At 39.3% G+C, this 72,089-nt stretch overlaps 2 protein-coding genes across 2 annotated transcripts; one reads left to right on the top strand and one right to left on the bottom strand.

Annotated features, from left to right (window-relative positions):
* Positions 1–14,129: 14,129 nt before the first annotated feature.
* On the top strand, positions 14,130–33,440 carry LOC308358043 (uncharacterized protein). The gene is made up of 5 exons (XM_080828039.1): positions 14,130–14,923; positions 16,028–16,080; positions 24,799–24,922; positions 25,685–25,780; positions 29,864–33,440. The coding sequence occupies exons 2-5, from the start codon at positions 16,072–16,074 to the stop codon at positions 31,303–31,305; spliced, it is 1,671 nt and encodes a 556-aa protein (XP_080684165.1). The 5' UTR covers positions 14,130–14,923; positions 16,028–16,071; the 3' UTR covers positions 31,306–33,440.
* Positions 33,441–44,248: 10,808 nt separating this feature from the next.
* Positions 44,249–58,520, bottom strand: ZFP14 (ZFP14 zinc finger protein). The gene is made up of 2 exons (XM_080829514.1): positions 58,429–58,520; positions 44,249–49,757 (listed from the first exon to the last, which is right to left on the bottom strand). The coding sequence occupies exons 1-2, from the start codon at positions 58,463–58,465 to the stop codon at positions 48,391–48,393; spliced, it is 1,404 nt and encodes a 467-aa protein (XP_080685640.1). The 5' UTR covers positions 58,466–58,520; the 3' UTR covers positions 44,249–48,390.
* Between the last annotated feature and the right edge of the window lie 13,569 nt (positions 58,521–72,089).

Raw genomic sequence — 72,089 nt, 5'->3', positions numbered from 1 at the left:
GCCACCCAGGCATCCTGATTTTTTACTTTTTTAATGGTGTCTTTTAATGAGCAGAATTTCTTAGTGACGTCTAATTTATCAATATATTTTATTTTATGGTGAGTGCTTTTTGTGTCCAGTTTTAAAAATCTTTGCCTATAGTGGGGCACCTGGGTGGTTCAGTTGGTTAAGCATGTGTCTTCAATTCAGGTCATGATCCTGAAGTCCTGAGATGGAGTCCTGTATCCGGCTCCCTGCTGAGCAGGGACTCTGCTTCTCCCTTCTTTCTGCCCCTCTCTCCACTCATGCTCTCTCTTGCATTCATTCTTTCTCTCAAATAAATAAATAAAATCTTAAAAGAAAAAAGAAAGAAAGAAAAGACCATCCTTTAACCATTGAATTTTAGTGGCTTCTTTGTCATAAACCAGGTATCTAAATATGCTGTCTGTTTCTGGACTTTCTATTCTGTTCAGTTGATCTGCACCAAACCAGTCTTATTTACTGTGATGTTAGCACAGTCTTGATATCTGGTAATATAAATCCTTCAGCTTCTTCCTATTTCCTTAGTTTTATAGATCCTTTGCATTTCTGTACTAATTTTGGAATGAGCCTGCCAGTTTCCACAAAATCGTGCTGCAATTTTTATTGGGAGTACATTGAATTTATAGATCAATTTGAATGAAAATTGGCATTTTAATAACAATCTTAAAATCAATGAATGTGGGGAGTACCTGGGGGACTCAGTCGATTGGGCTTTAAACTCTTGATTTCAGCTCTGGTCATGATCTCAGGGTCTTGGGATCGGTCCTCCCTGTTGGGCTCCCTGCTTGGTGCAGAGTCTGCTTGAGATTCTATCTCCCTCTCCTTCTGCCTCTGCCCCTGTTCATATGTGCTAAATAAATAAATAAAATAGTTTTTAGAATTTTTTTAGAAATCAATGAATGTGGTATTTCTTGGCCACCATTCATTCCAGTACTGATGGAAGAAACCATATCAGGCTAGTGAGGAAAGAAGGAACAGTTGAATCAGTGGAGCAGGAAAATTTGGTATTTTATTTGCCAAACAATGAAATCTGACCTTCAACAATACACAGAAATAAAACCATAGATGAAGGGTTTTCATGTCAAAAGAAAACTTAAGAGCCTTCAGCTCAACTCATGATCCAATGTTGTGGGATCAAGCCCCACTTTGGGCTCCCTGCTCAGCAGGGAGCCTGCTTCTCCCTCTGCCTGCTGCTCCCCAGACGCAGTGGGGAGTCTGCTTCTCCCTCTCCCTCTGTTCCTCTCCCTGCTTGTGCTCTCTCTGTCTCTCTCTCTCAAATAAAAAAATAAAAAATCTTAAAAGAAAAAGCAATGCAAGGGATTAATGAACACAGGATTCAGGATGATATTTGATCCTTTGGGAGCAGAAGGGGGATGGGAAGGGGCTATATATGATTATATATAGATTATTATCAAGGTTATAGATATTATGCTGGGTGGTGGATTCATGAGTGCTTATAACATTATTTAAAATAAATAATTTCATCAATCAGTGTAGGATAAATTATGATATTGTGACAAATGTGTCCAAAGTCTTAATGACTTACAACAAGGAAATATTTCTCATATTCACATCCATTGTAAATTGGCAGCTGTTCTGCTCCATATCACCTTTATTGCAGGACCCAGGTTGAAGAAGCAGCACTTCATAGAACATGACGGTCTCATGGCAGAGGGAAAAGACAGATGGTAAAACCATTTAAAGCTCTTAAAGCTTCTGCTCTGAACTGGCATATTTCATTTTTACATAGTTCCATGTCTGGTATCAGTGGACAGGAAGCATAATACTGATATTATGTTTTAATATCGAAATCTACCACACTAACCAACTAAATAACCCAATGTAGGCCCTGAGTGGACTTGATGGCATTGTATGTGTATAACCCAAGGGTTTTTATTTATATATTTATATATTTATATTTTATATATTTATATATAAAATATATATTATATATAATAATTTATATAAAAATAAATATATATATTTGTTGTTTATATATAACAGCACAATTTATATGTGTGTGTATATATATGTGTGTGTGTGTGTATATATATATATATATGTATATATATATATATATATATGAAAATATAACTACGTGCACCTGAGGGGCGCCTGGCTGGCTCAGTCAGTGGAGCAACCTTGATCTCAGGGTTGTAAGTTTGAGCTCCACGTTGGGTGTAGAGATTATTTAAACTCTTTAAAAAAAAACTTTTTAAAAAATTTTGTGCATTCTCTATGTGCACCTGAAGTAAAAGTATCAAAACCCAGCAAAACAAAAGATAACATTAGGAGGCATGGATCTGGTATTTACATTTATTTTCAATTGAATTACATTCCTTATAATTCTCAAATCCAAACAATGTCCTAAAACTTGACGGAATGAGCTCTAAAAGAAGTAGTTCTGGGAGAGAAAAAAAATACATATATGTATATGTACATATACATATACATATATATATGACCACCTACTTCCCAAGCCTCTGATTAAGGTATAATATCTGTAAAGTCAAAATTTTCAGATGAAATTGTGATGCAGGAGTGCAGTTAGGTGTCCTATGATTTTCAAAAGGTGAGTTGGAAGTCTCCATTTCTATATCAACTGTGTCCCAAGAATTACTAGGAAGGGTTTGTAGGATTTTGCTCAAGTAAGAAGGATGAGTACTTGGTTTATTTAATCATGTTAACATTAGCCTTTCTTTTTGGATTTAATGTAATGGGTCTCAAAGTTTGCCAAAAGGCAACCTAGATTTTGGTTAGTTTTGTTTGTGAGAAAATTTGATTGTTTTGAGGTCCATATGGGGGGGAAATGGGCAAGATCTCCAACAGGACAGAATCCCATGACCTATTGATCTCTACCCAGCCTAGAGTAAGTCCTTTCACCAAATGAATGGGGACTGAGTATGCTGAAACACTCTAAAATGTGTAGGGCAGAGGCCAAGATCCTTCGGGTCTAGGGTTATTTCCAATTCAGAAGTGTGGGAATGAGGGCAAAGAGGAAATGAAAGGTCGGTGCTATTTTAAGATTGAAATAAACTTATAGGACTTATGAAGGCTTCAACACACTTAAAGTCAAATGTGGCAAAAAAAAAAAAAACACAGCCTACATCAAGATTATTTTTATATGTCTACATAAAACTGTGTTGAGAATTAAATCTGCAAATTGAATTTTAGAGACTTGAGATTATAAATGGCAATTTTTATATTGTAGTTCTCATACCTTAAAGCCTCTACATAGGTCCAAAATATTTGTAGGCCCTTGATTAGTCCACAGGTGTCAGGCTGTTTGCCCATCATTACTTTTTTCCTTTTCTCAACCCTGACTCATGTCTCTAAAACTTCCCCACCCATTTATTTAATGACTGAAGTTTTTCTTTTTTATTCTTTTTAAAATTGAGGTATAATTTACATACAGTAAAAATAGAAAAATCTTAAGTATGCATCGTATGTATAGAATTGTGTATTTACCACCCAGGTCAAGAAATAGAATATTTCCATTCCCTCAGAAAGTTCCCTTGGCTTCTTCCCGGACAATAACCATCCCCTTCTGAGATAATCATTCTTCCCACTTCCATTTCCATAGATTGGTTTTGCTTATTTTAGGACTTTATGTAAATGGAATCAGACAGTGGTTTTGGTATCAGGCTTCATTTGCTTAGACACTGTGAGATTCATCCATGTTTCTGTGGTGGCAGTGGGTTCTCTTTATTGTTGAGTAAGCATGCCATAATTTGTTTATCCAATCACCAGTTGATGAATAATTGGGTTTTTCCAGTTTGGGACTATTACAAATAAAGTTGCAATGAACACTTGTATGCAAGTCTTTTGTATAGATCTATGTTTTCATTTCTCTTAGATAAATACCTAGGAGTGGATTAGGTGGATCCTACAGAATGTATATGTTTATGAACGTTCTCAATTTTTGATACTGTTAGTTCAGTGTCAGTAGATTTATTTTTCTTAGCTTGGCAAGCCATGGAAACTTAGCCACTGATTTATACTGATATCTTTGTATACCAACAAATACAGATGAACATCAGCTGCAATGGCAGCTGCTTTGGTTAGAGTGGCAGGGCAAAATCCAAGGCAGAGCTTCAGCAGCTGTTCCTGGAGCATAATTAATGACTAGTCTAGTGTTCCCAGAGAACCAGCTGCTCTTTCTCCTCTACCTAAATTTAACAACTGAAAGCAACATGAGCAGCCATTTTATGTAATACTCCCAATATAGTTTCTGTTAAATGAGCTTGGTAGAGAGCTATGCTATGACTGGTACCCCATTCCAAAGTTGTTTCTTCCCATTGATAATACCTCTGCAAGTTTTAGAGAGGTTCAAGTCACAATCAAATTTATATTAGCTTCAGCCTTTCTGATTTTCCTTTCTTGTTGCGTGTTGGACAGTAACTTTCTAAGATCTGGTGTCTAAGATGCAAGTGTGATTTCTGCTATGTCTGGGAGTTGTTTGAAGGGACAAATACTGAGGGGAGAGAATAAGCCGTAAGTGTTACTTAAATGGGAGGCATCAAAACTGATCTGATCTTTAAATCAAAGTGATAAAGTGGACGTGGACACAAAGGTGGATGACTTTGCAGCAGAAGGCAATAAAGCATGTCCCATAGGATGACTAATGCCTTCATGATAGAGGTGCAAGAGGGGCACCTCTGAATAAAAGAATTTATCTCCTGCACTTTCTTAGACACTGGTCTAATCTTTAGTGTATGCCCCAGGGTGGGTCAAACACGTGCTACAAGAGGGAGATTATAGCCAGCCTTGAAATTTTCATTAAGGATGTAAATGTGATCTTATTTTCTTGGGAGTCTTAGGTCACATTAATTAGAATACAGAAGGCCACTTAGCTATTTCTTTAAAGACCAAGTGAATATCCAATCACATCATTTGTTTTTTCAAGTAGTGCTTCTAAAATTATCTGTGATGAAATACAAAGATTTTTTTTTCCTTTTTTAAAATCTGCAATCTGTTGTGAACCAAGAATTTTGGAAAATATAATAAATACAAATGCTTGAAAAAGAAAAAATAGACATACAGAACACAAGTTCCAATTTTTTTTAGTTTTAGCCTTAACAGACATAAAATTAGATTTCCATAAATATAACCAGAACAAACATAACACAGGGAAAAAAGGAATATAAATATCTGTTCACATTTTTCATTAACTTGTGCATAGGGATGAATGATATGCAGAATTCTTATTACACTCATAATTTTATAGATCCATAATCATAAGCAAATGAAATATGAAAAAAAAGCAATTCTCCATAAGGTGTCTATATGCACACATTGAACACAGTACATAACATTTTTCAGAGTTTCTGTGACAAATGAGCTGTTTAATTTGTGGAGTTGGAGCTTCTCTCTCCTGTGCCACCAAATCCCCAGCCACCTTTTACTCTCACATCTGTCCACAGGCCCCAGAGTCTACACTCTTTCTTCTACCCTAGTAAGAAATGCCTCTGCCACTTCCAACAGTCTCACCCACCTCACAAGTTTCACCTGGGGTTCTTCTCAAGAGTGATTTCTATTCCTGAAGAATTGTCCTCTAACTTCCTTCCAAAGAATCTGATTTGCAGGTATCTTTAGTTCTGTGATTTTTGCTGATGTTTAAAGCCAAAGACATTCTCTCTCTCTCTCTCTCTCTCTCTCTCTCTCTCTCTCTCTCTCTTTTTTAAGGATTTATTTTTTTGACAGAGAGACAACGAGAGAGGGAACAGAAGCAGGGGAATTGGGAGGAGAAGCAGGCTTCCCACTGAGCAGGGAGCCTGATGCGGGGCTCGATCCCAGGTCCCTGGGATCATGACCTGAGCCAAAGGCAGACGCCCAATGACTGAGCCACCCAGGTGCCCCAAGATATTGTCTCTTTACATGGAATCTTCACTCTGGGGCTCAAGTTCATATCTTTTCTACAGGAAGCCAATTCTCTGGTGGTGAGTGCTTGTGTTCAGCACAATAGACAGCTCCAGTCTATCTTTTTTCTGCTGATTTCCATCAGAGATGTTGGAAGAATTCAATATTTTTTCTTTTTTAAATTTTATTTTATTTTGTGAAATTTAATTTTTTCAGTGTTCCAAGATTGTTTATACACCACACCCAGTGCTCCATGCAATACATGCCCTCCTTAATACCCACCACCAGGCTCACCCATCCCCCCCACCTCCCTCCCCTCCAAAACCCTCAGTTTGTTTCTCAGAGTACACAGTCTCTCATGCTTCGTCTCCCCCTCCAATTTACCCCAATTCACTTTTCCTTTCCTTCTCCTAATCTCCTCCATGTTATCCCTTATGCTCCACAAGTAAGTGAAACCATATTATAATTGACTTTCTCTGCTTGACTTATTTCACTCAGCATAATCTCCTTCAGTCCCGTCCATGTTGATACAAAAGTTGGGTATTCATCCTTTCCGATGGCTGTGTAATATTCCATTTATATATGGACCATATCTTTTTTTTTTTTTTTTGGACCATATCTTCTTTATCCATTCATCTGTTGAAGGGCATCTTGGCCCTTTCCACACTTTGGCGAGCCTACCTGTGATTAAGGGCAGCCCATGTATCATGAATCTGGCCATTAGTTATAAGCAGAAATATTTGGGGGTAAGGGTGTTTGAAAACATTTTCTTTCATAATAAAAGGGACATAATCAGCTAGCACAGTACTTCCCCTTAATTTTTGCTAAACAGTAGTGACCAACCTTGAGTCCCTTATAAGGCATCATTCCCTGTGAGGAACAGACAACCACCTGGTAGAAGGTCAGTTATGTTAGATGTCTCTTTCCGTCATGGCCGGGATAGTCACCTCACAAGTATAGACACATATTATCTTAGATTTTCTTCCCCTGCCTATGATGTTTTTGCCAACATCACCAACCACAGATGCAGAATGCTTTATCCACCACTATGGCATCCTGCACAGCATTTTGTCTGAGCAATGCATTCATGCCTGGGGAATTAACCGGTCTTAAGACAAATTCCATCACCTAGAATCAGCTAGACCAACTGAAAGTGCCAGTAGGAGACATCATCCCAAAAGGCAGGAGTTCTGTATTATAGGACATAGAATATATTCTGAATTTGAGACCATTATGGCCTCCCCCCATACTCAAATACATGCTCCAGGAAGGGGTTAAGTGGGAGTGACTTCTCTCGCTATAACACCTAATGGCCTACTCATAGAATTTGAGCTTTGCTTATAGGGAGGTATTAGTCCCCTAAGGGCAATGCTTGCACCTGGAGATACACTTATAGCAATAGTGCTACTGAATTGGAAGATGAGACTTACATCTTGAACATTTTTAACTCCTTTAATTAACACTGAACAAGAAAAAAAAAAGTTGATCCACTCCCTGGAATGACTGATCCCAATTACCAAGAAGGAATCAGGTTAATGATATGCAATGGAGATAAATGGGCCTGTATTTGAAACCCAGGGGATTCTCTGGCATTCCTTTTAGACTGTCTATGTCCAATTATAAAGGTTAATGGGAAAATGACAGCAATAAAAAGAAAACAATGAATGATTGAGGAATCATTGAGGACTGATTGAGAATGATTGAGGACTCAGAATCTTCAGGAATGAGGGCTTGGGTCAGTCTACCAGATAACGAACCTAGAGCATTTGAGGTTCTCGCTGAAAGCAACAGAAATAGGGAATGTGTTGTCAAGGAAGTCATAAACATCAACTAACCTCATATTCAATTATAAATATGAGGACTGTAGTAGACTTGCATATTTTCTCTTTGATTGTTATATCTGTTTATTTGTATATACTAACTACCATGTTTTTCTCTCGCATTTTGATTTCATATTCTTTATAATTTACTCTTTAGACAACAGAATATTCAGTGGCACTACAAATGAATATGAGGCGTAATTAATGAAGCCAAAAATTAGTGAGTTAAAAATTAATATAACCAACTGTTAGAATCATACATTTTCTTATTTGGATAACTGTCTTGCTAGATAGAAATACAGAGTTGTTTTGTTGTTGTATGAGAGCTCATATGTGTGTAGAAGTGTAGAAACTGAGAGCCAGAGGTTTCCAGTGTGCCATTATCAATTTATTGCCTCTCAGCCTTCAATACCTGCCCTGTAAAAAGGGACTGGATTCTTTAAGCATTTCTTCTTTACAGTGAGTATGATGTGAGGCTATGTTAGTAGAGGGCACTGGAGAAGGAAAGGGGCTTCTCTTCCTGGCTTCTCTTCTGGTTGGTTGCTACATTTTGCTTTTTCTTGTTCTTGCTTCATGGTCTATGGGTTATGTGTATGTGAAAATATTCAGTGATGCTTAGCCTCAGCTGTGCCCCAGAGCATGCATGTCTTAGAGACCTCACAGACCTGACCTGGACCCAGTGACCACCTTGCTGAGACCATCCTGATGACACACTGTATGCTCCAAGTCACATGGGCACAGTGGCATCCCAGCTTTCTCTGTATGCCTGCCCATCAGCCTTGGCTTGTATTTGCCACAGAGGGGTCTCTCCTGCCGCCTTCCTGATGTGGGTACCATGCATCTTGGCTGTTGGGTTATAGTCCCGCTCCAGCTCTCTGAGCACTTGGCAATCCAGGAAATTTCTCTGCCATCCATTGGGATGCAATCGAATCTTCTCCAATGAGGTCTGAAACCCAGCCTCTGGGAAGGATCCAAGTTTGTCCTTCCTTAGGGACCCTCCTTCAGCCCTCAGGGGCCCTTCAGAATTCTTTGATGTCTTTATATTACTCATCATTGCTTAACAGTTCCTTATATTAAAACTCTGTCTAAATTCTGGTGGGATTTCTGTTTCCTGAATGAACCCAAGTTGATGCAAACTGACTATAGGGATTGGATGTTGGTACAAAAAGCTTCTCTCCATTTTTGGCAGAAGCCCACCATCATTCACCAAGATTTTCACACTTAGGTTCTCCATGATACCCAACTCCTAAAAGTCTCATAAGGCAGGACAGCTTGCCATCTGTTTCTGTGGCAGATGAGAATCTCCACATTAAAAACTCCCATCTTTCTCTCCAAGATATGTATTTCTGCCGGTCAGAGCTCTAACAGAACACAGGAGATGGAGAAGCTCAATAACTTGAAAGTGAAGATCTTTTAACAGTGTTGTTATATTTTTAAGGGGTTTAAGTTCTAAAGTCAGAAACAAAATAAAATTTGTTGTATTCTAAATTATTCTATAAAATATCTTAAATGGTTCACAGAACATATAACATAGCTTATCCAACACTAAAGAATAATATGTATATGTGTATGTCAAAAGTACACCATCACCATCAAAATGCATATATAATAGTATACAAAATATAATTTCATGATTCATATTTATATGAAAGAGTAACACATATATTAATTTATATGAAAGAGTAATATATACCTTATAGTAAATATGCATATGATTGTTGGGAAATGGGGGATTTGTATGGTCCTAAGTTATCAGTCTTCAGGTTACTTACCAATTACAAAGGAAAAAAATATTATAACTTTACAATGGAGATATCTGGCCATTACCACCTTAACCAAATGATCAGATTTATTTTTTTTAATATTTTATTTATTTATTTGACAGACAAAGACCACAAGTAGGCAGAGAGGCTGGCAGAGAGAGAGAGGGGGAAGCAGGCTCCCCGCAGAGCAGAGAAATGGATGTGGGGCTCTATCCCAGGATCCTGGGATCATGACCTGAGCCAAAGGCAGAGGCTTTAACCCACTGAGCCACCCAGGTGCCCCCAGATTTATTTTTTTAAGATGCATTTATTTATTTATTTATTTAACAGAGAGAGAGAGAGAGAGAGAGAGAGAGATCACAAGTAGGCAGAGAGGCAGGCGGTGGAGGGGGGGGAAGCAGACTCCCTGCTGAGCAGAGAGCCGGATGTGGGGCTCAATCCCAGGACCCTGAGATCATGACCCAAGCAGAAGGGAGAGGTTTAACCCACTGAGCCACCTAGGTGCCCCCAAATGATCAAATTTAGCATTGCTATTAGTGAAATGACACAACCTCATGTTTCCCCTAATGTGATACAGCAAGAGGACAAAGGTGTTTTATCTGGATTTTACCATAAGGAAATAACTAGACAGTCCAGAATATAAGGCATTTTGTACAACAAATAATCTAGATTCTTTAAAAAAAAAATCAATGGAGAAAACAAAAAGGTGAAGGGACTGTTCTAGATTAAGAGACTAGAGACATAACATTAAATGCAATGCTTGAACTTTGTGTCCTACTTAAAAGCCTATACAAGACATTCTGGGGACATTTGAGGGAAATTTGAATATAAGTGAATTATGGAATTAATCATTTCCTTGGATCCAATCATAGTATTGTAGTTAGAGGTACATGGAATGTACCTCTGTGTCTACTGATTTAAGTATGAAACTGTGTTTTGTGGAACATAGTGATATATATGTGAGACATGGTGTTTAGTGATGTGTGGTAAGAAAATGTCCTTGTTTTTAGGAGATATATGCTGACATATTTAGTAGTGAAGTATCGTGATGCTTTAATTTATTTTCAAATGGTAGAGATTTTCAAAAATGGTAAGTTGTTAACAATTGGTGAATCCAGGGATAAGCATGTATAAGAATCCTTTGTACTATTCTTTCAATGCTTTTGGAAACTTGAAAATTTTCAAAATAAATAGTTGAAGACAATGCGCCTACTAGGTGACTGCACTCTATCATATGGGAGAAATAAATGTGGGATGGCACTGAGCCGCTTGTGGATGTATCCATAGACCCCACTAGCCCAGGAGAACTAGGGAACCAGATCTTCAATCTGTTTCTATAAAAGAAGTTTCAGGAGAAGGAATGCAGAATATCCTGGTTGGGGCAGGAAGGAGTGTATCTTAGGAAGACAGATGGACTAGTTTATCAAGAACATGGTTTTCTTTTTTTTTTTTTTAAGATTTTATTTATTTATTTGACAGACAGAGATCACAAGTAGGCAGAGAGGCAGGCAGAGAGAGAGAGGAGGAAGCAGGCTCCCCGCAGAGCAGAGAGCCCGATGCGGGGCTCGATCCCAGGACCCTGGGATCATGACCTGAGCCGAAGGCAGAGGCTTAACCCACTGAGCCACCCAGGCGCCCCAAGAACATGGTTTTCTGATGACTGACACATTAGTCCATCCTCCTGTTCTGAAGGAAGATTTCCTCACTCAGAGATTGGGGTCAGAAGTCTGAAATGGATCCAATGGGCTAAAATCAAATTGTTGGCAGAGCTGCATTCCTTCTATAGGCTCTAGAGGAGAATCTTATTTCCTTGCCTTTTCGAGCTTCTAGAAGCTGCCTGTATTCCTTGGCTCATGGTCCTTTACTCCATCTTCACTGCATATCATCCCAAGTTGTTGTTCTGTCTTCACAATTCTTTTCTGGCTCTGATTGTTCCTGCCTTCCTCTCTAAGGAGCCTTGTGATTACATTGGATCTACTCAAATAATCCAGAATAATTTTCTCATTCAAAAAAATCCTTAATTTAAGTGTATCTGCAAAGTTTCTTTTGCCATGTAAGATAACATAGTCATTCACAGGTTCTTTCTGGGGATTAGGATTTGGACATCTTGAATGGGGACATTATCCTATCTACCACATTATCTTATTGCCATTGATTGATATGTATTTTTTCTCCTTTAATTTATTCATACATTTCATATGCTTTTAGTGTTCTTCAACATAGGAAATCTGTTGACATAATCCCTGTGCAAAATTTATAGTACATATTGATATCAGCCTTTTATTTGGAATTTTTGCACCTATAACCACAAATGTTAAAATAATTAAACAAGGATGCCATTAGACTGAAGTAGTTCTTATGCACTGCTAGCCTACGAAAGCACACCAAAACCTAAGTCAAAATCAATGCAACCCAGTCAGAGAAAATAAAACTTCGGAACAATTAATAACAAAAAGCCCAACTTAGCTTTGCCAAACAAGGCAACTGCTTAAGCTATAGCTAATCAAATAATTTCCTTGCTTTGCTTCAGGGTCTTCTCTGTAAAAACCTCTCCACTAGCTCCTGTTGGTGGGGCACTCCTAACACTTTCAGTCTGATGCTGCCTGATTCAAGTAGATGTATGTGCAAATAAATTCCTGAAACTTTTAGAGTGCCTCAGTTTATCTTTGAACCCAAATGAAACTAATCAATACTTTTCTTTCGGCCTGTCTTTATCAGATTTTTGCCAGTTAGACAAAATTAATTAGAAAGCATTCCATCTTGTGGCACCTGGGTGGCTCAGTTGGTTCAGCAACTGACTCTTGATTTCAGCTCAGGTCATGATCTCAGGGTCCTGGGATCAAGCCTGGCATTGGGCTCTGCACTCAGTGAGGAGCCTGCTTGGGATTCTCTTTCTTTCTCTCCCTCTGCCTCTCCTCCCACTCATAGTCTCCGGAGAGTTCTCTCTCGCTCTAAAACAAATAAATAAAATCTTAAAAAAAAAAAAAAAAAGGCACTTCATTTTTTTCCAGGATCTGAATAAACTGAAAGTAGCTAAAAATGAACTATAACTATCTGGTACCTTCCTACCAGTACAGTTTTAAAGAGATATTTAAATTTTTTTTGGCTATTCCGTTCAGGTTTTCTACTTCTTAGTAGAAAATAGTAATTTCAATTTTACTGGAAAATATACAATTACCTCTACCGTTGTTATGGAGTTGCTGATAACAGCCTCAAAATTCTTTTAGGGGCGTCTAGGTGGCTCAGTCGTTAAGCTGCTGCCTTCAGCTCAGGCTCAGGTCGTGATCCTGGGGTCCTGTCACAGAGCCCTGCATCAGGCTCCCTGCTCAGCGGGAAGCCTGCTTCTCCCTCTCCCACTCCCCCTGCTTGTGTTCCCTCTCTCACTGTGTCTCTGTCTGTCAAATAAATAAATAAGTAATTTTTTAAAGATTTTATTTATTTGCCAGAGAAAGAGAGAGAGAGAGTACACACAAGAAGGCCGAGAGGCAGGCAGAGGCAGCGAGAGAAGCAGGCTCCCTGACGAGCAAGGAGCCCGATGCGGGACTCGATCCCAGTGGGACCATGACTGAGCCCAAGGCAGCGGCTTAACCAACTGAGCCACTCAGGCGTCCCAAATAAAATCTTTTTTTTTAAAGATTTTATTTATTTATTTGACAGACAGAAATCACAAGTAGGCAGAGAGGCAGGCAGAGAGAGAGAGGAGGAATCAGGCTTCCCGCCGAGCAGAGAGCCTGATGCGAGGCTCGATCCGAGAACCCTGTGATCATGACCTGAGCTGAAGGCAGAGGCTTTAACCCACTGAGCCACCCAGGCGTCCCAAATAAAATCTTTTTAAAAAATTATTCTAAATTCCATGTTTATGGTTTAACCTTTCCTATTTACAATATTCGTATTTTAATTTTTGTTTTGTTATTGTTTATGAATATTGCGTTTCACTTAACTTTTTTTTAAAGATTTATTTATTTGACAGAGAGCGCGCTCACAAGCGGGGGCGGGGGGGGCAGCAGGTAGAGGGAGAGGGAGAAACAGGCTCCCGTTTGAGCAGGGATCCCAAGTGGGGGTGGATCCCAAGACCCTGGGATCATGACCTGAGCTGAAGGCAGACGTCCCTCAATTATCTTTTAGAACCAAACTGTGCATTTAAAAAAATCTGGCCCACTTTTTGTTTTCTAGTTCACCAATTTCAGAGTCTATACTTACTCATTTTATATCTAACAAAATTGAGTAATGTCTCATAAGGACATGATAATGGCCAAAATAATAAGGGAATACTATTAAAGTAAACAACAACAACAACAACAACAAAAACCAATTACACATCCTAGCAATTGTGCTCGCTTCGGTAGCACATATACACATCCTAGCAATTAACTACTGTTAACAAATGTTAGTGTAACTTTCTGTATTTATGTACTTAGAAAAAGTTTGGAAACATTAATACGTGGCATATAGAGCTCAGTATTGGTATTCTATGACTTCTCCTCGGGACCTCAGCTTATCCTCCTCTAATTCCCCGTGGCCTTCTCAGACCCCTGCATCTTCAGTTCAAGACTGCCACCCCTCATTCAGGTTCTCCTCCGCCGCATTCCCAGCCCGTTAGGCTGAGACTACATTTCCCAAACGCCTCCAGGATGGGCCCTTACCTGGAGTCCCTGCGGCCCCGCCCGAATTGGGTGGAAAGGTCGGGATGCCGGGCTGCTACCTTGCCGCAGTATCGACTAAGGGAGTACTGCACTTTCTGGTGGCGCCTGGGACTTGGGGATGAATTCTCAACCGAAACCTGAGCACCCAAACTCCACCAGGCAGGATCATGGGGCGGGCTGAATAACCCGGGTCCGGGGAGGACTCCTAGTTCATGGTGTAGCGGGGAGTCGTCCCCTCCTGATCCCGCTCTCAGAGCGCGGCTCCTGGCGGAGAGGACTCTGAACCGTCCGCTTCCCGGCCTTTAACTACGGTTGCCAGAAGCCTCTGTGCACCGCGCAGTTTGCAGCGAGGACTGTTGCACACGGGTTAACTTTGAGGACTCGGGTTGTACTGGTGTCCGACCAGCGCACCCTTTCCTCCGCTGTGGGCTACATTTCCCAGAAGCCTCCACGGTCCACAACTTTTTCTTTCTTTTTTTCTTTTTTTTACCCCTCAGCAGAAAACTCCTGCTGCTTGGACCTGTCGGTTCGCCCAGGTCCTCAGGTTGCACAGGCTAGCGTGGGCCGTCCGTACTGGCCTGAAGGCTAGGTGCACGACGCGCACTGGGCGGTGAAACCTTGTACCGGCCAGGCTCTGGCTGGATTTTTCCTCCCCCGGACTACATTTTCCTGAGGGCTCTGCGGCATTTGCCACTTCCGGCCGAAGTTGGCTGGCGGTTAGTGAGTTGGCGGGAGTTCGGGCGCGAGGGGTAGGGGCGTTGCGGTCGGCCTGCGGATTCGACCAGACTGGTGTGTGAGGACCCGGGAGAAGTGCAAGGTGAGGAGCTCCCGGGCGGGGCCGGGCTCTGTCCGGAGTCTTACTTAAGGGTGGCCGTGGGGCATTTCTAGGCTGCGTCCTCGCGCTCGAAAAGTAAGGGACGTCGGGAAAGTTGGGAATGTCGAGGCCGCTACTCTTCCCTCGGGGGAGGGAGGTATCAGCCGTGCACCTCCACGGGGTGGGCGAGTGGTTTCAGGCTGGCTCTGGAGCTGGCTGGCGGTGTCTGGAAGTCAGAGGTGTCGCTGCTGTGTGATCTCCTGCCTGCGCACAAAGTCCGTGCGATTCTCCCGGGACTGGATGGTGCGTCCGACCTCCAGTGCGCGGCGACCACTGCCGGCGAGGCCGTGGTTAGGACACTAGGAGACTCTCTGTGGCCCAGTGTGAGAGCCCCATGTGGCCGGCCGCGTCGCCGACTCTGCCTTTGGAGCTAGAACTGGAAAAGCGCCTCCCTTTGTACTTTCTTGGTCAACGTTGAGCCGGGTCAGAGAGTGGATGGGTTCTGGGTCAGTGTCATACCCCGCCTGCGTTTCGAGCCTTTTTAGTCCCAGTAGTACCTGTTGGGTTCTGGATTCCAGCCGAAACTGACGCAGAAACCGCCACTCGCTCTTCGGCGCGGTGAATGGCCTTCTCCCCGGGGCTATTTCTGGTATCCCGGGATTTTCCAGAGCTTGGCCCTGGGAGCACTCCCTTCCACTCCCTGTGCTTTTACTCTGAGGGCTCAGGGGATCCAGGCCCATAATGGTGCCCCAGTTTTAGAGGACAGGAGTGTGAGATTCTGACTGATGGATCCACGTAGGTTGTGTTTTAAGGCCACAGATGTGGGCTCAGTCTAAGATACAGGGCCTGGAAGAACCCAGACAGGCTCCTATGGAGAAAGGAGGCCACAGTCTGGAATTCTCTCCCAGGACTCCCATCTGGACAGCTAAGGTCGCCTGCTTTGTGTGATGATGATAGGAGTGGGGGTGGGGTTACAGGCTTCTTTGGCTTTGGGCTCACCCTCGGTGCCTGGAGTGGAGCCAGGGTTTGCTCTGATTTGGCCTTCTCTGAGCTCCTGGAAGGTCTGTTGTCTCATAGTTTAACCCTTTTCCATCTTTTTCATTCTAGAAGAATCCAGAAGAGGAGAGAAAAGCCGCTGTACATCAAAAGTCATGGCAGAGGTAGGTCATATTTGGAACTCTTTTCTTGGAAGAGGCTTCCTGGTTTTCAGAACAATGTCTTGTTTCAGGATTCTATCCAAAGGATTTATAGTAGTGACTTGGAAAAAGGGTAAGAGAGAAGGAAACCAAATTTATGGAGGAGTTTTCCTAAACCAGACAGAAGTCTAAACCAGGGCTGTCTGCTTTGCATACATTGTCTCATCAATCTAGAATTTCCATTTCCCTGGATTTTATTAATTCCCAGAACAGCTGTGACACATGTGCCTCACTGATTTGGCAGGGAAGTTAAAGAACAGAATGAGGTTACTCGCTTCAGCCTCACTAATTAATTTCTTCAGAGTCACATGAAGTAGCCTGTTTGCTTTGAAATTTCTAACAGCCTGGAAGGCCTGCCTGCCCCTATCAGCTCTACATACTTTTTTCCCCCAAGATAGAAATAACCTAATTGCTCTCTTTTTAATGACTAAAGTAGGGGTGCCTGGGTGGCTCAGTGGGTTAAAGCCTCTGCCTTCGGCTCAGGTCATGATCTCAGGGTCCTGGGATCGAGCCCCGCATCCAGATCTCTGCTCAGTGGGGAGTCTGCTTCCCCCTCTCTCTCTGCCTGCCTCTGCCTACTTGTGATCTCAATCTCTCTGTCAAATAAATAAATAAATAAATAAAATCTTAAAAAAAAAAAGAAAAGAAAATATAATTTAAAAAATGACTAAAGTAATACAGGATTCTTGCAAAAATTTCAAAACTTGAGATAGTTGATTAAGGAAGTTTGTCACCCATGGTCCCACCATCTGGAGATAGTCATGATTAATATTTTCAAATTTTGTCTATACATATGTGTAGGAATGTAATTTTGTTTTCAGAATGGGATCATGCTACTGATAGAAGCAACCAGCTTGTAGTTTCAAGTTCTTTACATGTGTTATCTTGTTGAATCCACATTAATAACCCTTTGAGACAGGTATAACTGTGTTTCTTCAATTCTGTTAAAATTCTTTGAAATCAGGACTGGTTTTACAATTCTTGGCAAGTCATAGTTTCATCAATGGTATTTTTTCTTTAGTGGTGTAAGTAATGGTGGCTTTACAATCAGTGGTACCCCAGAATTGATGAAATATGGTATTATTTTAAGTTGACAGATAAGGAAATAAATTCTACTAAGTCACTCCAAAATTACACAGTTAACAAGTAGTACAACTAGGATCCCTTTACTTTTGCCCATTTCTCAGAGAGTGTTACCTTTTTTGGTTTAAGTTGAACAAGTTTATATGTTAAACATATTCTCTGTCGTAAGTTTTGAAAATATTTTTTCACATTTAATCTATTTTGCATGTGTTTTAGAGTCAGAGTTTTCAAAAAATGTTTTCTTCCTTTATGCCATGGCCTTCTCTACTGTAAATATAGAAAAGTCATTCAGGGGTCCCTGGGTGGCTCAGTCGGTTAAGCGTCTGAAATCAAGAGTCAGATGCTCAGGTCATGATGATCTCAGGGTTGCGGGGTTGAGCCTGTGTTGGGCTCCATGCTGAGCATGGAGTCTACTTGAGGTTCTCTCTCTCTCCCCCTTTCTCTCTGCTCCCCTCCCCATTTGCATTCTCTAAATGAATAAATAAATAAATAAATAAAATATTTTTTTTAAAAAGTCATTCACATTTTCCTAAAGTACTTTGTCCTTTGCCCAGATGATTCGATCTTTAAGCATCTGGCGTGAGACATGACCAGCAAATATTGGCTGTAAAATTCCTAATTAGGGGTGTTTATTTAGGTTTTTCTTTTCTGTGACTTTGGAGTTTTAAAGAATGGCATAATATTGGTAGTATGTTCAGGGTGTTTTCCTTGGATGTGTCTGAGTGTGGCTCTTCATTAATTCTGGTCAGTTAGTTCTCAAGCGTTCCTTTCTCTTGAAAGACTAATAAAATACTTTTTATATTCTAGATTAATCTGTTTCTTTTTTTTTAAATTTTTTTTTATTTTAATAAACATATAATGTATTTTTATCCCCAGGGGTAGATTAATCTGTTTCTTTTCTCTGCCTTTTCTTCTGAATTCTGTGAGAACTTGTTGAGTCTGCTTTCCCATTCCCATCCTGGCTAGAACCTTCCTCAGATTCCCAGAGGAAAAACTACACCCTCCCCATCCAGTCTTAGCACATTTTGGTAAGGAAGGAACTCCAGCTTCCCTTGCCCTAAACCCTGGACAACTGTCCATTTCCCTTTATTTCCTCTCCGCAAAGTGGTGGATTGTCCTTTCTTTCTTTTATTTAATTAATTTATTTATTTGTCAGAGAGAGAGAGAGCACAAGCAGGGGGAAAGGCAGGCAGAGGGAGAGGGAGAAGCAGACTCCCCATGGATCAGGGTGCCCAATGTGGGACTCAGGGTCCTGGGATCATGACCTGAGCTGAAGGCAGCCACTTAACCTACTGGGCCACCCAGGAGCCCCCCTTTCTGTGTCTTCATGAGAAGCTATGCACTGTTAAAAAAAAAAAAAAAAGGTAGAGTCTTACCTATTTTTCTATATGACCATGGACTTCCTCATAACTTCCTCTATATCATGTCATTATACAAGGTTTGGAGAATATGATAGTGATGGAAATTCACCTGAATGTGTTCTTTAACTGGCAACCTGGAGTTCCCCCAACTCTTACTTCTGGTCTCAATCCCATTGCTTCTGTCCCTTTCTGATTCCCTGATCTCTTGCCTTTAACCTCACTCCACTGTCTGCATGCCACATCAGACCTTTGTGTAGGGGTGGATAGTGTATTGTCCTCTAATGGAGCTCCCTGGCTCTACTTTTACTCCTTGCCTCTAAAATAGTCCAGTCATGTCACATCCTTTATTGAATGAATCCCTGTTACTTTTAGGACAAAGCTCCAACTCTTTCACATTTGTTATACATTTTCTGTAAAGCACATTGGAATAAAGCGGTAAGTGAGGATGCATTTAGTCCTGCCAGGGATGACCTGTCATCCAAGACCTTTCCATTCCATTTGTCACCCCTGTCCCCAGGCAATCCTATTAATGTGCATCTTTTTATTACTATGAGTTCATGCAAAATGATTGTCTTGTGTTAAGACCCAGTGTGATCAGTTTTCTGAATCCTCCAGATATGGCTGAGAAGAATGTGGTAGTGATGGAAATTCACCTGAATGTGTGCTTAACCTGGCACACATTTGAATTTGGTGCATTATTCTATATGTTACCATTAAATCAAGCTTGTTAATTTTGTTATTTTGTAATTTAAATAATTTCTGTTTTTACTGATTTTGTCTTGTGTCTGTCAATTATTTCAAGTGATGTGTTCTCTCATAATGATGACGATTTGTCATAATTTTATTCTTTTATTTGTGTGTATGTGTGTCTAAATATATTTATTTTTTATTAGGAGTGTATATTTTCATCTTTTACCTCCAGTCTTTTTGGATATTCATGTTTTGGTTGTATCTCTTATAAACACCATATATTTGGGCTTTGGTTTTTGACCTTTGTCTTTTAATGAGATCATTTAGCCCATTAATACTAATTGCTGATATAGGGGCACCTGGCTGTCTCAGTCAGTGGAGCATGTGACTCTTGATCTTGGGGTTGTAAGTTCAACCCCCATGTTGGATGCAGAAATTACTTATAAAATAAAGTCCTTTTTTAAAAAATTGCTGATATAATTGAAAGTATCATTATTGGCTTAGTTTGTGCTTTTTTTTTTTTTTAAAGATTTTATTTATTTATTTGACAGAGAGATCACAAGTAGGCAGAGAGGCAGGCAGAGAAAGGGGGAAAGCAGGCTCCCCGCCGAGCAAAGAACCCGATGCGGGGCTCGATCCCAGGACCCTGAGATCATGACCTGAGCCGAAGGCAGAGGCTTAACCTCCTGAGCCACCCAGGTGCCCCTAGTTTGTGCTTTTTAACCTACCTTTTCCATATTGTTTTAACCTCCTTTCACCCCTGTGTGAGTTTGAAAATTATAAACTAGTTTCAATTATTTAGTGGTTAACTTAGAAATTTTAATGTATTTTAACTTACAGTGTCCAAAACTAAAGAACATCTTTATGTTCTTGCTGAATAGTATAGGGAACTATGATAATCTAACTGATTAAACAATTTATATTGTTGTCAGATTTTTTTGTTGTTTTGTTTTAAAGATTTTATTTATTTGACTGAGAGAGAGAGATCACAAGTAGGCAGAGCGGCAGGCAGACAGAGAGAGAGTAAAGCAGGCTCCCCACTGAGCAGAGAGCCCGATGCGGGGCTCGATCCCAGGACATCAGGATCACGACCTGAGCTGAAGGCAGACGCTTAACCGACTGAGCTACCCAGGCGCCCCTATTGTCAGATGTTTTAATTCTACCCTTTTTTAAACCCATAAAACATTTTTTTATTTTATATATTTTGATGTTAGCTTATCTGTTCACATATTTACCACTTTCTTTGTTCATTATTCTTATATCTTAAACCCTCTACCTTGGGATCATTTTCCTTCAGATGGAAGTACATACTTTAATGAGTTTTGTGGGGGTTTTGATTTTGCGTTTTTTTTGAAAATGTCTTGATTTGCCCCCATTTGTGAAAGGTAATTTTCTCTCAGCTAACTGAAGTAGTTTGCTGTCTTCTGGTTTATATTGTTGCTATTGAATAATCATCTGTCAGTCAGACTGGTGTTTCTGTGTAGATAATCTGTCTTTAATCTCAAATTGCTTCTAACATATTCTCTTTTGTTTTTAGTGCTCTGCAGTTTTGGTATAATTGTCTAGGGTTTCTTTCTATTTATTCTTGAGACTCATTGGGCTTCTGAATAATGCTTTCTTTTTTTCTTTTCTTAAGGTAGTAAATTTTTTTAGATTATAGGAAGTTTTATAGTTCTGTTCTTTTTTTTTTTTTAAGATTTATTTATTTATTTGTCAGAGAAAGAGAAGAGAGCATAAGCAGGCAGAGTGGCAGGCAGAGGCAGAGAGAGAAGCAGGCTTCCTATTGAGCAAGAAGCTCGATGTGGGACTTGATCCCAGGACCCTGGGATCATGACCTGAGCGGAAGGCAGACGCATAACTGACTGAGCCACCCAGGCATCCTCTGAATAATGCTCTCCTTTGCTAGTTCTGAAAATTTCTTAGCCATTAGGACTTTATTTTTTTTTTAATAAGTAAGCTCTGTGCCCAGGGTGGGGCTTAAACTCACAACCCCAAGATCAAGAGTCATATGCTCTACCAACTGATCCGCTAGGTGCCCCCATTAGTTCTTCAGTTACTGCCCCTGCTATCAAAAAGGACAACATGGGAATGAAGAGAGCATTCTGCACAATCTCTTTTTGTATCTGTAGTCCGGTAATTTTTCTCTTTGGAGGTATTTATTCTAGCCTTTGTATGACTTAATTTTAAATATTAGGGTTTTTTGCTCTAGAAATAATTTTTCCTTTTTTTTTTTTAAGATTTTTTTCATTTATTTGTGAGAGTGAGCGAACACAATGCAGGAGCAGAGGGAGAAGGAGATTCCCCACCAAGTGGGAAGCCTGAGGTGGGGCTCAATCCCAGGACTCTGGGATCATGACCTGGGCTGAAGGCAGATGCTTAACTTATGAGCCACCCAGTTGCCACTATTTTTTCCTTTTAAATCTACCTGTCATTTGGAGTGCCTAGGAGGCTCAGTCAGTTAAGCATCTACCCAGCTGGACTGGGATCCAGTCCAGCTTTGGACTCCTTGCTCAGCGAGGAGCCTGCTTCTCCCTCTGCCTGCCGCTTCCCCTGCTTATGCTCACTCGTGCTCTCTCTCTCTGACAAATAAATAAATAAAATCTTTTTTTAAAAAATCTACCTGTCATTTTTGTGGTTTTGTTTCTCACCATCTTGCCCCTTTTTTGTAATATACCTGTTTTGTATGAATCTTTGGAGATGTGACATTTTTCTCCTTAACATTTTATTTTGTTGTGGAAAGTTTAAAATATAGTGGAAATTTGAAACAATTGCATGATTGATTTTCCTGACTCTCTGATCCTGGAATTATGCCTCTGTACATGTTTTATTTTTATTTAGGGGAAATTCCTGTAACATAAATTAACCATTTTATAGTGTACAATTTAGTGGCACTTAGGCATTTTCCTTGAAATTCTGTTTATGGATTCTTGAGGCCTGGTTGAAGGTTGTTCTTCTAGGCCAGGTCTGTGTTTTCTTCTGCCAAGAGCACTGCCAAACCAGAGCCACCTTAAAGTAGGTTTATAGATGGCAAGTTTTGTGGATTCACCTTAGTAGTGTGCATGTGAGCCACAGACCTGTGGGAGAGCTGACTTGTGATTATAATTCCTCAGGAGAGAATATTTTTCTTCTACCAACTGCCAGGATTCAAGTCAGGCTGTTTTCCTTGTAGTGTCCAAAAATGGGAGTGTTGCTTCTACTTTTTCTGTATTTTGTGGGGATGGTCTAGATGTCCCAGGTCTTTGCAATATAGAACCATTTAGACTCCCGTCCTGAACAGCTATCAGCTTGGTTTTCTCTCCACCCATTCACTGAATGTCAAAGCTCACTATCACATTGGCTCTGCACACTCCTATTGATTCCCAGTTTGACTCAATTTTAGCTTCTGAAGATTACTTTCCTTCTTTGCCAGATCATCATTGCATCCCAAAATGTTTTTAATATTCAGAACATTATTTTTCACTGGTGATTTGGTCATGGTAACCAGTCCCCGCAGAGCTTGATGTCCTGTGATTATCTCTACTTTTCTGTTTTTCCTTCCTGATTCTGACCTTTTTAAGGGCAGGTGCTGGATCTAAATCATCACAGCCCCAAGTCCCCACACAGAGCCAGAGTCATGGGGAATTTTGATATTGTCGGATAAAGGCATTTTGTGTACAGAACTGCTTCTTTCCTTCCTCTCCTTTCTACCTTTAATTTTCCCTCGAAGAGGGCTGTGCTCTGTAGTGACACACAGAGCAGACCAAGCATCTTCTGCTTGTTAAGTAGAGAGCCCAGTTCAGGATTTTCTTGAAGGCTCTTCAGAAATGGCTACATCTGTAAGAGCCAGGAGTAGAAGACTATCAGCTACAGAGTTGGAAAAATCCAGATTTCAGAAACCCAGCAGTGCCACTGCTAACTGCAAATTTGAGTAAATGACTTCACTTATTTGAGCTAAAGTTTCCTTTGAATTAGGATTTATGGGCTTCTCTTGAGGATTCAGACACATAAGTCACCAGAAACTTAAACTGCTTAATATGGAATAATTGTACTTGAGATGCAGTGAACACTGACTATCAGCAGTAGGGCTTAGGGGTAGCAGTGAGAGGGAATAATGTCAAGTAGGAAAGCCAAGTTTAGAGATCTTGTGATCTTGATTGGGAACAGAATATGTTGGCCACGAAGATTCTGAGAATTGTGGTTTCTTGTAAAGCCAATGTAACCTGTGTCCAGATGGTTGAGCTTTGCCAAGACTACTTAGGATCTGCTGGTGCTGCTGGGTTGTCTGGCTCAGTAGTGGTGATTCTGGACAGGGTCTTTGTGGAAAGAGATTTCATTTGGGGGTTTTAAGGGCCCCAGTTCTGGGATGTAGGAGCAAAGCTAAGGAGGTACCTGATAAACTGAGTCTGTTAGGCGAGGGAGAGGCTGGAGACCTCTGTTGCAGAAACTGTTGTCCCAGGCTGGGCCTGCCCAAATATTCTGTGCTCCTGGGCCTGGGGGCTCCACCATATCTTTGGGATGCCTGCATGGCTGAGGAGCTCAGTGTCTTTCAGGTTGTAGAACAAGGATCTGCCCGGGGCAGGTCAGAACAGGCCCTTCTGGGGCTCAGGTCAGTTGGGAGAGTTGTTTCCTCTAAATACATTATATATAGTTGGATTCTCAGGGGTTCGGGGCAGGCAAAGTTTTGTTACCCTCCCTCAAATCAAGAAAGATACTCATGGAGAGAGAGAGAGAGAAAGAGAGAGAGAGAGAGGAGAGACACACACACACTTCTGTAGTGTATGTTCATCCTGGGTCACATCATTGTGAGTCTGGATCTTCCTCCCATCAGTTCTGGCAGATCAGGAACATGGAGAGTATAGTGAGGGACAGTTTATAAGAACAGGAACATTATAGCCAGATATGTATAAATTGTTGAGGAGAGAAGACTTATATTGCAAAAGAACTTTAGAGAACTTGTGCAACCTAGTACCCCAAAATAAGAACACTGATGTCTATTTTAGAATTTTTGGTCACATGGAAAACTGATCAGGCTTTAATATTCTGGCATATTTATGGGCATATGTTTTTAAGAAGTTATTAAATCGTAAGTTACAAAGCATCATAGAAATCACCAAGTTATATTCAAATCCTATTTTCAGAAATAGAAATTTTATCAAATATTTTTTAAATGATTCAGAGTTTTAAGAACTTTTTCTTTATTGGGAGAATGGGAAGGAGATAGCCACAGGTGTTGTGCAGTGAACATAGAGTGCGCTATATGCTTGCGTGTATAGTTTTATTTAATTGGGAAACACCAGTTGTCTGAACTTTGGTTATTCCCAGACCGGGGGGGGGGGTTAATGGAAGAGGATAGAGCCCAAGAGGTTACTCCTGTAGTCCCAGGTATGCTTAAGCATGATGTGTGCACCAAGAATAGTGTCTCTCTTGTTTCTACACTGAAGGGCCCAGCATGGCCTGTTTTCTCAACGTTGTTACCTTACTAAATTGCCTTCTCCATTTTTTTTATTCCATTGTAAAGATTTTGCCTATCAATTTTACAAATAATAAATGTATCGATCTGTGGTTTCAGGGCTTCACGTTCAAAGATGTGGCCATTTACTTCTCTCAAAAGGAGTGGGAATCCTTGCACTCTGCCCAGAAGGGTTTGTACTGCGATGTAATGTTGGAGAATTATAACAACCTGATCTCACTGGGTAAGTTATGTCCCCACATCCCCCAAAATTCAGAATTGGTCTTCTGGAATTTTATGTTCTTTGTTATGAATTTCTCATGAGTGCTTCTCAAATGCCTGGCTGAATTAATGATTCTTGTTGCTTCCCAAAGAAGGGATTATCCCTTATGAAGTTAGAATTGGCTGCTCCAGGGGTGCCTGGTGGCTTAGTTGTTGAGGGTCTGCCTTCAGCTTAGGTCATGGTCCCTGGGTCCTGGGATTGAGCCCTGCATCAGGCTCCCTGTTCAGCGGGAAGCCTGCTTCTTCCTTTCCCACTCCCCCTGCTTGTGTTCCCTCTCTCGCTCTCTTTCTGTCAAATAAATAAATAAATAATCTCTGAAAAAAATAATAATAACTGACTGCTCCATTGGACAACTTTTCTTTTTTGTTTTGTTCCTCTGACCTTCACCCCTTCCGTTGATCTTTAACCTGCTTACTCTTTCTTGATAATCATGGATTGATTTTAGGGGCGTCTGGGTGGCTCAGTGGGTTAAAGCCTCTGCCTTCGGCTCTGGTCATGATCCCAGGGTCCTGGGATCGAGCCCCACATCAGGCTCTCTGCTCCGCTGGGATCCTGCTTCCTCCTCTCTCTCTGCCTGCCTCTCTGCCTACTTGTAATCTCTGTCTGTCAAATAAATAAATAAAATCGTCAATCAATCAATCAGTAATTTTAAAAAGGTAATCATGGATTGATTTTAATTCTGGTGCACATACAATAACATTGTCTTTTTTTTTTTTTGAGCAGGACTTTCTGATTCTAAGCCAGATGTGATCTCCTTATTGGAGCAGGGGAAGGAGCCCTGGATGGTTAAGAATCAGGAAAAAAAAGAATGGTGCCCAGGTGCGTGATGTTGACTCCTATTAGGACCACTGTGGCAGATGGTCACCCAGGGGGCCAGTGAGAAAGCAACATGGCTGAGCTGTTAGTAGGAAAGCTTGCTGAAAAGGTCCGAGATCTGGAGAAAAGAGGAAGGATATCTCAGCATGAGGGCTCAGATTTTCTCTCTACTTACCACTCTTGCTACGCTTCCTCATATTTGCTTCTGATTTCAGGAAGGAAGCACTTTCCTCCTTCCCATGAGACAACCATTTTCCCAGCACTTTGTGTCTAATTTTGTCCTCTTTAAAGCAGCTAGCTCTGTTAAGATAGAAATAACATATCCTAAAATTCACTTAAAGTGTCCTGTTTAGTGGTTTTTAATATAGTAACAGAGTTTTGCAACTGTGACAACAGTCTAATTTTAGAATCTTTTCATGACCCCAAAAAGAAACCCCATACCTATAAGCAGTCAGTCCCCACACCTAGCCCTAGCCCTTTATTTCTGTAAGGTTGGTAGTGTTATCCCTCCTTCATTCCTGATATCAGAATTTGTCTTCTTTTTTTTTCTCTTGGTCAGTATGGCTAAAGGTTTGACAGTTTTGTTGGTTTCCCTGTTCTCCTTTTTTAATTTTGTTTATCTGCCCTCTAATCTTTGTTATTTTCTTCCTTCTGGTATCTTTGGGTATACTTTGTCCTTTATCTAGTCCCATAATCTGATTTGAGATCTTTATTGGGTTTTGGGGGGGGGAGGTTTAATATAGGCATTTTAAGCTATAAATTTCCCTTTAGAATCTGTTTTAACTGTACCCCATAAGTTTTGGTGTGTTAAGTTTTCCCTTCATCCACCCGAAGCATTTTCTAATTTCTCTTCTGATTTCTTCCTTGACCCATCAGTTATTTAAGAACATGTTGTTTTCTGTTTCCTTGTTGATCTTCTGGCTAGTTGATCTAGCCATTTTTTTTTAATATTTTATTTATTTATTTGAAAGACAGAGATCACAAGTAGGCAGAGAGGCAGACAGAGAGAGGAAAGGAAGCAGGCTTTCGGCTGGGCAGAGAGCCCAATGTGGGGCTCGATCCCAGGACCCTGGGATCACAACTGGAGCCGAAGGCAGAGGCTTTAACCCACTGAGCCACCCAGGTGCCCCTGATCTAGCCATTATTGAAAGTAGAGCATTAAAGTCTTCAATTTGTTGAATTGTCTGTTTTTCTTCCATTCTGTTTTGCCTTATGTACTTTGGGGCTCTCTTATGAGGTACATACGTGCTTATAACTTTTACCGTTTCTTTTTTAGCTTTTTATTTTGAAATAATTTAAGATTCAAAGGAGTTACAAAAATAATACAGAGAGTTCCCTTGCACCCTTCACTCAGCTTTCCTAATGATAATATCTTACCTATTCCTAGTTCACTGTCAAAACCAGGAAATTGATGTTGACAGAATAGTAGTAGCGGAACTAACTATAAGTAGACCTTATTCAGATGTCACTGATTTTCACATACACTCATTTATTTTTATTTATTTATTTTTTTGGTATATATTACTATGAAATTTTATGGCATGTATAGATTTATATAACTATTACCACAATTGGGATACAGAACTTTCAGCATTTTAGATATTTTTTATAAAATATTTTTGAAACAGTGGTATAAGGCTTAGTTAAATAAAGCCAGATACATAACTTTTAGAGTCAACATTGTTTTGGTTGTATAAAAAGGATGCTACAAAATATTTGGAATAAATTAAAGGTAACAATGAATAACCTAGGAAGTAGCTAGGGTCAGGAAGGATGCTGATTTAAGGACTGATTTAAATCCCTAATCACTGATAACCCTGCAGATTTTCTGTTTTAGAAAACTGGCCTGTACAATGGCCAGAGAAATGAGGGTCTTTGAGGGAGATGGTTATAGGTCAGGGTCTGCTGTGAGAGAATATTAGGGGCTGAATATTACCAGTATTAGTAATATTACTAACATTACTAATAGAATATTACCAGACTGGTAAGTCTTTTCAGATCTTGGCAAATGATACAAAGCTGGAAGGAGCAGTAGTAGGGTCTAGGTGGTGTTGTGGGAATGCTGTAGAAGGTAGAGGAACCTATTCATTGAAGGCGCCGAGGAGAGAAGTAGGGAGTGGGTGTCCTGGTAGACCTGAATGGAGGTTCACATCATGCAGGGCCTTCTCAACCATGTCTAGGACTTTGGATTTTTTTCCTTAAGGACACTTGGCAGCCATTGAAGGTTTTAAACAAGATGAGAACATGATTGGATTGAATTTCTAAGACCTCTCTCTAGCTGTCCTGTACAGATTGAATCAAAGGATTCATGAGTGAAAATGGTGTAACTTGGTAGGAAGGAACCTGTTTGGGAAGTTCAGGTGATTACGCTTTGTGCTAGAATGAGACCACGGAGTAGGGAAGGCAGAGAGACTCAAGGTCGATTTAGGGGAATGATTCTGTACCTCTGAAGAGTGCGCAGGAGAGGAGCAGCGGGAGCATCCTTGATGAATGTTACTTTCTGATTTGAGCATTCCTTTACGGTCCAAATTTATGATTAGAATCCTTGCTTTTTATAGCTTTCCTTTTCTACCAGATTATTTTTCCAAAATATTTGAAATACCAGCATCTTCTGACATCTCTCTGGAACTTCCTGTACAGCATAAAATACCAACATCATTTTACCAATCATTATATAGACCTTGCTTCTCCCTCTCCTGTTCCCCCTGCTTGTGCTCACTCACTCACTCTTTCTCACTCTCTCGTGTGCCAAATAAATAAAATCTTTTTATTTATTTATTTAGATTTTATTTGTTTATTTGACAGAGACAGAGCAAGAGAGGGAACACAAGCAGGGGGAGTGGGAGAGGGAGAAGCAGGCTTCCCGCTGAGTAGGGAGCCCAATGTGGGGCTCGATCTCAGGACACCGGGATCATGATGCTTAACAACTGAGCCACCCAAGTGCCCAAAATAAATAAAATCTTTAAAAAATAATGTTGGAGAAATAGATAAAATGATACGTGATAAGCGCACTGCTAAAAAATACAGTAAGTAGAGTAATAAGGGGCCTGTTTTGTAAAGAGTGGCCTCATGTTTGAGTAGAGGTTAGAATGAAGTACTTAAGCCATATCGATATCTTAGGGAAGAGGCAGAGATTCTGAAGGAGAAATGTGCTTCACAAGTTTGAAGAACATCCAGTTGGTTAAGGAGCTGGAGCAGAGTCAGCTGAAGGGAGGAGACTGGCAGTAAGATCAGAAAGAGAGTAGTGTGGGACAAGTTCAGGGAGGGTTTTATAGACCACATAGGGACTTTGACTTTTACTCTGCAAAAGAGGGAAATCCAGTGGAGACTTTGAGGCAGACAAAAGGCTTAATCTAACTTAACAAGAACTCTCTTGCCACTGTGTTAGGTATGGGATATTAGGAGGGCAACAGGGAAAGTAGAGAGACCTGTTAAGAAAGTGTGTTAACGGGGCGCCTGGGTGGCTCAGTGGGTTAAGGCCTCTGCTTTCAGCTCAGGTCATGATCCCAGGGTCCTGGGATCGAGCCCCACAGCGGGCTCTCTGCTCAGCAGGGAGCCTGTTTCCCCCTCTCTCTCTGCCTGCCTCTCTGCCTACTCGTGATCTCTGTCAAATAAATAAATAAAATCTTAAAAAAAAAAAAGTGTATTAACCTTGGTGAGAGATGGCTTTGGACAAGGTGGTAGAGATACTGGTAGAGAGAAGTAGTCAAGATCTGGATATATTTTGAAGCTAGAGATGAGAAGACTTGCTGTTAGATGTAATTAATGTTTTCCTCCTTTAGATTCTCATTTCGTTGGTCTTAGGTGGTTCCTGGACATCGCATTTGTAATGTTCCTCAGCTGATTCTGATTTTCACCAGAGGTGAAGAACTACTTCCTTCACAAGTTCCCCTCATATTCTCTATTCTTTTCTCCCCTGACCCTTGACCCTGGGCTCCCCCCGCGGTGCCCCCCCCCCCGACAAAACTTCAGCGCTGTGTTAAGAGTTATTTAAATTATTCACTATTTTTAGTCATTTCTACCTTAGAACTTTCCTTCTCCTGCCACATGAAAATACCTCCTATTTTCTTTCTTGTTACCTTACAGATTGGGAGTCCAGAAGAGAAACCAAGAATTTATTTCCAAAGGAGCACAGTTATGAAATTAAATCATTGCACCTGGAGATAAAAAGACTCAAAAGCTCCGACTTTGAGTGCGCTAGGTTTGGAAATAACAGAGAAATCAAATGCCACTTGGAGAAACAACAGGAGGGACATTTCAGACAACCTGTTATAACCTCTGAGGAAAGGTCCACTTCCACTCAGAACACAGTTCAGAGAGTGCCTCAGACAGTTCATACCGGGGGGAAAACCCACGAATGCAAGGAACGTAAGGAAACTTCCAGGTGCCAGTCACACCATATTCAACATGAAAGAAATCATAATAAGGAAAAAGACTCTAAATGTGGAGAATGTGGGAAAGCCTTTAATAGTAAGTCAGACTTGATCAAACATCAGAGAATTCATGAAAGCAAAAAAAGTAAAGAAAATAAGAAATGTGCTGTTATCCATGGCTCTGAAACAACTAAACCTCAGAGCATTAATACTAGTGAGAAACCTTATAAATGTAAGGAATGTGGGAAAGCCTTTCATTCTAACTCACAACTTAGTAAACATCAAAAGATCCACATAGGTGAGAAACCCTATAAATGTAAGGAGTGTGGGAAGGCCTTTCCGTCTACCTCACAACTTAGTTTACATCAGAGAATTCATACTGATGAGAAATACTATGAATGTAAGGAATGTGGGAAAGCCTTTACCCGTCCCTCACATCTTCTTCGACATCAGAGAATCCATACTGGTGAGAAACCCCATAAATGTAAGGAATGTGGGAAAGCTTTCCGTTATGACACACAACTTAGTCTTCATCAGATAATTCATACTGGTGAAAGACGCTATGAATGTAAGGAGTGTGGAAAGGTATATAGTTGTGCCTCACAACTGAGTCTACATCAAAGAATTCATACTGGTGAGAAACCTCATAAATGTAAGGAATGTGGGAAAGCTTTTATCTCTGATTCTCATCTTATTCGACATCAGAGTGTTCATACTGGTGAGAAACCATATAAATGTAAAGAATGTGGGAAGGCCTTTCGTCGTGGCTCGGAACTTACTCGACATCAGAGAGCTCACACTGGTGAGAAACCCTATAAATGTAAGGAATGTAAAATGGCCTTTACTTGTAGCACAGAGCTTATTCGACATCAAAAAGTTCACACTGGTGAGAGACCCCATAAATGTAAGGAATGTGGGAAGGCTTTTATTCGAAAGTCAGAACTTACTCATCACGAGAGAAGTCATAGTGGTGAAAAGCCCTATAAGTGTAAGGAATGTGAAAAAGCCTTTGGTCGTGGCTCAGAACTTAATCGACACCTGAAAATTCATACTGGTGAGAAACCTTACAAATGTAAGCAATGTGGGAAGGCCTTTATTCGTGGTTCACACCTTAGTAAACATCAAAGAATTCATACAGGAAAGAGGAGTGAATGAAGTCATGTGGGAAGGCTCAAAATTTTATGGACATCTGCAAAGTCAAACTAGTAAAACGCAAAACCCCCTGTGATTTTAAGGAATGTGGGATAGCCTTTGAAGATAACTTAATATCAGAGCTTACACTGTGGATACAGGGCTTTTATTTGAGGGCCAGAATTTATTTAACATGTGTTAATGTTGAGATACTTTATAAATGTTAGGGATTGGGAGGGTTCTATTTATGTTTCAAAATTTATTAGATATCAAGGTTCAATTGATATAAAAGTGAAAAAACTCCTTCAGTGTAAGGAAAGTAGGAAGGCTTTGGAAGGCAGTTAATGTGTCAAGAGACTGTCATTCAAACAATTCGCAACATCAGGGTCATTTGGCCTGGGAGATATCAGGGGATTTATAATATAAATGTCATAAATATAGGAGACCAATTTGCTTTAGCTAACAAATTACTCATCTCACTTCATACGTGAGGAAGACTGCAGTAATGTTAAAGATGCAGCTGATTCTTCCATCCCGCTCAGATTTTAAATATTTGCAAGCTCGTCCTTTAAAATTAAACTGAGGCAGAGTGGTGAAGGATTTAAGCAATGCTCAATCTTTTGCTTGCCTTTTAGGTCAAATTACTTAACTAGATCTAAACTTTCTCAGTTATAAATTAGTAATGTTAGCACCATCTTGTTAGCATTGTAAGATTAAATAATTACATTATATCCCATAGAATACTGTATGGCTCTTACTGAAAGTGAGTTAAATAGCTGCTTCTATTTATTTTCATATTTGTGGATAGAGATCATATGAGAGGAAGGCTTTATGTGTACCATGACTATGGGAACATCTTACATCATCTTTTGAATGTCAGGTAATTCCTTCTGGAGAATAATTGAAAACTGAACTTTTTGTTCACCTTGCCCTCTTGCCTCACTAGGGGAAAGGAAATCAAGGCAAGTGACAATTCGGAGTGAATGACAACTCCATGTTGGAAGTTGTAGGATGCAGCAGAGCTATCCTTAGGAAAATTAACTTCATTTAATATGTGTAGAAAATATGGACAGTTAATGGCCACGATTCATTTTCAGTGCACTGTACTCGGTGCACAGGCTGTTCTAATAGGTTCCCTGGAAACACTTGTTGAAATCTGAGGAATGAGAGAGTGAATGAATAAGCATTCAGCTTTAGTGTGTAGAAAAGCTCTAACCAATTAAGAGCAAAGCCAAAAACAAAGCAACAACAACAACAAACTTTGAAAATTACTGAGATGGGAGGAAAAAACCCTCAAGCATCATGAATGAGAGGAAATGTAACTACAAAAAAGGAGTTTTAAAGAAAAAAGGCAATTTTGTTGTGGCAGACACTGTTGGTTGCCTCTCCGTTGGTGTTAGCCATTCTCCCTTTGCCAGGACTGCCTGCTGCTCATCTAAAGTCTAGGTCTGCTCTCCTAGTTTGCTTTGCATGTGGGCATAAATGTAACAGTCCTAGCCATACAAGATCTGAGCAAAATTCTGCAAGTAGGCTTCAGGTTAAATTTTCTTGCCCAACCAAATAGGAGGAAATAGTCCTCTTATATACAGGATGCATGTCTGTATGTCTGTGTGATATCGGAATTGTGGCCATTTTGCTACCAGAGGGGTGAAAGGCTGAGATTGATATGCGGGATAGATTGGAATTACCTGCATCCTTGACGTTGTTGAACTGAGGAAACAATGCAGAGCTGCCCTGCCCCTGAATTTTGAGTAAAATAACAAACTTCGTGCATATCTATTTTAAGTTTATACTCAATTTTTTAATGATAGACCTGAGTCCTGGGGGAAAAAGTATATATATATATACATATGTGTGTGTGTGTGTGTGTGTGTGTGTGTGTGTGTTTACACCTTTAATTTAGTAAGATGAGGAAATGTTTATATTCAGCTTTTTATACTATATCTGGAAATGTGGAAAAGCATTATTAAATATTTTTTAAACGGATACACATATATTCTACTTTGACTTAGTAAGACATGGGAAATGTTTTTTGTTTTCTTTTTACATTCAGCATTGTATTGTGTGTGTTTATATTCAGCTCTTTAAAGCATGGCTGGAATCTTAAAAGAGTATTTTCCTGAATAAAGTAAGAACCAATTAAAAAAAAAACTGATTAAAGAGGTATACGTGATTCCTCTAGTATCAGCATATCTAACAGATAAAATCTTCTAAGTTTCCAAGATAAAAAGAGTCACAGCTATGAGGCTAGCATAACCCTTTAAAGAGGGGGCGCCTGCGTGGCTCAGTGGGTTAAAGCGTCTGCCTTCGGCTCAGGTAATGATCTCAGGGTCCTGGGATCGAGCTCCACATTGGGCTCTCTGCTCAGTGGGGAGCCTGCTTCCTCCTCTCTCTCTGCCTGCCTCTCTGCCTACTTGTGATCTCTGTCTGTCAAATAAATAAATAAAATCTTAAAAAAAAAAAACCTTCAAAGAAACTTGGAAAAGGACAACATCAAATAAAATCAGCTATAAAAATAATTTACTATACTTATGGTATATGAATATTCCAATTAAAATAGCAATCAAATCTAGCAGCCTGATGAAAAAAGTAGGGTTTTTGTTTGTTTTGTTTGGAATAAAATGGTTCATGACCTGTCCGATTGTTTTTTAATGTAACGCATAAAGGTAGTGTTTACACAATGAAAACCAAACCCTAAAATGATGATTTCCCACAGAAAGTAGCAAATGAGAAACTATTACAGCATATATGTATTCAACTGCTGTGAAGTCACTGCAGTTATCCATTTAATCCTACCTCATGGGCTGCGGACTTATTTGGAATAATCACCATCCAGTGTATTCCATGTTAGCCTCACACTTCAGAAGATGATACATACTTCAAATAAGTTTAATGTAAACATGTATTATGTGGTACATTAAATCAGTCATAGAGGATGTCAGCCCATTGGAGGACAATTATAATAAAAATTCAAGAATTTTTTATTTTTATTTTTTTAAGTAGGCTCTATGCCCAATGTGGGGCTTGAACTCAAGATGCTGAGATTAGGAGTCGCATGCTCTACTGATGGAGCCAGGCAGATGCCCCTAAGCATTTTTTTAAAGGTGGGAAATGATTGCTAAATTTTATCTGCACTGCCATAATTATTTCATAAGTCTCTTCTTGAAAGTTTTGTATACTGTTCTAAGAGGACAAGTTATGCCCATAGAAGGTACTGAAGGATTATAAAGGTAGGCAAAATTAGGCATGATCATGGTACTGGTTTCATTATAATTTCTAACATTTTTTTTTCAGTCATAACAATGTTAGATGATTTTCTTTCAGTTTTTGCCCATGTATACATATTTCTGTTTTCAAGACTTAAAAGTTGTATTCGAACTTTAAAGAACATGTTTTACAAAAAAAAAAAAAAAAAACAGGGATATTTTGTAAAGGTTTTAAAAAACCTATCGGGGTGCTTGACTGGCTCAGTCTGAAGGTTATGCATCTTTTTTTTTTTTTCTATCTGAGAGCAAGAACAAGCAAGAGCCATGAGCAGGGGGGAGGTTCAGAGGGAGGAGAAGAAGCAGACTCCCTGCTGAGGACCCCAGGATCATGAACTGAGCCGAAGGCAGATACTTAACCAACTGAGCCACCCAGGCGGCCCAAAGAGCATGCAATTCTTGAGCTTGGGGTCATGAGTTTGAGCCCCACACTGGGTGTAGAGATCATAAATGAAATTAAAAAAAGAAAAAACGCTTATTCTCTGAATTGCCAATACCAATAGCCTTCCATGCTTTTTGCCATACTCAAGAAGCATGTCCATGTTTAGAAAGTTTGTTGGGGTGGTGATGGTGGTGGTGGTGTAGTATGTACGTGTGTTTAGCATGGTTGAAACGGGATTGTGCTTACATATTGAAGTGCAGTCACCTTCTCACTTGGTAACATACCATAACTGGACTTCCTTCCGGTCAGTACCTACAGGTGTAATGTTTTAGCTTTAGACTCATACATCATAAAGACAAAGCATAATATATGCACCCAATCTTCCACCAGTGAAAGTTCAGGTTTATTATTTTACAGATAATTATACAATTTTACTACTCGTGTACAGATTCATATTTCATGTTGTATTTTTGCTGAGTGGATAGATTCCCTCCAGTTGGATCCCTTGCATTACAGCATAGTATATTTCTTTTTTTTTTTTAATTTTATTTATTTATTTGACAGATAGAGATCACAAGTGGGCAGAGAGGCAGGCAGAGAGAGGAGGAAGCAGGCTCTCTGCTGAGCATAGAGCTTGATGTGGGGCTCGATCCCAGGACCGTGGGATCATGACCCGAGCAAAGGCAGAGGCTTTAACCCACTGAGCCACCCAGGCACCCCACAGCATAGTATATTTCAAACGCAGTGGTTAATGCCTTATTTTCTGAAATTTGACGTTAATCTAGCAATTATGTGCATTCCCAACAACTTCAACAAGGACTGTACCTTTTGTTAAATTGAGTGAAGAAAAGAGAGTGCCTTTAGTTTGCATTTTCTTAATTGTCAGGTTGAGTATGTATCATGCCTAAGAGTTATTTGAATTTTTTATTTCTGTGAATTGCTTGTTTTTTATGTATTCCCTTTGTTAAATTGGAGTAGCTTTAAAAGCAGTTTATAGAAATTTTGTTTTGTCATATACTTTGCAGTTGTTTTTCTTAGTCTAGCATGTATATTCTGCCTTTTCTAATGACAAAAGAAATCAACAGACTTTTTCTGTGAAGGGCCGGATAGTAAATATTTTAGGCTTTGTGGTCTTAGAGTCTCTACTCTGCCTTTGTAATGTGAAAACATACATAAACCAGTGGTCCTCAACCAGGGGTAATTTTGCCTTTCCTTCTTCTAACCCCAGGAGACATTGGGCAGTGACCAGAAACATTTTTGGTTGTCACTTTGAGGGAGAGGGCCGCTGGCATCTAGTAGATAAAGCCAGGGATGCTCTGAACACCCTGCAAAGCACAGTACAGCCCCTCCCAACAGAATTATCTGGCCCAAAATGTCATTAAGTGCTGACGTTGAGAAATCCTGAGTGTAAGAAAATGGGCATGGCTGTGTTCCAATAAAAAAACAATTTACATAGGGGCGCCTGGGTGGCTCAGTGGGTTAAAGCCTCTGCCTTCAGCTCAGGTCATGATCTCAGGGTCCTGGGATCGAGCCCCACATTGGACTCTCTGCTCAGCAAGGAGCCTGCTTCCCCCCCCCCCCCGCCTGCCTCTCTGCCTACTTGTGATCTCTCTGTCAAATAAATAAAATCTTTAAAAAAAAAAAAACAATTTACACAAACAAGCAACAGGCCATCCCTGTTTTAAATAATTCTTTCTTGCTGTTTGATATCTACTGTTTTGGTTTTGTTCCTGAATTGTCTCTTTCTCCAAATTTTCTTGTTTTATGCTTTTAAATTTTCTTGACTAAAAATAATTCAGGGGAACAGTAGCACCTGTGTAACTGCTGCCTATAATTAGGCATCTAATTGTTTTTTATTAAAATTTTATAAAAGAAAGGGGTGCCTGGGTGGCTCAGTCAGTTAAGCATCCCACTCTTGATTTCAGACCAGGTCATGATATCATGGTTGTGGGATTGCGCCCCGCATCAGGGTCTGCACTTAGGGTAGAGTCTGTCCCTCTCCCGCTGCTCCTTCCCCTGCTTTCACGTGCTCTTTCTCGAGTAAATAAATACAATCTTTAAAAACATGTTTATAAAAGAAGCAAATCATTTCAGAAATCTTTACCCCTTCAGTCCTGTTCTCCCTGTGTCTGCAGAGGCAATAAGTGCAAGTAGTATCTATAATGTACACACACGGTACATATGACTATAGACTTTTTTAAAAGATTTTATTTATTTGACAGAGAGATCACAAGTAGGTAGAGAGCCAGGCAGAGAGGGAGGAGGAAGCAGGCTCCCCGCCGAGCAGAGAGCCCGATGCGGGGCTCGATCCCAGGACCCTGGGATCATGACCCAAGCTGAAGGCAGAGGCCTTAACCCACTGAGCCACCCAGGCACCCCAAAAAATACCTTTTTTTAATGTGCTGTGTTCTATATGTCTTTTTATTCATGAAATAGAGAAAAACAATCGCAGGTAAGAATCTATTTTCTATATTTTTCAGAGAGCACATGCACACACCGGGTGGGGGAGGGGCAGAGTGAGCGGGGAGAGGGTGAACCCCAACCAGGCTCCATGCCTGATATGGAACCTGACTTGGGGCCTCAATCCCACAACCCTGAGATAATGGCTTGAGCTGAAATCAAGAGTTGGATCCTTAACTGACTGAGTCACCCAGGTTCCCCCTTTCTATGTATTTTCAACAGCAAGGAATTTAGTAAAAGATATTTTGTAAATGGAAGAATTTTTTTCCTTTTATCTAAAGGAAACCGATGCAAATCATGTTCCTAAAGATGTTCACTCTAACTTACTTAAATAGTAGAACATTTGAAAACATAAAATTTTCACTTATAAAATTATGGAAAATCAGCATTGTATCATAGTGTGGTAATTATTTTACCACAGTACCAGATAAGAAAAAACTAAAATTTTAGTACTGTGAATGTCTGACATTTATGAAGGTGGCCACAAATTAGAAAGTAACAAAAGGTTGTAATAGTTTTAGTTGCAATATGATTGATTTCTCCTTTTTAATATTTCTTTGTAAGTTTTATACTCTTTTAAAGGATGTACTATTCTGTGGTTGGGATTGAAGAAATGAAAACAAACTTAGGTAAGAGAAAAATGTATTTCTTTTTTTTTTAGTATAAAGGTAAGTTGGGTCATTTTATATTGGTTCTTACTTAACATATTAGTACACATGTACTAAGGCAAAAGGGCTTTCTCTCCCCACCTACCACTCTCACATAAATGCAATGACCTAGAACTTTACTATTTTAAAATCTTTTTTTTTAAGATTTTATTTATTTATTTGTCAGAGAGAGTGAGCACAAGCAGAGTGGCAGGCAGAGGCAGAGGGAGAAGCAGGCTCCCCACCGAGTAAGGAGCCTGATGCGGGACTCGATCCCAGGACGCTGGGATCATGATCTGAGCTGAAGGCAGCCGCCCAACCAACTGAGCCACCCAGGCATCCCGGACTTTACTATTTTAATCACAGGGCAGTTCAGCCTTTTCCAAAGAGATGTGCTAATCTGCTTATATTGCAGTTTATTCCCCACTCCCACCCAACTCCCACTCCTTATTTTTCATTCAGTTATATGAGAAGAATCTAGGAAAAATTCAAGATAATGCCCTACTCCAATGGAAGAGGTAAGATAATGGATGAAATTGAACCAAAGTGAAACTGTTAAAGGGGCACCTCACTGGCTCAGTCCGGAGAGCATGCAACTCTTGAACCTGGGGTTGTAAATTCAGTCCCCACACTGGATATACAGGTTACTTAAAATCCTTAGGTGCACCTGGGTGGCTCAGTCATTAAGCATCTGCCTTCCACTCAGGTCATGATTCCAGGGTCCTGGAATCGAGCCCACATTGGGCTCCCTGCTCGGTGGGAAGCCTGTTTCTCCCTCTACCACTCCCCCTTTCTTAGTGTTAAATCTTAATTAGCTGTGGTCAGTTCAAAACTTTTTTCCCCCAAAACGTGAACCCTAAAAAGCACCCTGCTTATCTTCATGCTAACATTTTTATTGAGGTTTTATATAGTAAAATGTGTGCCTTCCAGCCAAGTACCACTAGGAACATTCCTTGTAGTCAGACAAGTTGGGTTTACTGCTCACTGCAGCAAAGGGGACATACAATATTGGGTTTGTGTTTATTGACTTAGAGAAGGTTTAAGGAAGTGGAGCTTTGTCTGGATTGGATGTTGTCAGGAATCAGGGCAATTCTATAACTGCGTATCTTAATTAATTTTATCCATAAGGAGGGAAGACTAAAGGAAGGCTAAAATTGTAATTGGTAAAGAAGTAGCAGTCATTGATAATATCCAGGGGTGTTTAGCATTTTGTGGCTTGAATAATGTTCATGTTTTATTGTATTTAGATATGATTACAGGGTGATCTTGTTTTTGTCTTGATCCACCAGGCTCACAGAGTTGCCTACCTGCTGCTGATGTTATGTGAACTCATAACAAGATCTCGTTGACAGTACCAGGCTAGTTCTTACATGTCACCAGCAGCTTCTCTCTTTCTCAACTATATAAAGAGCATAAATCTTTTTTTTCCCCAAAGATTTTATTTGAGAGAGAAAGAGAGAGAGTGTGCATGAGCAGGGGGAGGGGCAGAGGGAGAGAAACCCAAGCAGACTCCACGCTGAGCACAGAGCCTCACATGGGGCTCCATCTCAGGACCCTGAGATGATGACCTGAACCAAAACCAAGAGCTGGACGCTTAACCAACTGAACCACCCAGGCACCCAAAAAGCATAAATCTTAAGTGCACAGCTTGATGTCATTTTATCAACTTTATTGATTTAATTTATATATAATAAATTACACTTAGTCTACAGTTGAATTTTGAAAGGTGATACCCCTGTAACTACCATGACAAGTAAGATGCGGAACATTTCCATCGCTTGAGAGAGTTCCTCATGGCCCTTTATAGAGGTTAACTATAACCTCTCCCACCACACCTGGTCCCAGACAACCAATGATCTGCTTTAGGTCACTGTAGATTAGCTTGTATTTTCTGGAATTTCGCAAAAAGGAATCATACAGTACTTATTCATTTGTGTATGGCTCGTTCACTTAGAGTGCTTTGGGCATATGGTTTTCTTTTGGGTGTATTCCCAGGAGTGGAATCCCTCAGTTAGTCATTATGTTTATATTTTACCCTATTAGAAACTGCTAAACTGTCTTCAACAGAGGTCATTTCATTTTACATTCCCACAAACAATATTGGAGAGTCCTGGTTACTCTATATTCTCACCAGCACTTCATACTGTCAATCTTTTATTCCCTCCCCCACCCTCAGCCTGTATTGTCAATCTTTCTAATTTTAGCTATTCTATTGCTTAGTTGTAGGATCTCATTGTGGTTTGTTGTTGTTGTTGTTGGTTGTTGTTATTTTTTAATAGGCTATATGCCCCATATGGGGCTTGAACTCATGATCCTGAGATCAACTTGGATGCAATACTGATTGAGCCACGTGCTCACTGTGCCTTTTTATTTTTTAAAGATTTATTTATTTATTTGAGAGAGAGAGATAGCATGTGCATGCATGAGTGGGGGAAGGGGCAGAGGGAGAGAATCTTCAAGCAGACTCCGGACTGAGCTCAGAGCCTGACATGGTGCTGGTTCTCACGACCCATGAGATCAGGACCCGAGGTGAAACCAAGAGTCAGACGCTTTGCTGACTAAGCCACCCTGGCACCCCCCCCAATTGTGTTTTAAATGGCATTTCCATGATAACTAGTGATGTTGATCATCCTTTTGTGTGCATTTATTGGCCACTCTTGTATCTTCTGTTTGAAATATCTAGTAAGACTGAAGGTTTTTGTTGCATGTCAGTACTTACCTCAAAAAAGCAAATAAGGGGGCTCCTGGGTGGCTCAGTGGGTTAAAGCCTCTGCCTTTGGCTCGGGTCATGATCCCGGGGTCCTGGGATCGAGCCCCGCATCGGGCTCTCCGCTCAGCAGGGAGCCTGCTTCCTCCTCTCTCTCTCTCTCTCTCTGCCTGCCTCTCTGCCTACTTGTGATCTCTGTCTGCCTGTCAAATAAATAAAATCCTAAAAAAAAAAAAAAGAAAAAAGAAATAGGACCTAGAGGCTGAGGTTCTGAATGTATTGGTTATAGCAGAGAAATCATGAGTAGCATTGGGATACCGAAGAAGGAGAAGTCTGAAGGACAATACACCTGAATAATGGAAAGCTAGAAGAACTTACTTTTTAAAAAATATGACCTAGGGGGCGCCTGGGTGGCTCAGTGGGTTAAAGCCTCTGCCTTCGGCTCAGGTCATGATCCCAGGAATCTGGGATCAAGCCCCGCATCAGTCTCTCTGCTCAGCAGGGAGCCTGCTTCCTCCTCTCTCTCTCTGCCTGCCTCTCTGCCTACTTGTAATCTCTGTCTGTCAAATAAATAAATAAAAATCTTTAAAAAAAAATGACCTATAAGACAAAGTTCTTAGGAGGGACATCTTTTCCATAGGTAAGATTTGACCTTAAGACTTGCTTCAATAGAGATCTACACAAAACTTAGGGAATTGATGAGAATCAATTAAAAAGAAGCCTGTTGGGGAAGGTGTGTGTTATGGTGAGTGCTGTGAAGTGTGTAAACCTGGCGATTCACAGACCTGTACCCCTGGGGCTAATAATACATTATATGTTTATAAAATTTTTTTTTAAAAATGTGAACATATACTGAAAAAAAAAAAGGAAGCCTGAATATAGAATTACTTAATGAATAGGCACTTCCACATTACTGGTTTTCATATCCTTTCAAATATGTCTTTATGAAAATCTCTTGCTCCTCCCACTTCAGATGAAATAGAGGATAAGAAGATAACCACCCAAATACCCTGGGATATGTAGTTTGTAGCATAGCAAATAGGAAGTCTGGCTTAAATTGTGTGTGCGCCAGTGCGGTCATGTGTGCACCAAAATCCAGGACCATGGCTTAGATCTGAAGTGAGCACTGGATAATAGGACGATCAAATTTAGAGAGGCAAGCTGGGGCACTGCCATATGAAACAAACAACTTCCCATAACAATATGGCATATAAATAATAATAATACATATATGCATTAATATGAAAAGGATTTATTTGAAATTAAATATTATTGTCCTACTTTTGTCATATCCACACTATCATTTAAACAAAACTATAGAACAATAGCAATTAGTAATAATTTTTTGTAGGACTAAATAAAAATAAGAAAATATAAATGTTTTTATAGTTTTTTTGTTCTCTGATTCAGCAATTTAACTGCTTTGAAATTTAAATTTTGTAGTCCATATTACTGTGTGTATGTATGTATATATTATATAAAATATACATCTATGTATATTTTTTAAGTAATCACTGTAACCATTGTGGGGCTTGAACTCACAACCCAGAGATCAAGAGTTACATGCTCTACTGAATGAACCATCCAGGTGCTCCATTATTGGACATTAAGACACAAAGATGTCAGGGGCGCCTGGGTGGCTCAGTCAGCTAAGCGTCTTGAGTTGGTTTCAGCTCATGATCTTGGGGTCATGAGATTGAGCCGGCTTCACAATCAGCATGGAATCTCCTTGAGATCCTCTCTCTCCCTTTGCCCCTCCCCGCCTCAAATAAATAAAAAGATACAACGATGTCACACTTTTTAAAAGGAGAATGGAAATATAATAGAATCAATTAAGCATATATTACCTATGTGCAAGAAAAATTAATAAGGACATGTTTCCTTCTGTCCTTTGGTGTAACAGGTTATTGTTACTCATCTCTTTTTCCAATAATACTTCTGGTCTAAGACATCATTTTTCATGTATATGGGTAAAAAGGAATATAGGCAAAATAAAATTCCCTTTGACTTGTAGCTCTGCTCTCATCAAGCCCACATTACAGATTCTTGGTGTCAGCCCAATGTGATGACATCAAATACCCTCTCAACAGAAGCATTTGAGCATGGAACATATAGGATTTTACTCACAAGCAAGAACATGTTTTTAGACTTGTAGATGATCTCTGGGACCCTGGAATGTCCTGCCTGGTAGGAGTATTTTTGTTTGATTGGGAGCTTTGGCCACCAGACAGTCTAGACTGTCTAGAGTTATGATGGGGGCTTTAGGACACACCATTACCAGCTGTGACCTCTGGAGGAACTGGAGACTAAAGGTAAGAGTTTGAACCTTCAGAAGGAGCTGGAGACTATAGATCAGCCTCATGGGAAGAATGTAATTGAGCCCTAGGAATAACTCTGGCAACCAAAGGCTCAGGCAAGCTTTCCTGTGGGAATTATCCCATGTCATAACCAGGAAGAGGTAATGCCATCCCTGACACCATGGGAAGAGGATGACTGGAAGTTCCACATTTTGATCCCTCCCACAGTTTGCCCTATGCATCTCTTTAGCTGATTCTAATTTGTATCTTTTTGCTCTAAAAATAATCATAGGTGCATTGTTTTCCTGAGTTGGGATTTGTTCTGCTGTTCTGCAGAATTTCTGAAACTTAAGAGTGGTCAGAGGAACCCCTGAATTTGACAAAAGATTTGTATTATTCATCACATCAGCAAATTAAAGGGGAAAAACATGATGTTCACACCAATGGATGACGAAATGACTTCTGACAAAATCTAGCAGGCATTAAGTAAAACAGGGATGGAATGAAAAGTTATGTATAACAAAGACTATTTAAATCGAGGCATTACACTAAATGTTTAGATACATGATTTCCGTCAAAATGGAAAAAATAAATGTATCCCCACCAATACTTAAACCTTATTCTGACAATACCAGCTACTGCTATGAGAAATGTATATAAAATATAAATATTGAGGGAACTTTTTTCTACTTACAAATGCCATGACCACATGGCAGAAAATTTAACACTAGAAATAAAAAGAGTAAGATTATCTGGTAAGGTTAAAAAAAAAAAACAACTATCTAAATTAAAATGTTAGCAAAACAATAAATGCCCTAACATAGTTATACTTGTCACCTTGAGAAAAAATAACTCCAATATTTACAAATGTGTAGTACCTGGAATATTTTACAAATCATGACCAACCAATGAGATAACCCCCCCAAAATAGAGAAAATACATGAATAAAAAAAGCACTGTTAAGAGAAACATGACTGGCCAATAAACACATATGAAAAAGATGCACTAGTCACTTGTAATCAGGGAAATACTGAAACCAGTAACAGAAGCAGGAAACTCTGGACACTCATTTCAGGGATTAGAGGGATTCAAAATTGGTGCAATGATGGAGCAACCATCTGACAACATGTAAAGCGGAGAGTATGTACAGAGATTTCTAGATATGCACCTTAGATTCTTCAAATAAATCAGAAAATACACAAAATGATGTTCAATATAGCATTTTTATTACAGTGAAAAATTATGTCCTAATTACTATTTAACAGAATATTTAAGCATGTTTAATATGTACATATCAAGGACCAAACTAGAATCTTTCACATTCTATAGAAAAGCACTAGCCCTCAAGATCCAAGCAGGAAGCTTTCAGAATATGACGTGAGCTTCGAAGAAAAATGCCCTTTCTTCACCCCAATGCCAACACACTCACCATAATGTCTGAAATGATGTTCTCGAAGACATTCATTGTGGTAATGGAAGCATCTATCAAAGTGGTTCACATTCTAAAGATGGTAAGAGATACTGGGTATGAGAATTCCACAATGAAGTAAGTTCGAGATACACTGTGTTAAATAAAAATCTCTTTACTGGGGCGCCTGGGTGGCTCAGTGGGTTAAAGCCTCTGCCTTCGGCTCAGGTCATGGTCCCAGTGTCCTGGGATCAGCCCTGTGCTCAGCGGGAAGCCTGCTTCCCCTGCCTCTCTGCCTACTTGTGATCTCTGTTAAATAAATAAAAATCTTTATTTAAAAAAATCTCTTTACTGTATCTTTTGACAAGCTGATGATGTGTCCTTGGATTTTCCCACAAGCAAATGCTCTGCTGCATTTACACATTTCCCCGAGAAATCTTTCTTTCCCCCAGATATCATCAAGGACTAGAATACCCCAAAACAAGTTTGTGGAGAACATTGAGTTAAGAGGCCTTACACTCTGTTAAACACAGCTCTTCTGGAGATATCTGAGACTTGGGAAAGGCAAACACATGGATCTATTAGTGAAGACTGATTTTGTAATTCTAAATACATCTTATTTAGAATTAAGATGAATCTTCATAAATGAAGCTGGTCTAGATTTTGCTTTTTAGGAGCTATCTTCACTTAGGTTTGTATCAGGATTATTTTAGCTGTGCAGAATTAATTGGTAGAATTTTGTGAAGGATTATCTATTTCTTAAAGCTTTTACCTGCACAACTATCAAACTTTTTCTTAAGCAGGGAGTTCATATACACACACACATTTGCTTATTGGGTCTATTTGAGTCAAAAAAAAAAGTAACCCCCTATATTTTAGGTATTGGAATACGTATAGCATATATATATCTATATAGATACAGATATCAATATAGATATAGTATTGCATTGCAATTAAAACTTTCTGGATAATCTGTAGCTACGTCATCTTTATCATGGTCAATGTTCTAAATGCATTATCTTTCATTTTCTTCTTCTTGATTAGATTTCCGAAAATCTAATCATTATTAGTACTGGATTAAATCTACTACTGTCTAGTCCTTAATTTCTGTTTTTAGTTGTGCTTTGCTTCTCTTTTGTAGGTTTTATTCTTTCTGTGTCTGGTTTCTTGACATTAAGTATTCACTCTCCCTTAATACACGTATTTATGTGACAGGCCCTGTTGACTGCTGTGGATAAGGTGAAAATGAAGACTAGGTCCACAAATCAAACTTCCTTACAATGCATTAAAGGGGACAAATTTCTCACAGAACAGAACTTTGGTGACATCTGACAAGTTTAGATGCACACATCTCATTAATAATCATTTCTAAGTAACCTATATCAGTTTTGATCTTAAACATTTTATTACTGAAACTTTCAAACATGTAAAAAAGTAGAAATACTAGAACAATGAACTCCCAATACAAAAAAAAAAAAGAACCCCCAATACAAACCACTATGCTTCAATAATTATCAACATTTTGCCAATCTACTTCCCAGCTCTCTTTGCCAATTCTTTTTTCTTTCCCTGGAGTATTCGAATGCAAATCTGGTGTCTTACCATTTCTTAAATATGTATGTATCTCTAACACATAGAACCTCTTCTCTTTTAACCACATTGATATTATCATCCCTAACAAAATTAGTATTTCTAAATATCAACTAATACTCAATGCACATCCACATTTTCCCCACTGTCTTCCAAAATCTTTTTACATTTTGTTCAAATTAGGTCCAAGCAATGCCCACATACTGAATTTAGTTGATAGATCTCTGAAGTCTCTCAATCTGTAACTGCTGCTCTTCCCCTCTTCTTGTTCACGCCACTCACTAGTTGAAGAAATCAGGGTCACTTGTTTTGTAGAATTTTACACATTCGGGATCTGCTTGGCTACTTCCTTTTGGTGCTATTAACTCTGTTCCTCTATCCCCCAAATTCTCATTTTTAAAGAGTTTGATTCAAAGGTTTGCTTCCTTCAGTTCACTTTTGGCAGTAAGGCTTCGGAGGCAGTGGTATTTCCTATTGCATTTTATCAGGATGTGGATGTTATCTGATAGTCCCACTTTTATAGAGGTTAAAATTGATCAAAGGATTCAGAGGTGGTCAGCTTGATAAATCCACTGTAAAGTTCTCACTATAAAATATTTCACCCAATAGTTTTAATATCCACCAAAGATAATTTTCTGGACCCATTATTCCATTAGGGAACTAGAAAATGGTAATTTTTCTGATCCTTTCATTCTTTCTGTATTCACTGGTTTCTTACAAAGGAAACAAAACAAAAACGTTTTAATTTGAGGAGGCTTTTCGTGGCCCTGAAAGTTGGTTCACATGCAAAAAGCAAAATAAATACTTATTTTCCCCCTTATTAATTTTCAGAATGAGTTGGTGCCCAAGCATCTTCCATTGCTGACCAAACAGTGCAGCTGTAACCAAGTACACTATCAAACTACTAGTGGGGTCATGGCAAACGACTCAACTCCCACTGGTTGATGATGGGGCAATTTGAGCATCAAACCGTATACTGCCTGTAATGGAATGATCTTTCTTTTATATGACTTTTACATACAAACATACACACACAGGTGCACACATACACACAATATTAAATTTCCAACTGGTTAGTTTCTGCCATCTTTTTGATATTTCTAATTAATCTTTAACAGTGGTCAGACAACAGGAATTCCAAAACATTTACTTTTTGGAATTTATTATGGGAAAATAATTTCACATTTTTCTGATTCTTCAATAGTTGTATGCTTAACCTCACATTCATGAAATTTGTAAGCTTTCTTTTCAGCATGATATGACTGATGCAGCTCAAATGATGAACTCCTCGCATTCAATATAACCTCCTAGATTTTATCTGGAATAAATTATCTTAAGTTTAGTAAGTGCTGAGCAATGACATGAGGCATTTCTACATTTTCTACTTCTACAGTAAATTCCTTTCATATGAATTCACTAATACTAATGATAACAACTGTAGGTAATATTTACAGAAAACATGCTATGTAGCTGCTATTTTTCCAAGCATTAACTACTTAATCCTTAAGACAGTCCTATTACACAGTGTGGCAGGCTGACTCTGAAATGGTCCCTACAGCCTGGTATTCATATTCTTGTATAATCCTCTACCTTTGAGTATGGGGTAACACAGTAACTTACTTCTAACGAGTAGAAGACAGCAAAGGTGACTAACAGGTATTATTTTGGTGATTAGGTCACACAAGATTACTGCTTCTATGATGCTAGTAGACTACTGCACTCTTAGCTTGCACACTTAATAAGCAGTCATGTTGAAGAAGCCCATGTGGCAAGGAACTAAGGTCAGCCTTCAGCCAGCTAGAAACCAACAGCCATGTGAGATTGGAAATGGATCCCTTCCCCTGTTGAGCCTTCAGATGAGACCCCACCCTGGCTAAAACCTTTAGTTTAGCTTTTTGAGAGACCATGAAGCAGAGGACCCAAAAAAGTTATGCCCAGACACCTGACCCATAGAAATTGTGAGATAATGTGTATTATTTTAAGCTACTAAGTTTGTGGCAATTTATTACACAGCAATAAATAACTAATATACATAGGTACTATTATCACCATTTTACAAGTGAGCAAAATGAGGCACAGAAGTTTAAGTACCTTGTCCAATAACACACTGGTAATAAAGGAGTGAAATGGGGATAATGACAGATAAGGCTAAAGATTTTCCTACATTCATTGTATTATTCCCTCATACCAATTTGTTGAAGATGAACAATGTTTGGTGATAGAAGGCTTTTAAAGCAACATATTTTTTTCAGTAATAGAAAATTTCTTATGCTTAGCTGAATCATGAAGCAAAATTCTCAAAAATGATTTTTCAGAGATCCTGTAACATAATGTACAATTGAAAGCTTTCTTGTATTAAACTCCATTATGAATTTTCTGATGTTGAGTAAGATGTGAATGTTGTCTAAAGGCCTTCTTACATTCTTTACATTTGTAGGGTTTCTCCCCAGTATGAATTCTCTGGTGTTGAGTAAGGAATGAATAAAGTCTAAAAGCCTTACCACATTCCTTACATTCATAAGGTTTCTCACCAGTATGAATACTCTGATGCTGAGTAAGTTGTGAGAGCAGTCTAAAAGGTTTCCTACATTCCTTACATTCATAAGGTTTCTCACCAGTATGAATACTCTGATGCTGGGTAAGCTGTGAGAGCAGTCTAAAGGCCTTCCCACATTCTTCACATTCATAAGGTCTTTCACCAATATGAATGCTCTGATGTGAAATAAGTTGTGAGTAACTACTAAAGGTCTTCCAGCATTCCATACATTCATAGGGTTTCTCACGAGTATGGATTCTCTGATGGCGAACAAGTTGTTGCCTTAGTCTAAAAGTCTTCCCACATTCCTTACATTCATAGGGTTTCTCACCAGTATGAATACTCTGATGGACCGTAAGTTGTTGGCATATTCTAAAAGCCTTTCCACATTCCTTACATTCATAAGGTTTCTCACCAAAATGAATTTTCTGATGTACTCTAAGGTCTGGACCACATACAAAGGCCTTCCCACACTCCTTACATTCATAGAGTTTCTCAGCAGTATGAAGTCTCTGATGTCGAGTAAGGTGTGTACACTGCCTAAAGGTCTTACCACATGCCTTACATTCATAGGGTTTCTCACCAGTGTGAATTCTCTGATGTCGGGCAAGTTGCTGATGTACTCTGAAGGCCTTTCCACACTCCTTACATTCATAGGGCTTTTCACCAGTATGAAGTCTCTGGTGTTGAGTAAGTTCTTGGAGCACTGTAAAGGCCTTCCCACATTCCTTACATTCATAGGGCTTCTCACCAGTATGAAGTTTGTGATGTCGAATAAGGTGTGCACGCTGTCTAAATGCCTGCCCACATTCCTTACATTTATAAGGTTTCTCACCAGTATGAATTCTCAGGTGTTGACTAAGTGTTGAGCGACGAATAAAGGTCTTCCTACATTCCTTACATTCATATAACTTTTCTCCATTATGAACTCTCTGATATTCAGCAAGAAAATTATGCTTTTTGTAAGTGGTCATTTTTTCAGAAGTAATTTTCACTTGCCCAAAATATCCCCCTTGTGATTCTTTTTGCTCCTCACTCTTGCCTTTGCATTCCCAATCATTTCTAAAAATGGAGTCCTGAAGACTATAGCTTTTAATTCTTTCCATTATCTCCCACTGGAATGAATATATTTCATAAATGTCCTTTTCTGGAGATAAAGTATTGGTCCTGTATCTGGACTCCAAATCTGAAAGAAAACAGAAGGCAAACACACACTATATTCCTGTGACAGAAGAAAGAAAACTTCTATAGAGAAATAAAAGGCACCTAAAATAATGTCTATTACAAGTGAATGGATTAGGTATCTCTAAAATAGGCACTTCTGCGGAACCTAAAAAAACCCTTATCTTCTGCAAAATTACACACCAAAAAACTAAGAGTTTATGAAGAAAACAGGGCTGGAGGAGACCACTCAAACCTTATGCGACTTTATTGGCAGAGCCTTAACAAATATAACAATTGATATTTCAAGAGATGAGTCAAAAGGCAGTTCAGCGCAGCTGAAGGCCACTTCATGGATACTAAAATGCACACACAAAAAAGTGGAAATGCTATATTTCAGGTGCTGAGACACTCTGATGAAAAAAAAAAAAAAAGCCCTGAGCCAGCAAGGCTCCCATTGCTAAGGTAGGAACAGGGTAAAATGTAACCTGTCTCCAGCTAGAAGCCATGCAAGGTTGACGGTATCTACATCTGGGAGACAGTCTTGGATGCAGACACTTATTCATTTTTTTCATATAGAGGTGAAAGGGCAACCAACAATAAAGCATCAAGTTGGACAGTTTGCCTTTCCTGATGAATGTTTTAAGTTTACTTCTATTCTGGCTTCATTCCAATAGGAAAATGACCTGTAAACCAAATAACTCACACATTAATATTGCTATCATTCCCTATTCCCTATCACTGTTGAGCTTATTTTTATTTTTGTATTGCAGGTTATTAAGGAACAGACTACTCTTACACATTTAAAAAAAAAAAAAAGCAAAGGAGGGGTGCCTGGGTGGCTCAGTGGGTTAAAGCCTCTGCCTTCAGCTCAGGTCATGATCCCAATGTCCTGGGATCGAGCCCCACATCAGGCTCTCTGCTCAGCAGGGAGCCTGCTTCCTCCTCTCTCTCTCTCTCTGCCTGCCTCTCTGCCTACTTGTGATCTCTATCTGTCAAATAAATAAATAAAATCTTAAAAAAAAAAAAAGGCAAAGGAAACACAGAGAATGGAGTACAGGACTGGAGATAAGGTTGGTGATTACAGAAACAAGTTAAATCAGTGATGAGAATCACCTGAAAGTTTCTTAAAATTATACAGAGGTATTTTTAACTGACTGAAACATAATCTATAGGACTAAGTCCTGGGTGTGTTTTTGTTTTGTACTTATATACATTCTCCAGCAAATGATTCTGATGCTGATCAATATTTGAGTCTCTCCACTTAAATGTTTTTAATGATTTCTCTTTATAATTAGAATCAAATATAAATACCTGAATATAGATAATAAGCTGGTATCTGCTTATCAGTGCCTCTCTCATTTACTCTCTCCGTTCATGCCACAAAGGCCTCTTTTCAGCTCACAAAAGGCACTACCACTGTTCCCATTAAATAGGACCCTTTGCAGGTTGTTCCTTCTTCGAGAAATCCTCTGCCTGCATGGCTGACTTCCCTTCACCATCAGGTCTCAATCAAAAATCACTTCTTCCAAAAGCCATTCCTGCTGATCCTGTTTAAAACTATGCACTGTATATTCTATCCCAGCAACTGGTTGCCCTTTTCTGTCCCAATTTTGGAATATTTATTAATTTTCCCACTTGTTATTCTGTTAGTTTCTTACCCTTAAGCTTCCTTAATGGCAGAAACAAACTCTAAAGCCCATTTACCATTAAATAACAAACCCCAAATACACAATGGATGTTACTCATTTAATTCCCATAATTATGTCATCACTAATGAATATGAACATGTTTCTAATCTTTTTAAAATGTACTACAATAGGGGAGCCTGGCTGGCTCAGTCAGTGGAGCATGCAACTCTTGATCTTGGGATTCTGAATTTGAGCTCCCCATTGGGAGTAGAGTTTAGCTAAAAAAAAAAAAAAAAAAAAAAAAAAAATACTACAATGATTTACTTTTCTCCTCTAGAGTTTATACTATTACTTACCAGTGCTACATTTATTCAAATTTTTGTTCCTTCATACCTCTTCTAGGTGTTCCCTCCCATTCCATATAGCTAAAGCAATGTTTGTACGTCCCAGAAAACTATCTCAAATATCTTTCAATTATCCTAACATTGAAAGGTTTATGAAATCCTTAGCAAAAAGACATAGGCAGATATTGAGTATAGCAGAATGACAGTCAAATATGGAATGGTACCTGGGATCACCTGAGTGCAAAAGAGGAAAAATAAAGGCTATGTTGGATATAGGGTCAAAGACAATAATCCAGATGGGGGACATGAATGAGAAAATCTAAAAGTTGAATGAAGTAAGCAAAGATAGGGGGACAAGTGGGACAGGAGTGATAAGAAAGGTTTTTTCTATGACTACGGTACAAATGTATAAAACTGCTAATATGACTCAAAAAACCTCATCACTATAAAACGTGAGACTTTGAAACTATTCTAAACTTGATTATGGTGGTGGTTACATAACTATGCATTTGTCAAAACTCCTAGATACTAAAAAGAATGAACTTTATTTTATTTATTTATTAAATTTATTAATTTATTTATTATTAATAATAAATTTATTATTTATATTATATTATAATATGATTATTATATAATTATTATATAATTATATATTATTATATATAATCATATAATTATTATATATAATTATATATTATTATATATAATTATATAATTATTATTATATAATTATAATTAATTATTAATTTATTATTTATTTATAAAATTTATTTATTAAATAAATATATTTAAATTATATTTTAGAATAAGCCAGACTTATAAGATATTTTTAAAATATAAACACAGAAAAAGATGTCAATTCCCACTAATTTATAAAAATAATGCACTCTTGGGGGTGCCTGGGTGGCTCAGTGGGTTAAAGCTTCTGCCTTCGGCTCAGGTCATGATCCCAGGGTCCTGGGATCGAGCCCCGCATCAGGCTCTCTGCTCCGCGGGGAGCCTGCTTCCTCCTCTCTCTCTCTCTCTCTCTGCCTACCTCTCTGCCTACTTGTGATCTCTATCAAATAAATAAATAAAATCTTTTAAAAAAAAATGCACTCTTAGGGAATATGTGGGAACTCTCTACCACCTGCTCAATTTTGCTGTCAACCCAAAACTGCTCTAAAAATTAAGTCTATTAAAAGAGGGGTCCTGGGGCGCCTGGGTGGTTCAGTGGGTTGGGCCTCTGCCTTTGGCTCGGGTCATGATCTCAGGGTCCTGGGATTGAGCCCCGCATCGGGCTCTCTGCTCGGCGGGGAGCCTGCTTCTCCCCCCTCTCTCTGCCTGCCTCTCTGCCTACTTGTGATCTTTCTCTCTGTCAAATAAATAAATAAAATCTTAAAAAAAAAAAAAAAAAGAGGGGTCCTGGGTGGCTCATTTGGGTAATAAGCATCTGACTCTAGGTTTCGGCTCAGGTCATGATCTCAGGGTTGTGAGATCAAGCCCTGCATCAGACTCCACACTGGGTGTAGAGCTTGCTTAAGATTCTTCTCTCCCTCTCCCTCACCCCTCCAATCTCTCTCTCTCAAAAAAAAAAAAAAAAAAAAAGGCAGCAATATATATATCCAAATAGAAATCTCATAACTGAAAAACAGCTAAAATTGAGAATTTATAACAGATATTTTTTTTTTTTTTTTTTTTTTTTAAAGATTTTATTTATTTATTTGTCAGAGAGAGTGAACGCAGGCAGACAGAGAGGCAGGCAGAGGCAGAGGGAGAAGCAGGCTCCCTGCTGAGCAAGGAGCCCGATGTGGGACTCGATCCCAGGACGCTGGGATCATGACCTGAGCCGAAGGCAGCCGCTCAACCAACTGAGCCACCCAGGCGTCCCTATAACAGATATTTTTAACAGCAGATTAGACTTAGCAGAAAAGATCAGTGAACTAGGAAATGGGTTTATAGAAGCAGTACAGGAACAAAAGAGTAAGAAAAAAAGAAAAAACAAAAAACAGAAAAGAACATAAAGGACACATGCGACAATTTAAAAAGGTCTAACATACGTGTGACCTGAGTCCCAGAAAGAGAGAGGAGCAAAAATGGGAAAGAAACAATACTTGAATATATAACAACCAAGAATTTTTCAAAACTGACAAGATACGAAGCCTAATTTAATTCCTTAAAACAGCAAAGAGAATACATACACCACAATATAAAACTAGATACACCACAGTAAATCTCTGAAAACCAAATAAAAAAGAAAATTCTAAAGGAGTCATAAGGGAAAAAAAATACCTCCAAAACAATGCCTCCAAAGGAATTACAATATGACCAAAAAACTGCTGCTAAATGGAAATGACAGAAGCCAAAAGACAAGATATTTGCTAAGAGAAAATAACTGCCAATCCAGAATTCTATCCAACAAAAACAAAGACAAAATTCTGTACCCTTTAAAAATATTTTCAAACAAAACCTAAGAGAATTCATTGCCAAGAGACACAATAAAATAAATATTTAAGGAAGTTCTTCATGTACAGAGAATATGATTCCAAAGAGAAGCATGGCAGTGCAGAAAAAAATGAGCACCATAAGAGGTAAACATGTAGGTAAATCTAAATAAGTACTGGGGTGCCTCGGTGGCTCAGTCGGTTAAGCGCCTGCCTTCAGCTCAGGTCATGATCCGAGTCTTGGGATCAAGCCCCGTGTCGGGCTCCCTGCTCAGCGGGGAGCCTGCTTCTCCCTCTCCCTCTGCTGTTCCCCCTGTTGTGCTCTCTCTGTCAAATAAATAAGAAAGATCTTTAAAAATACATAAATAAAATATTATTAATATCTTCACAGTATTGGGAAAGATATTAAAGGAATTAATTCAAGGTGCAATGTAGTAAGAATCCATGTTTTAATTTCTAGGGCAACTCTGAGAAGAAAAAAAGTACATGTAACTAACACACTCAAGAGGCAAAAGCTAAAATCAAAATATTTTTTTAAAAATAAATAAATAAAATCAAAATATTTGATTAATCCAGCAAAGGCAGGAGAGGAAAAAAAGGAAGAAGGAATATGTTGAACCACCAGAAAAAATTAGGAAGGTACTAGATTTGCACCTCAATAAGTAAGAAAATTACTTAAATGCAGATGGATAAAATAACATCAACTAAAAGACAAAGATGCTTCTTACCCATATTGGGGGAAGGAAGCCGTGTGAGGAGTCCAATCTAGGTAAAGAGGACACCCCCCATGAGGGCAGCCTCAGGCTGATTGTTGAAATACAAGCAAGGTGAGGAGAGTATCTGGACAGAGGAGCAGACCAACATGTATTGTGCAAACCTACCGTGAATCTAACTCTACCTCCCACCACCGCCATTCCAATCAAAACCACTATCATCTTCAACCAGGACAAAAGAAATAACCTCCCGACTGATATTCCTTCTTTCCATCTTGCCCCTATTCAGTTGTTTCCTTTTTATTCTGAAAAAACTGTAGATTCCTACGAGGTTGCAGAGAAATATACAGGAAAGTCTGATGCAGCCTACACCCAGCCTCTCTCAGTGTTAACATCTTACCATAACCACAGTATAATACTCAAACCAAGCAATTCTCCCAGTTTTCCTCTAAATGATATAGCTTTCATTTTTTGGTAAGTTTATTTTTTTTATTATTTTTAGTAATCTCTATACCCCACAACCCCAAGATCAAGAGTTGCATGCTCCTCTAACTGAACCAGTCAGGCCTCCCTAGCTTTCATGTTTTTTACATAAAATTTATATTGAGTTAAAATTTTTTTTTCATATTTAGCTTTTATATTTGGTTTTTTATATTTTTTAGTTTTTATATTTAGGTCTAAAATATATCTTTTTTAAAAATTTTTTTTAATTTTATTTTTTTAAAGATTCCATTTATTTATTTGACAGAGACCACAAGTAGGCAGAGAGGAAGGCAGAGAGAGAGAGAAGGAAGCAGGCTTCCCGCTAAGCAGAGAGCCCGATGCGGGGCTCGATCCCAGGATTCTGGGATCACAACCTGAGCCCAAGGCAGAGGCTTTAACCCACTGAGCCACCCAGGCGCCCCAGGTCTAAAATATATCTTAAATTAATTTGGGGATGAAATAGGGGTCAAGATTTTTTTCCCCAGTTATGCCAGCACTATTTGTTGAAAAAACTTTCCTTTCCCCATTGGAATGTTTTGGTGCCTTTGTCAAAAAATAAATGATCATTTAAGCGTGAGTTCTACCTCGAAGGTCTCTGTTCCATTGTTGATCCTTATCCAATATTCAATGTCTTGACTACTGTAGTTTTATTTATTTAATATTTATTAATATGAGAGAAAGAGAGATAATGTAAGCAGGGGGCAGAGGGAGAGAATCTCAAGCAGGCTCCCCACCTAGTCTGGAGCCTGATGCAGGGCTCACTCTCACAATCCTGAGATCATGACCTGAGCTGAAACCAAGAGTTGGACACTCAACATACTGAGCCATCCAGGCGCCCTTTGATTACTATAGTTTTATTTTTATTTTATTTTTTTAAAAGATTTTATTTATTTGACAGTGTGAGATCACAAGCAGGGAGAGATGAAGGCAGAGGGAGAAGGAGAAGCAGGCTCCCCGCAGAGCAGGGAGCCTGATGCGGGGCTCAATACAAGGACCTGGGATCATGACCAGACCTGAAGGCAGTCACTTAACCAACTGAGCCATCCAGCGCCCTGATTACTGTAGATTTTGTAATGAATCTTGAAGTATCTTCAAGTTATGTAGTCTAAATCCTATAATATAGTCTTCCTTTTCCAAGATTACTTTAGAAATGCTAAGTCCATCATTTTTCCATATAAATTTTGGAATCAGCTTGTTAAAACTATAAAATTGACATTTTAACAATACGAAGTCTTCCCATCCCCAAAATAGTCTCCGTTTATTTAGGTCTTTAATTTCTCTTAGCAATGTTCCATGAATTTTAGTGTAGAGGTCTTACATGTTTTGTTAAATTTATTCCTTAATATTTTTTTGACACTAATGTAAATTGACTTAATTTGCTTTCAATTTTCTTAATTGACAATTTATTTTACTTTAAATTCCTCGTGTTTTTTACTTCTAGTATATAAAAACACAATTGATTTTTATATATTAACTTTGTATCCTACGATCTTACTATGATCTTCATTTATTACTTTGAGTAGTTGCTGTTTTGATTCCTTAGGATTTCCTATGTACACAATCATGCTATCTCCAAACAGTTTAACTTCCTTCTTTTTGATTTTATGTCTCTTATTTTTCTTGCCATATTGCAATGCTAGGACCTTCAATTCAATGTTAAATAGATATGGGAAAAGTGGGCACTCTTGCATTGTTCCCAATCTTAAGGGGGAAATTGTTCAATCAAGTATGATGAAGTTTATGACATAGTATTTTTTTTAGCAGTATTTTCTGAGGAAGTTCCCTTGACCTTCCAGTTTCCTGAAAATTTTTATTATGAATGGATGTTGAATTTTGTCATAAGCTATTTCTACATATACACAATCACATGGTTTCTCTCATTCTTGCTAATACTGTGAAAGATATGGATTAATTTTTTTCACACTAATTAATTTTTGAATGTTAAACCAAGCTTGCATTTGCGGGATAACCCTACTTATCATCATTTTTACATATGTTAGATTTAATTTACTAATATTTTCTTAAGGATTTTATATCTATGTTCATGAAGAATAATGAGCCTGTCATTTATTTTTTTTTCCTTTAGTAATTCATTAGGACATAGTATACAAGTTACACTATTCTTGGAAAATGAGTTGGGAAGCTGTTCTTTCCTTTTATGAAGGAATTTGTGTACCACTGTTATTTCTTCTGTAAATATTTAATAGAATTTGCTGGTGAAGCCATTTGAACCTGGTGTTTTCTTAATGGAAAGATTTCTGATAATTAATTCAATTATTTTGACAGATATAAGGTTACTCATATTTTCTTTTTTTATCTTGTATCAGTTCTGATAATTGTGCTTTTCAAGGAGTTTTTCCATTTCGTGAAAGATGTCGAATTTATTGGCATAAAATTGCTCATGGCATTCTCTCATTATTCTTTTAATGGCTATAGGGTGTGAAGCGATAACCCAGTTACTCTTTCATTCTTAGTATTAGCAACTGTTGTTGTCTTTTTTTTTACCTTGATGAATCAAGCTAGGTATTTATCAACTTTGATCTTTTCCAGAAATCAACTTTCGGCTTTATTAATTTTCTCTACTTTTTCTATCTTGTTGATTTCAGCTCTTATGTTTATTATCAACTTTTTTTCTCCTACTGAGAACAGCTCCTTTCTCTGAAGTAGGAGAAAAATATGAGAACTGAGAAAACCAGAGAGTTGTAATCAAAGTGAACATGATGGCCAGATTTAAAAGATTTTAAGGACGCCTGGGTGGCTCAGTTAGTTAGGCAGCTGCCTTCGGCTCAGGTCATGATCCCAGCATCCTGGGATCGAGTCCCACATTGGGCTCCTTGCTCAGCAGGGAGCCTGCTTCTCCCTCTGCCTCTGCCTGCCACTCTGTCTGCCTGTGCTCTCTCTCTCACACTCCCTCTCTCTCTGACAAATAAATAAATAAAATCTTTAAAAAAAAAAAGATTTTAATTTGCTGCCCAGGTCTCAGCCCTTTCCTCCAAAGGCCATGGGCTTTTGAGGAGAGATTTCCAACAACATCTCAAGGCTAACAGGCTTGGCTGATTACCTCCAGTAATTAATTCCCCATCTTGCTCAGCCCTCACTCACCAGAGTAGTGTCTTCTGGTCCCTTCCCTTACAACCATCCAGGGCTCCTTCCCTTCATCCAATAAAGTAATCACATCTGGTTTAGAAATGGAAGGTTCTGCTTAAAAGATAATGTGACATGAAATTGTAAGTCCAAAAGCCAGGTTCAAATTTGGTTAAGTTCATTATTAACTACAGATCAAAATGGTACTTTATAAAGCCTAAGAGCAAATAAATGCAAGGGACTTGAAGAGTACTTATATTAGGGTAACTTCAGGAGCACAAGGAATGGATGGTTAAGAACAGGCCTTAATATAATTTAAACTCATACAAGCTCCGCTGAGGGGCAGTCTTGTGTAGTGGTTGGGAACACACAATCTGGATCCAGACTGCCCGAGTTTAAATCCTACCTTTCTTGCTGTGTTACCTCAGCCAATTATTAACCTCTTATCCCTAAGTTTTCTCATCTGAAATGAGGATAATCATAGTATATTTCTTATAGAGTTGTGAGAATTAATTAATAACACACAATGCTCAGAATAGTATCTAAGTACAAATATATGAAGCTATATATATGTAAATATAATATATATTTATATTTTATATTTATATTTTATATATATTTATATTTATATTTAAACATATATATTTATATATATATATACACACATACATATACACACCTATATGTGTGTATTAGCTATTTTTATTGTTATCCATTTGCTGACAAGACAGTGTCTTCCTGAGACATCTTCTGATCCTTTCTAGGATTATTTACTCAATGTTAAATGCAAAGCTCTTAGATTTTAAATTTCAACCACAAAGCAGGAAAAACTAAATATGTCTGTTATAGGAAACAGAATGTGTTTGCTTGAGCTTTAAATGAACTTTGTGGATCCATTTCATACTTTGTAAGTTCTATAGGCTCCCCTGATTTTTAGAGAGACTCAAAGCCCCTGTGTTTAGGTACTTTCCTTGCAGGCGGATTAGAATGGAGTGTTAAGTATTTGTATCAATTCTGGGCTCAAATATAAGGTAAAATCTGATTTCTTGGACAATGCCTCTGGTGGTAGAATTCAAGCCAGAATTGAAGCCCAGCCCTTGGACAGCAGTGAAACAAGTAAATTACAGAGCCTGAAGAAAATGTGAAGGACAGGGGTGCCTGGGTGGCTCAGGGGGTTAAACCTCTGCCTTGGGCTCAGGTCATGGTCTCAGGGTCCTGGGATCGAGCCCCACATCGGGCTCTCTGCTCGGCAGGGAGCCTGCTTCCCCCTCTCTCTCTGACTGCCTCTCTGACTACTTGTGATCTCTCTCTGTCAAATGAATAAAATCTTAAAAAAAAAAATTGCTTTAAAAAAAATGTGAAGGACAGAGCTGGATGAAAGTGATGACGCATTAAATGGAGGAGACTTGTTCCAACCTAATAAAGCTAAAACCATTCCTTTGGAACAGAGAGAAAAAAAATATCTAGTTTTTCAAAACATAGTCCTGAAATTGACAGCAGAGAAAGCCAACATAGTTTGGGATAAATAGCCTTACCTAGTGAGATGAAATTGCTGTAATTCTCCCACATCACATCCCTATATAAGTCCCTCTGAGCCGAGTCCAGGAACTCCCATTCTTCCTGTGAGAAGTCTATGGCCACGTCCCTGAATGTCACTGAACCCTGAAAAAATAAGACTCATGTATTACCTGTGAAGATAAATAAAATATTTTTTAAATGAAAAGGGAGGAGATCAAGGACTGCAATGCAGAGAAGGGTTCACATAACAAGAAAACGAGGTAGGGCTTATGTATCAGGGACAGTAAGAAAATTAGTATCATTGAAGGAGAGTTCTACATGTCTTGAATAGTCCTGTGGCTACAGATAAGATTAATTTTTTACCCAGAAGTATCTGGACATGAATAAAATAACCAAAAAGTCCCAATTAAATGAAACACTACACACAAGCCTCCTACAAGCTCTGCTTCTCTACCACAAATTCATGGGAAACGTCTTCCACCTTCTTTTCCCTTAAATGATCGTGAAAAAATATTGATAAGAACTTCTTCCAAATGTACTACAACAGCTCTTCTAAGAAAACAGACTCAAGCTCATCATAAAGTCCTATTTTCTTACAAACATTTCCTCTATAAGGACCATTTTTAGTCAACTTTATAGAAATTGCTACATGGTAGTCCATGCTCTGAATATTTTAGATGCAGTCTTTTTTCTTTCCTATTTGGATATTTTAATTCAGTTCAATTTCAAACATCTTCCTCAGCTCCCACAGCCTGCATTATCTATTCCTTGTGCATCTGGATGACCTTCTCAGTCTTTATCATCCATCATCCCTCACTGAACACTCTTCCTCATTCCTGAGTTAGAGGATACTCAACCATGATGATGTCACTTTGGACCAGTGGTTTTCAATAAAGAGTGCTTTTACTCTGCAGAAGACATCTGGCCATGTCTGGAGACAATTTTGGTTGTCACCACCTAGGGGGAGGAGTTGTGGGTGTTACAGGCATCTAATTCGTAAAGGTCAGGGACACGGTTAGATATCCTGCAATGCAGAAGACAAGTCCCCACAATAAAAGATTCTCTGGCTCAAAATATTAACAGTTCCAAGGTTGAGAAACCTAGCTGTAAACCCGTACAACTTGTAAAATTACACACTGGACTTTGCTCCTGGTATTATTCTCTCAGGGTTTGCTGGAGATGATTCTCGATCTCTCTTTGCAGTGCTGTTCTGATTACCTCCTAATCAGCCTACTGGTGAGGGAGAGATCCCTTGGCCTAAACAGTATGAGGTGGCTCAATTCCTGACACTGGACAGATGAGATTGACAGCATTATTAGACATGTATACTCACAGCCCAGGGGAGGAGAACACCACACGTCATGCAGGGCCACACAGGGGTTGCACTCAGGAATGGAGTGAACAAGCAGGGTCTGTGGGAGGCAGGCTTTGTAGTAAAAAGAGGGTAAGGTGTCCCTAATTCCCGCAGGAGGATGTGACTGGTTTGTCTGAATAATTCTGTGGGCCAGCAAGGAGGTAAAACCCTTTAGAGTGAGGACCAGGAGAGGTTTAGGTCATCTTCCTGATAGGAAAGCTAGCCAGGTGGGAGTCTTTTTGCTGGATGGGGAGCATATTTGGCAAGAGCAGGGGAACTCATGATTAGGCCTTTGGAGCCCTGATAAAGATATCAAATAAGCATATGAAATTTTAGGCCTTATAATATAAGACCCATTACATGCCTACCCAATCCACCCAGTCCTAAAAGCCTTACATATGTACCATAAGATTTTAACACATACAGAGACTGAGACCAGCCAACACTAAATCTCATCTTATGTCCAGGAAAACTCATGTCTGTGAAGAAGTCTGGAGTTTTCCCTTCCAGTAGTCAAACAGGACCAAATTCTTTCCTCAATCACACCACAGATCTTCAAGGAAAGTTTTCAAGACAAGGATCTCCCACTTAATATCAATAACCCATTCCATGAATATCAGACATTCTAAGACTACATTATTAAAATTACCTATTTTCCCATCATTTTAAAGCAAAGAACTCTACGGCATTATACATCAATTCCAAGCCTCCAAATAGCCTAACGGCTCCCTCCAGCACAGAATCACAGTTCACATAAGTTAGTTATTGCACACATATCTTTAGCTTTAGTATTTTCATTGTCTCTTTTACCGAATTCATGTTTCTCACTTGCTTTTTGTCTTTCCCCACAATTTCTTCAATACTTCTGCAACTTTTTAGAGACTTATTTTGTACTGCACAAGAGCTATATGTTAAGTGCACTATGAAAATGCATTTCAGCAAGAACATAACACTCAGTTATGACTCACACTCAGTATGAAGCTCTGATACCTCCATTCTCACCAACAGCACCAGATACACACATCCTCTTTAATGATATTTGCATGCATCTCAAAACACCTGCAGATGGTTCTGACAGTCTAGGAATTACATGTGAAATATAAGGAGACTCTCTCTTATTTCTTGTTAAAAAAGGTTGTACTGAACTATACAATTTCACATATATAAAGTTCTAAAAATAGGAAAAATTCATTTATAATGTTAGGATAGTGGGGGGGTGCCTGTGTGGCTCAGTCTGTTACGCAGCTGCCTTCAGCTGCCTTCAGCTCAGGTCATGATCCTGGGGTACTGGGTTCCAGCCCTGCACTGGGCCTCCCTGCTCAGCAAGGAGTCCGCTTCTTCCTCCTCCCCTACCCCTGCTCACGAGATCTCCCTCTCTCAAATAAATAAAATCTTAAACAAACGAACAAACAAAACGAAGTCAGGACAGTGGTTATATCTGGGCGGGGTAGGCAAGGAGTGATTGAAAAGGGGGCGTCTTAGGTACTAGCAATATTCTCTTTCTTGACCTGAGTATTGACAGCACAGTTATGCTCAATTCATGAAAATTCATTCAGCTACACACTTAGGACTTGTGTACTTTTCTCTATGTGTGTTACGTGTCAATAAAAAGCTCAAAAACTTTGAAAAGATGTCAAATTGTGTACTGGAGACACAAATATTTCCTACATAAAACCAGACGAAAAATCACTGTGTTCAGGGGCACCGGGGTGGCTCTGTGGGTTAAAGCCTCTGCCTTCAGCTCAGGTCATGATTCCTTGGTTCTGGGATCGAGCCCTGCATTGGGCTCTCCGCTCAGCGGGAAGCCTGCTTCTCTTCCTCTCTCTCTCTGCCTACCTCTCTGCCTACTTGTGATCTCTGTCTGTCAAATAAATAAATAAAATCTTAAAAAAAAAAAATCACTGTGTTCAGAGAAACATACTCTCTCTGAAATTTAAATATTAAAATCAAAAGCCGTTCTATTGGAAAATGTTAGCAAGGGGACATTCTGCAGAAAATGCCTGCATTTTTCTCAAGGCATTTCACTTTCGCTCCCTCATGGCTCTTGACAGAAGACTTTGGAGCTAGGAGGCGGTCCACATTAGTGGGCACCTAGAAAGGACACTGGGCTATTTGTCCCCAACCCTCATAGGACTTAGAGTAACTAAAGCAAGTTCCTGGGCAGAGTTCAAGTTAAGGGAATGAGTATGTACACATAACCTAGAGATCAACAACATTTCAAAAAGGAGAAAAGAACATCAACTTACATGGGCCATCGTTTCAAAATGCAAGCACTGGTCAGTCCTTTTCAAGATTTTTCTGATGGGTAACTGATAAGCCAGATCTGGAAGAAAAAAAGAGACCATAAAACCAAATGTAACTCAGAGATCCCAAAATGACTTATGTTAATGAGTTTTTTTCTTTTGTCTTCCTACTTCTTAACTATTCTCCACCACTATACCCACCACCCTGATCCCATACTCTTAAAAACTAGAGGAGATGTCTGAAGAAATCCAAGCTTTGAGGAAATCCAGCTGAACGAAAGCCTGAATACTTCGGAGCAGGATTCCCCATGTGGTAATATATATCTGGTCCTGATGACAGACTCCTCCTTCCTCCAGTACAACTTTTCAGGGCTGAGAAAGGGCCATACCACCCATATACCATCTCTAGAGCCCCCAGGATCCTGCCTGAACTTCCTAAATATGAAGCCTGAAAACCACATAGACTGAGCCTGGCAGCTGCTGCCACTGGCCTTTCCCCACCCCAAACAACTCATTACTCTGTTTCCCAATCAGGACCTCTTGTACCATGACATCCTTTGTACCTCTCCCCTCTCATACCATGACCACCACAGCTAGTCAAACATTCATGGAGAACCATTACATGATGGGTGCTTTACATACATCACCCCGTGACCCCCAGCACTGCTCTGCTATGTATTTCTTGTCATCTCTCAACGGATCAGGAAACCAATGCTCAGGGGTGAAATCGTTTGCCCAAATTCACAGTTATGAAGTGGCAAAGCTTTGTTCCGAGTTCACATTTCTCTAACTATAAAGTCATCTTTCAACTTTGGTTTTTGTCTCTGAAGACTAGACTTCTACTTCACTGAAAGGAACCTGAACAAGGGCAAATCACTTTTAAAAAAAAGAAAAAAGAAAAAAGAAAGAATCTTTCAAAAGTTACTAAGCCTCACTACTAATTAAGGAGATGTGTATAAACCACACACAAAAATTATACTTTTACCGTGACGGGACTGGGAAGTCTAAAAGTCTGATGATGTCCCAGAGCAGTAAGGTCATGAGGAAATGGACACAGTGTTGGTCCAAATTTATAACTATGTGAAGCAGCATTTACGAATTTGTGTGTCATCCTTGCGCAGGGGCCATGCTAATCTTCTCTGTTTCGTTCCAATTTTAGTATATGTGCTGCCGAAGCGAGCACTATGTGAAGCGGCATTTAAACATTATAACCCTATAAACCCTAAGAACCAGTTCCCAGAACTCCACTTCTAAGACTAAAGGAACTATTTGCACATGTATATAAAGATGTCTGCAGAGGTATGCAGACAGGTATGGTTTACAGTGAATAAAGGCTGAAAAGAATCTAATCTAGGAAATGGTTAAATAGTATTGCATCTATACCAGTGAAAACCAGGCACATATTAAAAAGTGATGAGGTAAAATAAAAAAAGTGATGACATTGCCCTAATTTTGATAAAATGGGTAAAGCCAGTGTGTTTAAAAAAAAAAAAAAAAATCCCATAGGGTGCCTGGGTGGCTCAGCTGGTTAAGCATCAGACTCTTCATCTTAGCTCTCAGGATCATAAGTTTGAGCCCCTAGTTGGGCTCCACTTAAAAAAAAATCAATCAATCAATCAATCAATCAATCCCAACACATGTGGCATTAAATTCTTGTAACAGAAAAAAAAAATCACACGTACACCTAGAAGGATTAGTTAAAATGTTTACAGGAGGGACGCCTGGGTGGCGCAGTTGGTTAAACGGCTGCCTTCGGCTCAGGTCATGATCCCAGGGTCTTGGGATCGAGTCCCACATCGGGCTCCTTGCTCAGCGGGGAGCCTGCTTCTCCCTCTGCCTCTGCCTGCCTCTCTGTCTGCCTGTGCTCACTCTCTCTGACAAATGAATAAATAAAATCTAAAAAAAAAAAAAAATGTTTACAGGAATAGCCAGCGACACTCACCACCATATTAAACACAGTGTGAACCTAACATACACAAATACTCCAAATAAGGCAAAAATTTCCCCATTTCAAGGTTTTAAGTCTTCTGTTGAACTGAGAAAAAAGCCTAGGATACTCTAAGAACAGCTGCTATTTTTCCTGGGTGACTTTTCTTTCTTTCTTCTTCTTTTTTTTTTTTTTTAAAGATTTTATATTTTGTCGCTGTAGCCGGCTTCCCTGCTCTAATACCTGCGAGCTTAAAAGATTTTATATTTTGGGGGCGCCTGGGTGGCTCAGTGGGTTAAAGCCTCTGCCTTCAGCTCAGGTCATGATCCCAGGGTCCTGGGATCGAGCCCTGAATCAGGCTTCCTGCTCAGCAGGGAACCTGCTCCCCCTGCCCCCCCCCCCCGCCTACTTGTGATCTCTGTCTGTCAAATAAATAAATAAAATATATATATAAAAAAGATTTTATACATTTATTTGACAGAGAGCAAAAGCATAAGCAGGGGGAGCAGCAGGCAGAGGGAGAGGGAGAAGCAGTCTCCCTGCTGAGTGGAGAGCCTGACTCAGGGCTCGATCCCACCACCCTGGGACCTGAGCCTAGGGCAGACACTTAACTGAGCCTGGCCATGGGCCTCAAGGGACTTTCTTATTCTTTTTTATTTACTTCACCTTCTAATCTATGAACCAAGCTGGAGTTCTATCTAGAAATGAATGATAAAAAATCCTTGACTGACACCTTTTAAGTAACAACAGCAGTCTCATGGCTGCTTTCTTTCACGTTTTATTGAGAAATAAATTTATTTTATTTCTGACCGATGCTTTAGGCTAAGATGCCTATGAAGCTTCCAGTTGGATCTGTTGGATCTCTTTGTTTTACTAATCTCACTTTGCATAAAATATCATTCAAATAAAAACTGTGAGACATTGTTAATGATACTGGAATTAAAATAAAGTTTCTAAAAAACACACCCACACAGAAAACCTGTGAGACATAAATCTTACTGTATGAAATCCATTACCTCCAGACCCCATAGCTTCAGTATAATATGGACATAACTTGATAGTACTTGCTGTCATCAGATTAATATCTCTTCCTTCCATCATAATAGGTTACTGAGTAAGTCAGGAGGAATTTTTTTTTTAAGTATACATAATGATGAGACTTGGTATATTGTTATAATTAATTACTGATACAGGCTTTTGTGTACCACTTTCAGGATACAAATCTTAGCTCTGACAGTTATTAACTATGATTCTGGACATGTCACTTAACTTTCCAGCCTTAATCACCTCCCATAGAAAAATGGTAATAATTATAGATTCTAACTCAAAAGGCTGTTATGAGGATTAAATAAGACCTCACATATAATAAAGCATATAATAAAACATATAATAAAGCACTTAAAATAGCAAATAAACAGTAAATAAAAGTCAGTTATATCACTGAAAGTGAAGAATACTACATACATTTTCCATAAAAAACTTGAGCTTCTCAGCCCTGCTCTTATAATGCTAGCTAATAAATTTCAAACTTCACATTGATAAGCAACTCCTCCTGATTAACAACAATTTACAAAAGGGGGTTAAAGGATGGATGAAGCCAAAGTGGGAAAATCCTCATAATTTTTGGATCTGGGTGATGAGAAAAAAGATGGAATTACAACATAATAGTAACAATTAAATCTACTGAGCACTTATTATGTGTCAAGCACTCTCTGAGGACTTTATCTATAATTAATTCATCTTTTCATAGCAATCCTATACGGCAGTTTCTATCATTATCCTTTCACCGATGAAGAAACTGTGGCACAAAGAGATGAAATAAATTACCCCAATTCCACCCAGCTCTAAGTGGCAGTTTTAGGACTACAACACCCATAATTTAGCTCCACAACTCAACTGCCTCTCCTAAGACCACATAAATACAAGGCCTGACCACTCATGCTGTCAAAAACGTCAAACCATTTCTCAAATTTCTACTAACATCTTCCGTTCCCTTCCCTTGTTAACCCAGACCTCTCCATTAAAAACCCTGTTGCCTCTCTGCCTACTTGTCTGTCAAATAAATAAAATCTTAAAAAAAAAAAAAAACTCTGTCACATTACAACTTCTTAAAAGCCTCAAAAGCAGAAAACCCTGTCACCAATCGAACTATCTCCTACCTTTGCCTGCTTTTGAATTCAGGACAGTGGTAAAGATCAAAGACATCTAGCATATGATTCCAACTAAACTGTGATCCTCTCAACAAATCGAAGCCTAAAATAAAGCCCTGCGGTTGGCCTCCCTTCAGGAGGTTTACTTGCTAGCCATTTAGACGATTTGAAAGAAACAGCTCACAGAAGGAATTAAATGACTGCCAAAGGTTCATGGGAATACCCACTGGAGAGGAGGCCGGAGGTAACCAGATCGCCCCTATTATTCACTGGGAAAGAAGAGCAAAGTACCAGGTCTATGGATAGGATATTTCCAGCGTTAAAACCTAACAAGCAAAAGACCACCTGGAACAAGCTTGTATCGTCCAACAAAATCAGATTTACTGACTTAAGAGAAGGAGGAAATTCCACAGGAAGGGTTGGAATGCAATGGAGGAGGAGAAGAAAAGCTCTTTTGTAAAGGGCTGAATTCCTACGAAAGGATTTTGAAGGATGTATGGGAAGTAGGGAACAATTCCGGAATGGTTGCGGTTTTCTGTGGTGAGACTAGGAAAGGCAGAGATTAATTGGAGATTAAGTACTATCTTGAAGGGAGAGTAGTTTAGCAACTGGGTATCTCCAGCAATAAAATTAAAAATGGCAAAGCAAGTCTGGAGCTTCATTGGTAAAACAGCTGTAATCTCCCAAAAAGGGAGTTGTTATAGCATTTTACAACTGCTGCATGAATAATACTTTCTATTAATTTTGCAGCTGGCTTCATCTGTCTCTTCTCTCCCAGCCGGATTAATGCAAGGGCTGTTTTTTCTCTTTTCAGTCCGCACGCATTTTTCATTCTTTCCCAGGAGATGCAAAGGTTTCCATGTCCAGAAAAACAAAAGTTACATTTCACGAACAAAGGATATAGACATACAAATTGTTATCTTCTCCTTTCTCTCTCCTGCCTAAAGATCGGCAGGATTGGGGGAAAGACACGGGAATCTTGAGGCATTAAGCCTTTCTTGGAACTCAGCCCGCCCTGGCTTACTCAGAACACACCCCCGCTAGAACACTTGCTCCCACCAGCCACCACTCACAGAACCCGATGGAACTAAGAGGGAGTCCGGGGTTAAGCTCAGCCTTCTCGGTATCAGAGAAAGGCCGAGTACAAAGGCCAAGTCTGGAATCTGTCTCCGAAGTCATGGTGGTTTCCTTACGAGGAAGCTCTGATTAAGCTGTGGTTCTCAGAGCTGCAATTCTCAAGACCGCGCCTTTTTGTTGGGGGCCTTCACTCTGGGGTTCATATATCTAACTCGGAGCCATTCTGGGCCGAGGGATGTGTGCAGCCCTTAAGCGGAAAGGGAAAGGACGCCTCAGGGTACCCGATGCCCAGTCAGCGTCACAAATTCCACAGTCAGTACAACCCGGTTCACACAGAGGCCCGCGCCGCCCCCGCGCCGCCCCCGCGCCCATTTCCTCAATGCACGCGATCAACTCACCTCTTCGAGCCGACACCAGCAAGAAAGCCGGAAGGCAACAAGGAGCAGAGGCCTGTGGGAAATGTAGTCTTCGGTAGGGAGGGCCCGCCCCGTCCCAAATTGCTGCGCGGAGTGCGCAAGCGCGGGTGCTAGCTGTTGCTGAGGTGATCTCTGGGAGACCCTTGGGGCTTGAGGGTGGGCTACCAGGGCAGGTGCTTCAGGGATACCCTGGACCAGGAAGCGCGTTCTGGGAGCTTGTCGTGCTTGTCGCAGAAGCACTGGTATGTCTTAGAAAGAAGTCTTAACACCAGCGAACACATAATGTACCTACTAGGCGCACAGCAGATGCTCAGTATATATGCCCAAGTAGGATGTGGATATGTCAAGTTCTGAATAAAAATATCCCCAAACCGTGTTAGAACGGGGAGCGGACGACACAGAAAGGTAGCTCGTGCTTACTCGAGCTCTCTCCTTCCCTTCCTTCCTCTTCTCGGTTTTTTTCTCCTTCTTGGCAGTTGTGAACAAATTATTCTATAAATTCTGTTGGATTAAGGTGATCGATAAAGTTGCCCTCCCCCCTTATCGGCCATTTCTCTTTCCTCAGTTTTAGTTCCCAGCCCTCAACTGCCATCCCCAAGCAGACGCTCCTCGCTTGGTGAGAAGATGGACAGTAGCCTAATGCTGTGTCATAATGTGTGCATCATTCACCTCACTTCCTCGCATTATTAGGCATTTTATCATCTCACATCACAAGGAGAAGGGTGAGTAGGGCAAATAAGATAGTTTGGGAGAGAACACATTCGCATAACTTTTTTTATATCGCAAAAGTTTTGCAACATACAGCATATTGTTGTAATTGTTACATTTCATTATTATTTCTGTTAACCTCTTACTGTGTTTAACTTATGAATTAAACTTTATTATAGGTATGTATGTATAGGGAAAAAAAACAGTATATATGGGGTTCAGTACTATCTTCCCTTCCAGGCATCCCCTTTGGGTCTTGAAAATTGCCCTCTGAGGGTAAGGGGGGACTAATGAGTTGTCATTCAGATGTCCTTTATTCTTACTGATTTTTAAAAATCTAGTAATTAGAGGTATGAGAGAAGTGTGTTTATTTCTGTTTTCCCTTTAGTTCCATCAGGTTTTGTTTCAGGTATTTTCAAGCTCTGTTACAAAGTGCGTACATTTATAATGTTTTTGTCTGCCTGATGAAGAAGATTGAAAAGTGAACATTAGGAAGAGTATCTTCAGAAGTCTTTCTCAGGTGAGTAATCATTGAATTCGTCATGTCCTGGGTTCATTCAGGAAAGGAATGGGATAAGCCCACCAGGATTTATCTGCTACTGCAGCATCCTCCCCATCTCAAATATTTTGATACAGTAGTTAATAGATGGAAGAATTTGTTCTTCTCTCAAGAATATAAAACTTAAAAAAAAGAATATAAAAATTAAAAATTATTTGAAAATGTCGAGGCCAATCTTATTCTCATTTTGCAAATAGGAGAATATATCTGAAGTAGGAGATACGTGAAAACTACAATTCTAGATTTGTCGATTTCTCCCTTGAGTTGGTTCAGTTTTTGCTTCGTGTATTTTGAAGCTCTATTATATAGTATATTCACATTTATGATTGTGTGTCTTCCCAGTGAATTGATCCTTCTATTATGAAACATTTCTTTATGTCTCATCTTAATGTCTATTTTGTCTAGTATTAGTATAGTCACTTTAGTTTTCCTATGCTTACTGCTTGGCTGGTGTATCTTTTTCCATTTTTTTTCCTTGCATCTACCTGTTTTATATTTAAAATACGTTTCTGGTAGATACCATGTGATTTGAGTTTTACATTTTTATCCAATATGATAGTCTCTGGTTTTTCATTGAAATACTTATCCATTTATATTTATGTAATTATTAATTTGATTGGATTTATATTTACTATTTGGTTGATTTCTATTTGCCACATTTTTTTTTATTAACTATCCTTTTCTCTCTTTTTTGGAGAACTGATTAATTTTTTCTGGTATACTTGAATTTTTCTGTTGGCTCTTTACTATACCTTCATGCATCTTGTTAGAGGTTGCTGTAGGGCTTAAAATATGCATCCTTATTAAATATAGTTTACTTGGGACGCCTGGGTGGCTCAGTTGGTTAAGCAACTGCCTTCGGCTCAGGTCATGATTCCAGCGTCCTGGGATCGAGTCCCACATCCGGCTCTCTGCTCGGCAGGGAGCCTGCTTCTCCCTCTGCCTCTGCCTGCCACTCTGTCTGCCTGTGCGCTCTCTCTCTCTCTCTCTAATAAATAAATAAAATCTTTAAAAAAAAAAATAAATAAATATAGTTTACTTAGAATTAATATTGTACCACTCTGTGTAAAGTATAAGAACCTTGTAAACAGTATCATTTCATTTACACTTCTTATTCTTTTTTTTTTTTAAGATTTATTTATTTATTTGACAGAGAGATAGAGAGATCACAAGTAGGCAGAGAGGCAGGCAGAGAGAGAGGGGGGAACCAGGCTCCCCGCTGAGCAGAGAACCTGATGCAGGGATTGATCCCAGGACCCTGAGATCATGACCTGAGCTGAAGGCAGAGGCTTAACTCACTGAGCCACCCAGGCGCCCCTACACTTCTTATTCTTTGTCCTACAGTTGTCATACTTTTTTTCAGCTACATACACTATAAACCCCACTATACAATGTTGCATTATTTTGCTTTAAACAGTCATATATTTTATAATTTTATAAATAACATTTAATAAATTTAATAACATTTAAAGAAGAAAGCATGTTTTATATTTACCTACATATTGACCATATCTGATGTCCGTCCTTCCTTCCTTCCTATATTTTCATCTAAAGACAATTCTCTTCAACCTGAAGAATTTCCTTTACTATTTTCTAAACTGCAGTTCTGCTAGTTATAATCTAAATTTTAATTTATCTGAAAATATCTTTATTTCATCTTCATTTTAATTTTTTATTAACTTATACTATATTATTTGCCCAAGGTGTACAGGTCTGTGAATCATCAG

Source organism: Martes martes, assembly GCF_963455335.1.
Source record: "Martes martes genome assembly, chromosome: 17".
In the NCBI taxonomy this organism is placed as follows: domain Eukaryota; kingdom Metazoa; phylum Chordata; class Mammalia; order Carnivora; family Mustelidae; genus Martes; species Martes martes.
Note: the sequence above shows the minus strand (reverse complement) of the source record. Positions and strands in the feature narration are given on the sequence as shown.

Coding starts and splice junctions, on each gene's coding strand:
- ZFP14 (XM_080829514.1), bottom strand. CDS start 58,465: ATGGTTGTAAGGGAAGGGACCAGAAGACACTACTCTG. Junction 49,758..58,428: donor GACCAGAAGACACTACTCTG/GTGAGTGAGGGC, acceptor GTTTTCTTTCAG/ATTTGGAGTCCAGATACAGG.
- LOC308358043 (XM_080828039.1), top strand. Junction 24,923..25,684: donor TAACAACCTGATCTCACTGG/GTAAGTTATGTC, acceptor TTTTTTGAGCAG/GACTTTCTGATTCTAAGCCA. Junction 25,781..29,863: donor AAAAAAAGAATGGTGCCCAG/GTGCGTGATGTT, acceptor GTTACCTTACAG/ATTGGGAGTCCAGAAGAGAA.